Source organism: Ceratotherium simum, chromosome 17, assembly GCF_057802395.1.
Source record: "Ceratotherium simum simum isolate JZ-2026a chromosome 17, ASM5780239v1, whole genome shotgun sequence".
Lineage (NCBI taxonomy): Eukaryota > Metazoa > Chordata > Mammalia > Perissodactyla > Rhinocerotidae > Ceratotherium > Ceratotherium simum.
The window spans coordinates 34,568,731-34,632,461 of record NC_141916.1 but is presented as its reverse complement, the minus strand read 5'-3'; the positions used below and the strand labels follow the sequence as shown (position 1 = coordinate 34,632,461).

General features: G+C 41.8%; 1 protein-coding gene across 1 annotated transcript; it reads left to right on the top strand.

The window, feature by feature from the left end:
* Positions 1-4,776: 4,776 nt before the first annotated feature.
* Positions 4,777-24,460, top strand: KLHL42 (kelch like family member 42). The gene is made up of 3 exons (XM_004435481.3): positions 4,777-5,811; positions 15,322-15,515; positions 20,946-24,460. The coding sequence occupies exons 1-3, from the start codon at positions 4,940-4,942 to the stop codon at positions 21,395-21,397; spliced, it is 1,518 nt and encodes a 505-aa protein (XP_004435538.1). The 5' UTR covers positions 4,777-4,939; the 3' UTR covers positions 21,398-24,460.
* The last annotated feature ends 39,271 nt before the right edge of the window (positions 24,461-63,731 follow it).

Sequence of the window (63,731 nt, the reverse complement as noted above, 5' to 3'; positions counted from 1 at the left end):
GATGACAAATTAGTTCAAAGCATAGAACTGTTGCTTTTTTGTATACATTTTTATACAAAGCATTAGTGGTAATCAGCTTTGGGCATAAAGTACTGTACTACTCTTTAAAAAAAAAAACAGATGAAACTTTTACTATCCTGTGATCTGTGTTTCTTTCATACCTTTTTGCACAATGACTCATTCAATGACTTGACAATAAATGTTAGCATTCTTTGAACTTTCATCTCTCCACTTGTTTCCTAATAGCCTAATTATCACATCTTTTGATTTTAAACACGTTATTAATAATCGATAATAAAGAGAAAATTATTCATAAGACTGAATAACTTTAAAAATAAAACATTTCACTTTCTTCCAAGCAAAAATTATGTCATGGATTAACTCCTAACCTTGCATAAACCACATAAAATACACTAAAAATGATAAATATTTTATTCTAATGAAATTCTTACAGAAAGCAAGTTTCAGTTACTTACCTGCAGACAATCTGACTGTTTCATCTGTTCTGAGGGGAGGAGGGAAGAGAAGTTTCCAAATGGCAAAGCAAGGGACAGATGAGGAACAAAAGTTACTCTCTGTTTTTCTATGAGATACTATAGCTGTTTCAATTAGTTCATGCTCTGGGGGCATAAACTAGAAAATGTACTTTCTAACCTTCTAACCTCCACGTCTTTCAGTCACATTAAATGCAGTTTCTTTTGTGTGAAATATAATTCCTTGAAGTTCTCATGTTCCCTGCAGGGATAATAGAACAATCTACAATTGTTTAATCCTTTTGCTGTCAAATGATGTTCAAGTGAAGAGCAAAGTTGCATTTTAAAGAATCTACAAGTTCCAATGTAAAAGCATGCTTTAAAATTCTTAAACAAATGTTTTGTTGATTGCATAAACATTGAGTCTGGAAATGAGTAACTTCTTGGAGCCAACCAAGTATTTTGAAAAGGAGAGATAGAAACTGGACTGCAGGGCCAGAGGGCGGAATCCACCATGGGCTGAGATTCATGGCCCAGAAGCATCTCATCTCAAAACTTGTTGACGTGAGATGAAATTGCAGAAATCAGAAAGTAGCTGCAACTCTGAATAAAAAATTGCTCTATAGCCTTTGTACAAATTTTATCAAATACCCAGAACCATGGCACTATTGCAATGCAGTGACATATTGTACTTATTTCCAATTGGGCCCTCTTGAGAGGGGTTCAAAAATTAGATTCCTACCTTAAAAACCACTCATGTCCCCAAGAGCCTGATTCGGTAGCTCTGTTTTTGTGAGAACCAGAATTCTTATTTTTATAAGTAAGTGCCCGAGGTGATTTCCTAAGATGTTTGGAAAACACTGATATAGGTGACTGAGATAAATGGAAGCTTCGCTTACATAAATATGTTCAACCTGAATTAAATAGAGCCGTTTTGAGAACTGTACTACTTTTAACTCATTTAAATGGCCCCATATGCTTTAACGAAAGGAAGATATTTTGGTTTTGCTTGTTAAAAAACAAAAAGAAGTAAAGTTGTTTTAGGAATATTAGAAGGACTAAAAAACAAAGATAAATAATTTTTAAGTGGTAGTGAAGTAATAGCATAGATTTACTAAATTAAAAAAAATCTGCAAAACAGTCAATATTTCATCCTTATTCTAAAGATGCTAATTGTATTATATACTTCACATTTTCATTTCATCAATTGATAAAATTGTTGGAAATTCTTTTTAAAAATGGGGCCTGAGAAATATATGTCATTAATTTTTCTTAAAATGTTTTGCTTTTATTAAATTGATAGACATTCACTTTAAAAATCCAAACCAGGGCCGGCTCCGTGGCTTAGCGGTTAAGTGCGCGCGCTCTGATGCTGGCGGCCCGGGTTCGGATCCCGGGCGCGCCCCGAGGCACCACTTCTCCGTCCAACCCGGGGCCGAGTCCCACGTACAGCAACTAGAAGGATGCGGACCTATGACGTACAACTATCTACTGGGGCTTTGGGGGGAAAAAATGAATAAATAAAATCTTAAAAAAAAAAAAAAAAATCCAAACCATACAGAAAAGTACAAAAAGAAATAAAAACTATTCAAGATCTTATGATCTTCACATTTTGGTAAACACCCTTCTAGAAATCTCTAAAAAATACATACCTGTATACAATTTTACATAAATGGATTCACACTGTTCCAGAAACTGTTTTTTAAAAATCCAGTGTAAAATTATATTTTTCGGTGTCTCTAAAGAAAGTTGTCTCTACCTCAAAAGCTGTAAGGGCTCTAGGGTACTTCATTCTACATATGTACCCAAATTTATTCTGCACCTCAGCTTCCTCAGCTGTAAAATAGTATAATAGTAGTGTTGTCATCCACGGAAAGCACTTACAGCAGTGCCTGACAAGTAATAAACATTTATAAATATGTTAGCTACTGTTATTATACGTTATGTTTTCTAATTTTTTATTATTAAAGGCAACACTGTGATAAACATCTTGTACTTAGCTTTTTTCCATTCTAGGTCAAAAAGTATATTTTCCATAAATTCTTAAGTAGCCTAACTTTGTGTTTAACTATTAATTTAATCTTTTGTAAAACAGATCATGATGTAAAGTACTTGAAGTGAATTATAGTTACCACAAAGGCCAGTCTTTATCATTCAATGATCAGTCAATAACAGATCTATAAAAGCATGCCTCCAGCTATATATAAGTAATATTTTCATGACGCTTAGAAATACTATTTTAGGTCTTTTGTAAATAAAGAAGTTTATATTGCTTTGACTTTGCATTTCTAGCTTAACAGAAAGTTTACTGTGTGAGCTATTAAAATGATTTGATCTTTTAAGATGCTTCCAATCCTAAATGACGTTATTATCATGTGGGGGCCTAAAGCTTACAAGATTAGTGCCCAGTATTGTCAGACTAACAGCCCAGATGCCCTGTCCACGCTGATCTTGCTCAGATAATATTACTGTGCGTGAATTGCCTTTCTAATGCACATCAGTCTTTAAGCGTGATTTTTTTGGTCTGTTTTTAAAAGGCAAGAAAATACTAGTCTGAGGCATATCTGTGACTGTTAGGAAACAAAAGCATTCATTAGTGAAAGATTCTAAAGGAACGGAGGAGAGACTAAGAGCCTGTTCTTCTTGGCTGACCCACTGAATCTAGCATTGTTGCTGATGGAGACACAAATAAATCCCAGGTCCAAGTCCCTTTGATACAGGGGGCACCTCCTAGCACGAGTTCCCCCAGCTAAATGCCTAATACTGATTGTGGGGCACTTTACCTTCCCAAAGAGGTCGTTAAGTTCATGGTCACTCAACCCCCAAGAACCTTAGAATGTCTTGACTGCACTCTCATTCAAAGCGGAAGTGTGAGAGGTTCATGTGAGAATGGAATTTTTTCAGTAATGATTTAAAGGCCAGGTGAAACAAGGTGAAAAGCCAGAAGTTTTTCACAGAATCCAAGAAAATAACTGAAAGAGGCAAGTCATAGATCCGCCAGTATTTCCTTCACTTTTCCCTTCACTTTATTTAACAACTTGCCATTCAAAAAGAAAGCCGAAGGTTGTAATAATAAAAACAAAGTCCAAACATATTCTCCCCAGGTTGAGGTCTGTTATGGTTGGTTCTTGAATCTCGATCCCAGAAAGTTTTCAAGGGTTTTATGTAAGATAGGAGTGAACACACCCTCTGCTCCCTCCCAATCCTATCCCTCCTTCTACTCAAAGGTAACCTAACAATACCCTTCGTCCCTCATTTCTAGGATTAATTCATATCTCATGAGCAACACATGGTCCTTTGTATTATTTGGGATGAGCTTTCTGTTCGCAATGTTCACGAGAGAAGACGGGGAAGTGGTCCTTCCTTAAGCAGTCCTCAGACGGCGGGGGTAGGGGCAGGGGAAGGTGATGAGGGTGGCAAGAAAAGCCACCTCTGTAGGCAAATATGAGCAAAAGCGGCCAGACCTTCTGCCCAAAAATAACATTCCGTAATGGCTAGCCCAACCAAACTGAAACAGGGAAAGCAATGGCTGTTAGAAAATATTTAAAAAGAAGGCACGTGGTCTAATTTTATTTAGTCAAGTTGTCCTTCTGACTTTCTTTTAATAGCACAAAGAGGATAACAGGCCCCAACAGCAAATACCAGCTCCTGTGCTTCCCAACTCTTCTCATCGGGTGCACCCCATGCGCTGAGCCCTGCAGAACCTACTGCCATCTGGCTGGACCTGCTTTCTGCAAGATGGCTCCTACACGATGACCATGCCGAAGAATCACCTCTGGGTGCCACCTGCATGTCCAGAGACGGCCAGTGTGCCTCAGCCCCCTGGGACACGAAGCCCGACTGGGCCAGATGGGCGATCCCAGATGTGATGTGTTTTTGACTCCCTGGACCCCAGACTCCCTTCATCCTCCCACAGCTGCCCCCGCCCCCAGCAAAAGGCAGCGTGGAAGAAAAAGCAGACTGGCTTCCTCTCGCCTCCTGTCCCCCGCGATCATCGCTGCAGACCCCGCCAGGCTGCAGAGCCGCTGCGCCGGAGGCCGGCAGCCTCCCAGCCTCCCCGAGCGCGGGAGCCGGCCCGCGGGTCCGGCGGGCGGCAGGGGTCCCGCGGGCGGAAGCGGGAAGCGCGGCGCGGGAGGAGGCTGCAGGCCGGGGGCTGGGATCCCCTCCCCGGCTGACGCGGCCCGCGAGAACCCGAGCGGGGACGGCGGCCGCCTCCCGACGCCCGGCGCGCCGGCGGGCCTTTTTTGGCGCTGAGGGAGAGCAGCCGGGCAGGGCCGCCGCCCCCGGGCCCGGGAGGAGGGGCTGCCTCGGGGGCGCCGCCGCGGCCCAGAGCGGCGGCCTCCGCCTGCCTCCTCCTCCCGGCGCCATCCCTCGGCGCGCCCAACCCGGAACTCGGCGAGCGCTGGGGGCGGGGAGGCGAGCGCGCAGAGCTGGCGGGCAGCCCCGCGGCCCGCGGCCCCCCAGCCATGTCGGCCGAGGAGATGGTGCAGATCCGCCTGGAGGACCGCTGCTACCCGGTGAGCAAGAGGAAGCTCATCGAGCAGAGCGACTACTTCCGCGCGCTCTACCGCTCCGGCATGCGCGAGGCCCTGAGCCAGGAGGCCGGCGGCCCCGAGGTGCAGCAGCTGCGCGGCCTCAGCGCCCCGGGCCTGCGCCTGGTGCTGGACTTCATCAACGCCGGCGGGGCCCGCGAAGGCTGGCTCCTGGGCCCGCGCGGGGACAAGGGCGGCGGGGTGGAGGAGGAGGAGGAGATGGACGAGGTGAGCCTGCTGTCCGAGCTGGTGGAAGCGGCCTCCTTCCTGCAGGTCACGTCCCTGCTGCAGCTGCTGCTGTCCCAGGTGCGGCTCACCAACTGCCTGGAGCTGTACCGCCTGGCGCAGGTGTATGGGCTGCCCGACCTGCAGGAGGCCTGCCTGCGCTTCATGGTCGTCCACTTCCACGAGGTGCTCTGCAAGCCCCACTTCCACCTCCTGGGGGCTTCTCCCCAAGCTCCGGGGGATGTCAGCCTGAAGCAGAGGCTGAGAGAGGCCCGGATGACTGGGACTCCTGTCCTTGTGGCCCTAGGGGATTTCTTGGGGGGACCCTTGGCCCCTCACCCCTACCAGGGGGAGCCCCCGTCCATGCTCAGGTATGAGGAGATGACTGAACGTTGGTTCCCGCTGGCCAACAACCTTCCCCCCGACCTGGTGAATGTCAGGGGTTACGGGTCCGCCATCCTGGACAACTACCTCTTCATAGTGGGCGGGTACAGGATCACTAGCCAGGAGATCGCCGCCGCGCATTCCTACAACCCCAGCACCAACGAGTGGCTCCAGGTGGCCTCCATGAACCAGAAGAGGTAAGCCCCCAGCAGAGCGCTGGTTCTTTCTCATTCATTCACTTGTTCATTAACTCGTTCGCCTAATGTTTACTGAGCAATCGCAGGAGGTTGTGCTGAGGAGGGAATGACGTCTTCAGGAGTGTGGCTGGCCTCCACTCTGGCAAAGTTCCCAGTGAACTAAGAACTTGCAAGGAAGAAGAGGCCCCAGTGAGGTCAACTAGGGGAGTAGGCGCCTTGCAGGTATCTCGCCATCAGGCAAACTGCTTTCTTTGCCTCTATCCCAGTGGAAAAAAAAGATGTGGTTTCCTAAAAGGATACTTAAAACTGTTCTTTAATTTTGCTTTTATTTTCACATTTTTTATTTTTTAGGATCTGATCCTGATAATAATGACACACTGGGCAGTAACCTGTAACACTGACTTTGGGGGATTTTTTTGTTGTTAATGGCTTTGAAGCCTTCCACACTGGGTCACCCATCTGTCATCAGGAAATAGTCGTTAGAATTGTATGAATACTAGCTATATAGGATTGCCTTTCTTATGTTTTATCCTCTATTTTGCATCTCTCTTCTTTCTGAGCCAGTCATTGTCGTTGACCCAAAGCTTGAGCCTGGCGGTGATCACTTACAGAATTAGAAAATTTCCATCCACCCTAACCTTCTCCCTTCCCGTCCTGCAAATTCCTCCTAACATGAACTTGCATGACTTGAAGAAAGGGAAAGAAAAGAATAAGATTGGGGGTCGGGTGGGGAAGGGAAAGGAGCCAGGAAAGGGAGAAGGAGAGCACAGAGCAGATGCAGGAGGAGGTGGTAGGAAGTAAAGACGGTAGGGCCCAAGACGGCCCAGAGCCGTTCACAAGTGGAGAGAAGAATCACTGTAACCCAAGAAACGACAAGAATACCCCTTCTTCTGGTCCACCTGTATCCGTCTCCAGGCCCGCCATGCTCCCTGGCCTGGAGTGTGGAGCAAGGAGCGGGGGCACTCACCACCAGGCAAAGAAAGTCTTCATAGGAACAGGAAGGCCATTATGCATACTATTTACTTGACTTGAGGGTCCCCCCAGGCCAGGGGGGAACACTGGCTTTGTTTCTACTAGAATATGAAATTCATTTTGGAAAGTGTTCTTTTTGTGTGTGTGTGTGAGGAAGACCAGCTCTGAGCTACCACCGGCTGCCAATCCTCCTCTTTTTGCTGAGGAAGACTGGCCCTGGGCTAACATCCGTGCCCATCTTCCTCCACTTTATATGGGACGCCGCCACAGCATGGTCTGACAAGTCGTGCGTCGGTGCAGCGCCCGGGATCCACACCCCGGATCCGAACCAGCAAACCCTTGGGCCGCGGAAGCAGACCGTGAGCACTTAACTGCTGCACCACCAGGCCGGCCGCTAGTGTTCTTTTTTTTTTTTTGATGATTAAAAATAGTACATAGTTATTCTAGAAAACTGAAAAAAATGGAAAAGAAGCGGAAAGACTATCAGTCTTATTCCCTCCTTCCTAGAGGCATTAACCACCTACAGGTTGGCATATTTTCTTCCAGGCCCTTTTTAGTGCATTATTTACACTGTTGAGATGATGCCATATTTCAATTTTGATATCAGAAGTGTTATTTTTAAATAAACTCTCGGAGCTTTAATTGAAGCAATAAGGGAACGTTCAGCAGTTATGGGTGGTGCTCAGATTGGGCGTGAAGGCCCAGAGGGTTGTCTGTCACCTCTACACACGTCTCCAGCTGTATCAATTGGTGCTCAACACGCCACCCCTAGCTCCAGGACTGGAACACGACACCTCTCAGAATTCTTTTCTTTCTTCACGAATCCTTGGTAGTCTTTTTTTTTAATCTAGGAAAGCCTTTTCTGCCCTTTTTGGATAAAACAAGTATTTGAGTAATGTATGAATACAAGCTTGCAAACTACATGAAAAACTATAGAGTAAAAATTATGTCCATCTGTAGACATACTTGTATATTATAAATTTATAAATACATATTTATAAATTATATATGTATTTTCATATAAATAAAAGTATGTTGATAGTGGTTAACAGGCAAAAATGTATATATTTATGCATGTACTTGTGGGGGTGTATATGCAATTTATACATATTTTTACTAAAATTGATTATGTTATGCTGATTATTATGGCACTTGATATTTCCACTCAACAGTATACTGAATCTGAGAGTTTTTTCTATATCAACAAGTGTAGCTCCACCTCAGTCTTGTTAATGGCTGTGTAGTATTCCAGCCTATGGATGTACCATAATGTAATTAGCCATTCTCTTATTCATGAGCATTTAGATCACTTCTGTTTGCCATTGTAAACAATACCGTATTGAACATTTTGGTATATGTGTGCATATCTTGCCAGGCATATGTGAGTTAGTTCTATATGGCAGATTCCTGGAATCCTTGGATAGGTGGGGCAAAGTGTACGTACATTTAAAGTTTTGGTAGCTCCTGCCAAGTTGCCCGTCAAAAAATTGTTCTAATTTCCTCTCCTATCCACAGTATTTGAGCTTGCTGCTTCCCTATACTCTTGCCAAGACAAGATCTTATCATCATTTTTTATTTTTACCCATGTAGTGGGCAAAAACACTGGTGTGAATGTCTCTGATTGGAAGAGCGTTTGTTCTTTTCGTGTGTTTATTGGCCATTTGTATGTCTTTTGTAAATGGCCTTTGCCGATTTTTAAAAAATTGGCTTGTTTATCTTTTTCATGATCATGTTAGAAGTTCTATATGTGTATAAAGATATTAACCTCTTGTCTGTTAGGTGATGTTGTACATCTTTTCCCCTGCCTTTATTTTATCATAAGGTTCAAAAATGAAATGCCTGGGGTGACCAGGCAAGCAGAGTCAATGAGTAGAGGGATGGGTGAGGTCGGGATGAACCAGAGACCTGCTGCGCTACTGCAAGAGGGCTGCCCCTCTCAGTCACAGCTGGTCTTGCCAAAGGGGAGTGAGGAATGGTGTTGCCAGACATCCAGATGTCCTGATTTTTAAATGGTGGCCACTTACTCCATTTAAAAAACAAACAAATCAACAACAACAACAACAAAAACCTTGTAGACCCAACAAAGAGCAGCCCAGCACTGGCCATGTGAGCCTCCAGTTCTGAACTTCAGGTTTGTAGCATATTCTTGTGTGAAGAAATTTTGGATTTTTTTTGTAGTCAGACTTGCCGCATGTGTCCTGTGAGCTTTTTGTCTTGCATAGGCAAGGCTTCTACAAGCTAAGAATATATAAATACTCATCTATCATGTGATCTATTACTTTTATAGTTTTGCCTTTTTACATTTACATCTGAATCTGTTTGGGATTTATTTTCATATAAGGTATAATGTAAGGTTATAACATGTTTTCTAAATGTCCCAATAGCCTTCTCACCGTGACTGGCAAAACCAAATATCATATGCTAATTTTCCTGTTTCCAAATTGGCAGATTGGCCATTCCTGCGTCAGTAACTCATTTTTAAATTGTAGCTGGGGAATCTATTTAATTTATTGTCTGGTAGAATAGAGGCCTCTTTGTTTTGTTCTGTTCTATTTTAATTCTCTTGGCTATTTTTTGTACATTTTCTCCTTCAGACAAACTTTAGAATCAGCTTGTCAAGTCTTGTTGGAAATTTGATTGGGATTACATTATATTTATAGATTAATTTGGAGGAGGAGTCACAGTTTTATAATATTTTACAGCTAGAAAATAGTTTGTTTTTCCATGTATTTATTTAGGTCTTTTGGTCCTTCAGGAAAAGTTTCTTTTATGATCTTTGTGTAGTCTATATATTTTTTGTTAGGATTATTCTTAGGTATTTTGTAGTTATTGTTTTTTTTTTGTACACGGATACTTTTTCCATTATATTTTCTAATTGGTTATTGATGCCATATTGGACTTTTTACCCTTCTTTATCTCCCTCATGCTTTGACTCAGATCTGACATTTCTCAGGAGTCCCTTCTTGAACCCTCTGTTGGGCTAAATATTCAAACTCTCTGCTCCTCTAGCACAGTTCCCACTTTGATTGAAATATTCTGTTTATATTTGTCTCTTTCCCTTCCAGTCAGGACCAATTACTTATTCAATGCTTATGTATATTCCTACAGCTAACAGGGTGTCCAGTAAATAACAGATACTTAAAATGCTAGGTTTTTTTTGAATTGTGGAATATGTTTTTACGTTATGGTAATAAAAGTAAACGTGTAATTTTATATTCTTTTAAAATGTGACATTATAGTGAACATTTTTATCTTGTAACAGTCATTATAGTTATTTAGAATAGCTGAAAAAGAATAGTAGATAAGGTTTATTTATTTATTTTTTTTGTGAGAAAGATCAGCCCTGAGCTAACATCTGTGCCAATCCTCCTCTTTTTGCTGAGGAAGACCGGCCCCGAGCTAACATCTATTGCCAATCCTCCTCCTTTGTTTTTCCCTTTTTCTCCCCAAAGCCCCAGTAGATAGTTGTATGTCATAGCTGCACATCCTTCTAGTTGCTGTATGTGGGACGCGGCCTCAGCATGGCCGGAGAAGCAGTGCGTCGGTGCGCACCCGGGATCCGAACCCCGGGCCGCCAGTATCGGGGCACATGCACCCAACCACTAAGCCACGGGGCCAGCCCTAGATAAGGTTTATTTGAACATTTACTCTGTACGAGGTGCTGTTCCTACTTCTTTGCATGTATTATCCCATTTATTTTTCACAAGGACTATGTTAGGCAGGTTCCCATTTTACAGAAGCAGACACTGAGGCACAGAAAGTTAAGTAAATTGCTCAAAGTGTGTGATAAATAGAGTAACCAAAATGTGAATATCCATTGAATAGCTGTAACCATTTAGAGTGTTTATAAGTTTTGGCTTAAAGACTGGCCGTGACCATCTTCATGTAGATTTTAAAATTTTCTTTTTAAAAATGATTTTCTTCCAAGAAACGGAGCACAGATATTTTGTGGCAGTCTGCTGCTTTTCAGGATGTCATCGTGTGTGCCTCAGTTTCACCACAGCCCCTATGTCCAGCATTTTTCTAGTCACTATTGGATAAGCAATGAAAACGACATGGTTCTTGCCCTCAGGGAGTTTATAACTGAGATGAAGAGACAAGTAAAAATGAAACCTAGAATAGGATTGTTCTTGGATAATACATCAAACACAGGCTCTGGAAACACTGGTGGAAACTCAGAACTGTGGGTAGAAAAGGTGGGTTTCCGCCTTTGGTTACACAGAATTTCACATGTACCTTTGCAATGTATTCATCCAGTTTTACTTTGACAAAGGCGTCAAATGCAGGGCAGCCACCTACCCCAGGGACTTGCACAGTGCGATGATCTCAGAATCTTAAATAACAAGGGACAGGCAGGAACCCTAGAATTGGGAGATGCTATAAAGCCCTCTGTACCCTGGAGAAAATGATGCTGTATGACCGGCAGTGGACAAAAAAAGAAGTGTTTAGTGCTGTGCCCAGGCACTTGAAAATGGCAATGTGAGTACACAGCACTCTTTGAGAGGATGCTCTGAAGTCCAGGTTCGCAAGACCGCCCAGTGGTCTGAATGCGGATTTGATCTCAGGAGTTATTGGGACGTAACTCTTCACGTGTAAAAGCTTGTGTGACTACAAAACTGCGTGCTTTTCCTCCTCACTTTAATTAGCGATAATCTTCAGGAACTGGCCACTGTTGCAGCAATCAGTTCGTTAATTTCTCTGTTTCTAAAGTTGTCTCTAGTCTCTTCCGTTGCCCTGCACTTTTGCTCTGAAATTGGAGTTGGAGTGTGTCCTCCTGTTCTGTGTGTCAATACAGCAAGGCTGGGAGAGAGACTTAACAAACAACAATCTCCAGGCAGAGATGGAGTTACAGCTGTCAGCCTTAGCCGTCCCTTTCCTCTGAGCCAAAGTTTAGTATTTTAGAGCATTTCTAGAGTCACAGAATCTTCGAGAGATTTTGTCCTCTACGGTTAATGTTGCAGTGCAGCCCAAAAATAGTGGAAGGAAAGAAAACTATTTGTCTATTCATCCCTCCCCCCAGTATAATTTTGGCCAACAGTTTAAATTTCTTTGTGCACTCGAGTTTCTTGGAGATGGTAGCAGTTAGCAACCATGACCACTTCATGACCCCTAACCTTTGCTCTCTCCCCTTCCTGGTCCCCGGGGGAGGTTCGTATGTAGGGAAGTGGCAGAAGGTAGGCAGCAGAAGGGGAAAGTAGAGACGAAGGACCTGGGTGGTCCACAGACTGTGCAGTCGTCTTCTGAGTGGTTTAAGGGACTTGAGAAAAGATCTTGCCATTTCACTCTAAGTTTCACTCTAATGGTCACAACCTTTCCTATGTAGCCATGGTTTACATTTCTTGGGCCCTTATTCTGGGCAGCATATTGTGGTCACCACTTTAGATGTCACTTCCTATTTCATGCTCACAGCATCTCAATGAGATAGGCATTATTATTGGCCTCATTTCCCCAAAGGGGAAACTGAGGCTCAGTGAGTTTAGATAACTTGCACATAGTCACAGGGCCAGCACTCTAAGCCACTCAGACCTCTATGTCATCCTGCTCCCTACATTTGTATATCGCTATTGTTAATCATTGATATCTGTGTACTAGTGTTTAGCATGTCTCATGGTAGTTAGCTTTTAAGGATTTAAAGAGCTTTTCAGGAGCCAGTCCTGATGGCCTAGTGGTTAAAGTTCGGCACGTTTTGCTTTGGCAGCCCAGGTTCGGTTCCCAGGTACAGAACCATACCACACATCTGTCAGTGGCCATGCTGTGGCGGCGGCTCAGCTAGAAGAACTAGAAGAACTTACAACTATACACAACTATGTACTGGGGCTTTGTGGGGGGAAGAAAAAAGGAGAAAGATTGGCATGAATGTTGGTGTAGGGTGAATCCTTCCTTGCCAAAAAATAAAGAGATTTTCATTTCCTCTAAGTGAAGTAGAAATTAAACCATCATCTAATTTTTCTCCCTTTCCTTCCTATTTACTGTAAGTCAAGTACTTAGCTTCAACAAATTATTTGGTTTAAAAATACTTCTTTTTGCCTTCTGACTGTAGTATGTCAGGGATCAATATTAAGAAAACGACTGTAGAGATGATAATTTTTAAAAATAATTGATAGCTTGAATTCATACCTTTTTATTCAGGAAGTAAAGAGTGGAAGAGTTATTTTCAGAGAATTGGGAATGAGGAGCTAAATGGCGAGAATTTATGGATGAGAGAGCACTTTGTACAGAATTCCAGAGTACTTTACCGCCAGTGACAGTTACAGTTGACAAATGAGAAGCCAGCCTTCCTGAAGTTAAGAAAGTTGGGCTTATGACATGCAGAAAAGCATTCCCTCTAGTGACCTCTTTCTGCAAGCGTTACCCATTTTAACTCTTACTCTGTGTGATAGTGTGCTCTTCTTATCCCCACTTCACAGATGGGGAAGACTGAGGCTCAGATAAACTGAGATTCAGTGACTTGTCCAAAGTCCCGTAGCTGTTGAGTCGTGGAGCAGAGACTTCCCCGTACAGGCCTGGGCTCATAGTCCTCAGCGGTACGCCTCTTCATTGAGTGGTCTGTTTTTGGGTGATAGTTTCATCGTAAAACAAATTCAGTGCTGAAAAGTGTTTCTCTTCAAGTGAATTTGAGCATGTTGGGGTCTGGAGAGGTGGAATTGTTTACTTTTAACTGCTATTCCTTAGCCTCAAAAAGAAGCCCCTTACGTGTTTGCTTAGGACAAATGATGATGCTGGATGAATATTAAAAACTGTTTGATCTTACAAAATTTACTATCTGTGTACCTTTGGGGAGCAAAAACAAATTGTGGGCTGGTAAAATTTAGTGCTTATTTACAGGCTTTATTTCCTTTGGTTCCCCAAATTTGCACACATAGAGAGGGCATCGTGGTCGGATTTTAAGGACCATTGGCAGCAGGAAAGGTAAGCAGCATGAACCAGGGACCCCCCAGATACTGCCACCCCGGTGAAGTCTGTTGGCATGAAAAATTGGATGGCTCGCTGGTTTTCATGGACAATATTCAGGTTCTTGATGAAGAGTACTCTATTCACTCTCTGATTTGGAAAACAAAACTAAACTAAACATGAGAAGAACCTTTAAAAAAAGCCGTGTGATTTTAGTAGGTGGCATTCCTATCATGTGTTCTGTATCACAATGCGTCAGAGTTCATTGAACACCTGTGGGGAGGTCAGGCGGGGACTGCTTGTTCGCTGCTGCTGCTTAGTCTACCCCCTGACATACCTTTTTTTCATCTGTAGCCTCTATCCCCATTGTTCCTTAGGATATTGTTATTTTTGAAGAAATCGTTGTGTTGGAGGTAGACGTGGCCTCCAAATTCACCTGGTCTAGCCTGTTTATTTCGAACACTAGAAAACTGAGAAATTATAATGATAGTATCTTATCGCTATGGGGTACTTTCTGATAAACTGTTTGCTCTAATTGTCTCGGCCACCCTGTGATGGGAATTATCCCCATCCAAGAGATGAGGAGGTGAAGTGGTTGGGCCAGAGTCAGCTAGCTGGTTATCAGCAAAGCTGAGACTAGAACCCGGGTCTCCTGATTTGTGCCCCGGGTCTTGCTGTTGCCTCATGCTGTTGCTCATACTATTGTAAACTTGACACTGTTACACATATTACAGTACACTGACCCAGCATTTCCAAATGTTTATCCTTCCTGGCCTTCAAGGAGTCAGTTAATGCCTGTGTGTTACATTGAAACAAATTGATTTTTTTCTTACTTTTCAATTCAGAAGTAAAGAGATTTTTATCTGGTGTCTGAAGCTGATGAGCAGTGTTTAACTGTTTTACTGAATATGGGGCTTAAAATCAGTGTGTTTCTCTTTTTTAAATTTTATTTAGTATTATGATATGTGAGCATTTGTTGATATAAGTATTTGTTGAAATTAACATGTGTAAATACCCTAAGAATGCTGGATCAAAATATTTTTAATTAGTTCAGGGCTTACTTCCCCCTACCTTATGTGTTCATATGGAGGAGGGAGGGTGGGTGATCTGCTTGGGTGCACTCATAGTAAAGGGGTCTCTGAACCAGCCTTAGCAACCACCCTTTGCATATGCTTGTCTGTGTAGGCAGCACTGGTGTGTACCTAAGATGGGGCCTACCCACTGGGCAGGAAGAATGAGAAACATTCTGAGAGAGACAAGGCAGTGGGGGGTAAGGTGGTGGGCGTGTTTCTCTTTTACCACTTGCTCCTGCTCCTGAAAGAGGTATTGAGTTTAGTGTATACAAAATGTCTTTGGTTCTTGGCATGAGGCTAAGCCAGATGAGTTCTTGTTATATTGAATTGCTGTCTTCAATTGCTAAAGTTTGGAGAATTGCCCCATTCTTGTGGATTCTTGGAGATAAGAGTGAAATTTGAGGTGCCATTTGGTCATTTCTCTGCATCCACGCAAAATGGCACCCATCTCGGAGAGCTAATTTTCTTCAAATATCCAGCAGATTCCACACTTTACTTAAGGAGTTCATGCCCTAGTCTTACTTCTTAATGATCAAAAGAACTGACTTTGTGGGCCTTTGTGTCTCTCTTTCAGGTCTAACTTCAAACTTGTGGCTGTTAATTCAAAACTGTATGCCATTGGTGGGCAGGCCGTTTCTAACGTCGAGTGTTACAATCCTGAGCAGGATGCGTGGAATTTTGTGGCACCCTTACCAAATCCTCTGGCTGAGTTCTCTGCGTGTGAGTGTAAGGGGAAAATTTATGTCATTGGAGGATATACTACCAGAGGTAAGTGAAGGGGCCAAGTAAATGGTCGTCTTATATGGAAGTTTCTGCCCCTGGGGAGGGGCAGGAGGGTGCCAGAGGAAACACTCCAGGGTACACAGTGTGATTTTATGCATTATATACTGTATATTTACATATCGGACAGAAGAGAGTCCTGTATAACTGGGGTGGTTTGGACAGGAGGGGCCTTTGAGGCTTTTGTGTGAGCATGAAGCTTGAATGGGGTAGGGGGAGCTGTGAAGAGAATATGTATTTTCTTTCTGCTCTGAAACCCAGCCTTGTGCTCAGCCATCTTGTGACTTGCCTGGGTCACTCCCATCCTTCTCTCAAACACACACCAGATCCGCCCCCCTGCAACACTGTGGAATTTAGTGCCAGAGCATCCTTGCAGATCTTTGTTTTCACTTTCTCCCTTCTTGAGCACAGACATATCAGATATAGATTCCAGAAACTGAGCTCTGGGCTGTTGTCCACGTATCACAGGAGGAGCAAGAACGTGCATATGAGAGAATTCTTTCCTGACCAGTGGTGGGAGGTGGTTGTATTACTTACTAAACTGTACATATCTTTTCCCTTTTTTTGATGGGCATTTTATAGTTAATAATTTGGAAATAAAAAGTTTCTCTAGTGGGTTGTATACTTCTGCTCTTGGTAGGAAGCATCTCACATGATAGTGATGGAAAACAGCTTGACTGTGGTCAGAAAGGCAGTGATGGACCACCAGGAAGAGGTGTACTTTTCCTGTTATCTCTCTCCCCCACTTAAAGCAGTTGTTTCCAAGTTATCTCTTGGCCAAGGAAATTTATTTCTTCAATTGGTCTATCTGACTGTATAATGCCCAGAACTTATAGAAAAAGTATAACTGGACTCTGAGGACTTTTAGCCACAGTGAAGTGGTCGAGTTACCGTTATACCTGACATAGTGAAATAACCCTTCACTCCTCTAGGGCACGGTATGGGCAGGACAGAGCTCTCCAGCCCTGGCTGATAACAGACGTGGAGAAAGAGTGCTGATGGCCTCATTAGGCTGCATGCAACCATATGTAACTTTGTAAAGGACAGAAATCCACATGCTAATATAGTGTTGGTGACAAAAGTGTTTTTCACCACAATCAAATGTGTCTTATTTGGGGGATTTATGTTAGAGGAAGAAGTTAAATATAAGGTGTTTTATGAGCATCTCATTTGCTTTTTTGTGTGTGTGACAGCAAAAGATTTTGATTAATACTTCTTAGAGTACCCCTAAAAGTTGATTTGGTGGGGAGGATGGTGGGTGGTGTTTTAGTTTCCTGTAGCTGATTTAACAAATGACCACAACCTTGGTGTCTTAAAACAACAGAAGTGTATTCTCTCACAGTTCTAGAGAGCAGAAGTCTGAAATCTAGGTGTCCACAGGGTCACGCTCCCTCTGAAGGCTCTAGGGGAAATCCTTCCTCTTCCAGCTCTGGTGGCTCCAGGTGTTCCTTGGCTAGTGGCTACATAACTCCAGAATCTCTGCCTCTGTCTTCACCTGCCTTCTCCTCTGTGTGTATCCATGTCTTTTCCTCATCTGTCTCTTATAAGGACGCACTTCTCATTGGATTTAGAGCCTACCAGGTAATTCACGCTGATCTCTCTTGAGATCCTTAACTTAATTACATCTGCAAAGACTCTTTTTCCAAATAAGGTCACATTCAAAGGTTCTAGGGATTGGGAGGTGGACATATCTTTAGGGGGCTGCCGTTCAACTCACTACAGGGTATCTTTATGCATTTAAGGAGAGGCAGTGATCAAGAGAAGTGTATATGAAGCAGTGAGCTTTTTTTTTTTCACTCCAAGTTTTCATCACATGTGGAGCTGTTCCCAATGTCCCTCCCTAGTGACTCTCCACTGAAGATAATTGCCAGCTTTTCCTTTATAAATAGTGGGGGGAAAAAAAAATGAGACTTAGCAGTCATTTCTTTTACTTTTTTTATCTTCAACATTAGTGTTCAGGTTACAGTGATCAACTTTATATGCTTACCTGAACCATAGCACCCAGAGAATTCCCATGTGTGCATATGTACCTCTGCGTGTGTATCCTTTCTCCTAGGAAAGTAAATACAGTTATTTACTTTTGAACGTTTCTAAGAATTCTGATTCCCCCCTAGATTTTGTAACACAGGATGTACCCTCTCCTCTGGACTGACATAATGCACCCGTATCCCTTGGCTTCTCTTTTAACCAGAAGCTGGGAATCACCGACGGGCAGTACTGTAACTTGAAGAGTACTCTGCTGGTACATTTCCTAGTTTTTCCATGACCTTAGCTGAGCAAATGTTCTTTAGATTTGACCTGGAAAACCCTTGCTTGTGTGTTTTCTAGTTTCACAATCCACTGCTAAGGTACCTTCTTCACTTGGGCCACCCACTGTGATTCTTGTCCTGGATTCCCCAAGCCAAATACCCATGATGGGATGGTTAGGTGATGTGGATGGATAGATGTTTGTGTAAGGCTTAAAAACGAGTTTTCTAAGATGAGAGGGCAGGACAATTACTTATACTCTGAAGCCCTCCTACCCCTGCTTGGGATCTTCTCAGCCCTTCCTAATAGTTCCCTGTATTTAAAACAAGAAATCATACTTGTCATGAAAAACAATTTAGGACTTCAAGTTGGGTTCTTAGCTTGCTGACTTCTTAAGTTAGGTGAGACCTTTAAAATTCGGTAAGTAACAGTTTATGATTTTTATGAAAACTATTTGATTTTTTTTTTTTTGGATTTTTTTTTTTAAAGATTTTTTTTTTTATTTTTATTTATTTTTTCCCCCCAAAGCCCCAGTAGATAGTTGTGTATCATAGCTGCACATCCTTCTAGTTGCTGTATGTGGGACGCGGCCTCAGCATGGCCGGAGAAGCAGCGCGTCGGTGCGAGCCCGGGATCCGAACCCGGGTCGCCAGCAGTGGAGTGCGCTCACTTAACCACTAAGCCACGGGGCCGGCCCTTTTTTTGGATTTTTTTAGCAGTATTTTTTAGGCTCAAAATAATATTATATAATAATCAGGTAAAATGAATTGCACTGGTTTCTTGCTATTTGGTGATTTTAATTCTTTGGCTGGCATTGAAAAAATTAAAAGAAACTCAATAGAAAGTAATAGTAACCACTAAAGGGAAGAAGGATGATTTGTTAAACTTCAGAATCAATTCTAAATGTTAGAGTGAAAAGATCATTCCACCAACACCACCTCATCATGGTCTGAGCCCTTGTTGGGTGAGGAGAGAAAACATTTACAGAAGCCCTGGAAAGACCTTCAGACCTGAAATTGACAAATACATTGATGCGTCACTAGAATAAGTCCTTTATTTATGCAGTGAGAAGCCAGGTTACTAAGGAGCACTTTGTGATACATTAGTAACCAAACTCCCTTGGGCTGTCTCCAGGAATGAGCTTTATCACAATAGCTACAATAAAAAGACATTGGGGGCCAGCCCCATGGCCTAGTGGTTAAGTTCGGCATGCTCTGCTTTGGTGACCCAGGTTTGTGGGTTCGGATCCCAGGCACAGACCTACACCACTTGTTAGCCATGCTGTGGTGGCGACCCACATATAAAGTGAAGGAAGATTGGCACAGATGTTAGTTCAGGGCTACTCTTCCTCAGGAAAAAAAAAAAAAAGACATATAGGGAGGTATTAGTTTAGGTGGAAAATAGAAGGACACTTCCCTAAAGCTATAACAATTCTGAAATTTCTACAGGCCTGGGGACATGTCACATATAGGATTTGGTTTCCTTTCAGTTCTCTCTGTGCCCTCTTAGGAGGCACTTGACTTGGTACCAGAGATAGTGGTGGAGCCCTTTAATCATTGCTAACTACGGGTGGGTCCTTCTGTCTCAGGAGGAAGTGCTGCTCCCAGCTCCTGCAGCAATCAAACTGCTGTTCGCTTTAGTTGTATGTCAGTTCCCAAGCTGCTCTCTGACACTGATAGATTTTGTTGTTTGTTTAAACAACAACAACAAGCAGTTCATTCTTTCTGGTAAGTCAGAGCATTTTTTTTTCCTGCTGAGGCTAAAATATTCCATATATTCTTTCCTAGGGGAGGAAAGAAAAGGAGAAAAAGAACAATTAAAAAAGAAGAAAAATGAAATTAGATATTTTAAATTTCACAAGCATTTTCAAAAAGAGTAGGCAGGGCCAGCCCCGTGGCTTAGCGGTTAAGTGCGCGTGCTCCGCTACTGGCGGCCGGGGGTTTGGATCCTGAGCGCGCACCGAGGCACCGCTTCTCCGGCCTCATGGCCGCGTCCCACATACAGCAACTAGAAGGATGTGCAACTATGACATACAACTATCTACTGGGGCTTTGGGGGAAAAAAAAGGAGGAGGATTGGCAGTAGATGTTAGCTCAGAGCTGGTCTTCCTCAGCAAAAAGAGGAGGATTAGCATGGATGTTAGCTCAGGGCTGATCTTCCTCACAAAAAAAAAAAAAAGAAAAAAAAAGAGTAGGCAATATTTTTTCCTTAAAACAGTTATGAATTCCAATAATGTCAGAGCAGTCTTTCATCTAATATCTAATTTTATCCACACAATGACTATCTCTTGTGAAAAGGGCAGAGGGAGAGGCAAGGGCCTTTGTTAGTGTGTCTCTGGTGTTACAATTGGGAAACAGAATTGCCAAATGATTTCTATGGCTTCAAGGCCAGAGGTGAGACTTTCTTGCATTTCTCCTGACTTGCAACTTTGTGTCTTTTCTCTCAGACAGTCCCTGAACATCCTGTTTGGCTTGCTTGTCTTGTTTTGTAGAATCCATTGTCAAGAGTAGATCCTCTTGGGCTCAGCCTGTCATCTGTATTATATAGTCAGTAATTCTGTAGAAGCTGATGAGAGTTCTGAGACTCTGTTTTTTTTTAACATTTTATATTTACTCCTTTTATTTATTTATTTATTTTATTTATTTTTCCCCAAAGCCCCAGTGGATAGTTGTATGTCATAGCTGCACGTCCTTCTAGTTGCTGTATGTGGGATGTGGCCTCAGCATGGCTGGAGAAGCGGTGCGTCGGTGTGCACCCGGGATCCGAACCTGGGCCGCCAGCAGCGGAGCGCCAGACACTTAACCGCTAAGCCATGGGGCTGGCCCCTCTGTTTCTTTTTTACATTAGCCTGGGGGTTCTAAAAGGTGTAAGGGGACCAGGGACGAGGGGATGTGCTCAAATCACAGCTGCTCATCTCTTTGGCTTTACCAAATCTGAGAGCCTCCCTGGGAGAGGACATGCCTGAATTGGAGGTAAGTGGGGATGATTCTAAGTGGTTTCCTCCCACCCTTTTTGAAAACTGTTTTCCCAACCTCTGCTTTTCTGAAATAGTTTTTGCCTCTCTCTTTGTTATCAAATGATTCAGGTGGAGGTAGACGTTCATATCCAGCCTAGGCAGTCAGTAGTGTTACTCATGGCTGTGTCATCATTCGGCTTCTTTCCTCCTTTCAGACCGGAACATGAACATTTTGCAGTACTGCCCCTCTGCTGACATCTGGACACTCTTTGAAACGTGCGACGTCCACATCCGCAAGCAGCAGATGGTGTCCGTCGAGGAGACCATCTACATCGTGGGGGGATGTCTCCATGAACTGGGGCCCAACCGGAGGAGCAGCCAGAGCGAGGACATGCTCACCGTGCAGTCCTACAACACTGTCACCCGGCAGTGGCTCTACCTCAAGGAGAACACGTCCAAATCGGGTCTTAACTTGACTTGCGCGCTTCATAACGACGGCATCTACATCATGAGCAGAGATGTTACCCTGTCAACCAGCTTGGAACATCGAGTTTTCCTCAAGTACAACATCTTTTCAGACAGTTGGGAAGCATTTAGGCGTTTCCCAGCCTTTGGACATAACTTGCTGGTTTCCTCTCTTTATCTGCCCAATAAAACAGAAACCTGACTGAAATGACTTAGTATTTAAAAGAAACCTGGTTCAAAACAAAACAAAAAAATGCAGTGTCCCATTTCAAGGGAGACTGATTTCTAAAGGGAAATTGTGGGTTAAAGTAGTCACATATACAGCAGCTGTAAATAAGCTTACTTGAACTAATTACTTGAAAACTGTGGAGAAAAGAGACCAACGTTATTATTTTTTTAATTATTGATTTTTAAATTATGGGAACAAATCCATAATAATGTTTTCATCCAAATATGATACCTTTGGGTCAGTAACTGAAACTGCTCATCAAAAAGATTCATTGTGTCTGCTTAGGAAAGGGCCAAAGTCAATAATTGGTGTGAATGGTAAAGATGATTTTAAAATCTGTTTTATTAAGGTTACTTGAAATATCATTAATACCTTAAGGGAGATATATTTTTTTGTTGTTATCAATTTACTGGACAAACCTTGTTATTAACTATCATTCTCCTCTCCTGTCCCCAATCATACGCACATACACTTCCAGTGTGTTTTAAAGAGGATTCTGTGTTCAGATCTTTTATTTGTAGGAAACTGACAATAATGGAACACTACAGGTAAGTCTTGCAAGCGTCCAGTCCTCCCCAAAACTTGCATAAAAACATTCTCAGCCATTTTTCCAGTCTTTTTTGCAATTATGAATGCTGAGTAAATAGGCAGATATAACCTCTTATTTCAATTATGTGGCAGGTTGCAGATTTATGTGGTCAGATAAGTTGCCTTGCTAGCATTCTGTATTGTTTAAAAGCGAGAATATATAGTTTAAAAGGATGGATATGTATATTTTAAAAATCGAGTCTTAAATTTAAGTGGAAAGAGAAGGAAACATCAAATAAGAAAATAATTGGCTTTAAGAGTTACTTTTATTGAATGTATTTGACTTAGTTCTTTTTTTAAGATTGAAAAAATAACTTCATCCTATTTAGATCAGGCATCTTTCTTTTTTAATCTTAGCCTTTTAATTCATGCTTTGCTTTTGTGGGGTAAGGTGAGGATAGCGTTTGTGCTGGAGACAGGGAAGAAGCTCATACCGACGTGGAATGGTATCAGGTGGTCTTTCTGAGGTTAGGTAAGGTGCTCTTCTTGCCTGGGTTGTGAAATCAGAGGGAACCCAGCTCAGCCAGTTGTTTGTTTTCAGTAAGTCAGTTAACAGTGAATAAAAGCTTCTGCCAATCATAGATCAGCATTTCTTTAAAAATATATACACATACTTATAGAAATTTTATTTTGATTGAAAAACACTTCCTGAAATTCTCTGATCTTTTGTAATGGAATCAGTTAAACTGTGAGCTGGATTCCATCTTTCTGTTCTAACATTCCAGTTACAGCACGCCTCACTTTAAGAAAAGTCCCATAGATAAACAAAAAGTGTCATGGCAAATTCTTGCATTCAGTAGACGCTGAGTGCCGCTGGTGTGCATTCACTGTGCAGTTGTAGTACAGACGAGCTGAGTGCTTCCACAGAGTTCTTCAGTTTATCAAAGGAGTCACTACAGGGTGTCTTTACAACCATGGCCTCCTGGTATATTTAAAACAAGAGGCTGGTTGTAAAAATTCTATTTGCACAACTTTTAGGAATACTTCTATTGGGTAAAATGAGGTAAGCCTTTGTTGTGGACATGGAGACAGATCTTTGTGTCTTGTCACCAAATAATCTTGTCAGTACTCTACCTACAGCACTATTTAAGGGTTTCTAAGTCATATCCATTTATTCTCAAATACTTAGCCTTTTTTTTTTTAAACTCTGAACTGAAATCTTCTTGGAATGGTACTTTAATAATAGATTTATATTAATTTATATTCACTAGAGTATTGAATTTCCAGTGACCTATAATTTCATTACATATATTTAAAAATCTAATTTATTTTGGATAGTTTAACTTGTTGCTACAGAGGTTAACTTTTTAAAGGCTTAATCTTACATATTAGGGAGGTTCTAGCCAGTTGAATTAGTTCTGGACAAACAGTTGGAGATTGGCTTATAAATAACTACATCATAAAAAATACGATATTACTCCTGCCAACCATTTCTCTTCCTGATTACATTCTTTGGGTCTGTTTTCCTAATGCCAACAATTAGATTCTTGGACCAAGTGAAGGCATACTCTGATCCACAAAGCTCTTTTTATAACCACTTTTGATGTGTGTGTATATGTGCATATCTCTGTGTGTGTATACACCGCATATTATAGCTTTCTCTAAGATACACAGACTTCTAACAAGGTTTTGCTACTCTGGGCTGCCAGCAGCACTTGGGCGAGGTGGAATGTGCAATAGGAACAGATCTGTGGATTTGGGACATCGTCCTCCCTGCTGCCCACATCAGCTGTGTTGACGTTTTGAGGGTAATTTTAATTTAGTTCTGTTCTCTTGTTGGTGCCAATGTTATACTGAAGACTCTACCTACGATGAAGGCAATGTTTCTTTGAAAATCTCCCCTTATCCCCCAGGACTTTACTCTTTGATAGTCTCTCTCTCTTTTCTTACTTTCTCTAAATGCTTTATCCTTCTTTTCTGACATGCTTCTGTGGGGCGCTGACCTCCCACTAGAGAGAGGGGAGCTACCGGGAGGACCCCCAGTGGTAGCCACCCTGCCAGAAGTAACCTATTTTACTGAGAATTGTCTGAATGGCATAGAGTGAGCCCTGAGTATGGATTGGTAGAGGGAGGATGTTGATTCTTTCTGTCATTCTTTCTGGCTTTCCTTTCAACACCCTTAGTTTCAGGGGCCTCTCCCCTTAGCATCCTTTAAAAGCTTTCCTGATGAATGTATAAGAGTTGATTATTTCAACAGTATTAGTTAAGTCGTAACAATAAAGTACTGAGAAGGTTATGGATACTAGTAAGAAACAAGTAGGTTAAGATTAAGCATGAATACCAAAGAGAATTTAACTCTGCCATTTTTTTTTTGTTGAACCAAAATCCTAAGTAATTCCAAATGCCTTAGATATCAATTAAAGTTGTACTGAGATGGACAAAGCTCTTTCTCTACAAAGGGAGTAATCAAGTAAATGCCTGTTCTCTTTCAATAAACAGTTACTTATTGAGCATTGTGGATGCCATGTTTTCAGATTGCCAGGTAAAGTCATGACCCTACCTGTTTGGCCACACAAGTAAATCGAGTGGAAAGGCCTTGACCTTCCTGGTCAACCAACATTTAATGAGCAGTGGCTTGATGCAGAGCATTCGAGAGGCAGCATAGCAACAGAAAGGGAATATGGGTGAGTTGTTGGGCACCTTTCTCCTAGACTAGGGCTGGGGAATATATAACATCTGCGCCACCATTCTTTCAAGGTGGCATTATGAGTGAGTGGCACTCCTTTCCTCTGTGCCAGGAATTAGTCTCAGAATCCATGTCATCAATATTTTCAGGCATCCATTGCAGTCCATCAGAGTGAGATGAAGCCTATTTGTCATCCCTGCCTTAGGCAGAGGAGTGAGTGAAGTAGGTGAGTGGATACCACCTGAAATGGCTTTGAAAGCAGTGAGCCGATTCAGCTCAGTTCCCCAGTTCTCAGAAATACTTATTGGGTGTCTATCATGTGCAAGACAATGCTAAGAACTGGGGATACAGACAGAAATAAGCCACCACCCCTGACCATGAAGAGCTTACAGCCTCGTGAAATTGTTCGCTGAAATATTATAACTAGAGTGTCCTTCTCAAAGATGCCCACTTTTGTCAGGCACACTGGGGCTCACTGGCCTGGCTGCCTGTTCAATCCTGGCCCAATCTGTCCCTTGCTTCATGACTTACTAACCACCATCATGAGCCAGCTTTTCTCTAAATTTGAACATCACATCCTACGTTTTTGTTTTTTATGGTATGCTTTTTTTCCTCACTAGTTTTCGTAGTCTTCTCTGTACTTCAGTTTTTGAAAAAAAATTGTGTGTGACCTGCTTTATTTAAAAATACTTACTAGGCCCCACAGCCTATGTAGCTGAGGGCTCAGCAGCTTGATTCCATGAAAAGGAGGCGCAAAGCTGGGGAAATATGTATTGGGAGAGAGGCGAGCTGTTTGCATGTGTGTTTATACCTATGCCTTTAACAGACTTTTATAAAAAGTATTCATCAAGAAATGGTCATTAGAATACTAGTGCTGACTAAAAGTCAGTTGATTTTGCCTTTGTGATTTTGCCTGTCAAAGGGTAGTTTGCCATCTGTATGTTTCATTCACATAAGAGTGTTTGTTTTTCATTTTCTTGTGTTAACTTAGGAACACGATATAAAATACACACCAAGTGACACATGCTGACTTCTGCACTTGACATAACCATTTTTATCCATTCCTACAGGAGACAGATTAAATGTAAAAGATGGCCAATTTTGAGGAGAAAAGGGTGCTGAAATGATTTTGGTAGGGTTGGCTGGTGCTTTCTGAAATGGATGTTATAGTTTATTACTAGTAAAGAAAAAGAAACTGTAATTTGCATTATTATGTCATTTTTCCAAAAAAAAAGTCTCAATAGGGGCTCTTCAGATGTCACTACGATGTTTTCATATCTAGTGGTCATTTTAGGAAAAATGATAATCTGTAGAATGAATAGTTATGTTTTGTTATGACTGATACTTTGTTGAAAAGGTTGTATTGAGTCTTCAATTTCAAGTGTGGCTTAAAATGTAAACATTATCGTCTGATTCGTTTAAATACAACGATGCCTCTGAAGCAGTCACTCAAACAGCATTCATTTTGTGTTTATAACTAGAACTATAGAAGAGCATCTCTTCAAATAAAATAGTTCTAAATCAGCTTCTGTTGTCCGTTAGGTCTGTGTACCAGCTGTCTACTCGGGGCTGTGTCAGAGCTGGGGCGCAACAGGTGAAGCAGGAGACGAGCCCCTGCTAGTGGAGGGCTCCTGATGCACGGGGAGGGCCAGACTCACCCTGTGAACCAGGTAGAGAGGTGGTGATCCTGTTGGAAGCAAGAGCCAAGTTGCGCAGCACAGGTAACGAGAGCTGTTAGAGTTTGGAGAAGAGGGATCCGGGAGGAGGCTCTTGGAATCCTTATAATTCTGAATAAAAGAATGAAGTCTAAATCCACAGCTTAGCAATCTAAATCCCACCACGATCTTTTCCTCCTTGTGTTTTCTAATTTCCCACTGTTTTCTTTTAAGCACCCCTCACTTCAGGCAAACAGAAACAACTCCTTGCCCTTCTATTGCATTAGTTATGACTCTGACTGGCCATGAGGCTGGGAGGGCAGTGTCGCAAGACGGGGTTCAGTTATTAGATGGTGTCTATGATGTCCATTCGCTTCCATCCTTTGCTCCACGTGAGGGAACATGCACGCACACACATGCACATGCCCTTATACATACAATTTTAAGAATGATCCAACTTAGAATACTACTACTACTACATAAAAACCCCAAGGCATACCCACCTTTTCCCCAAGGGAAACAATCAAAAATCAGATCCAGCTACTGCATCCCAAGGTGACATCACAGCTCATGGAGTCCCAAATCCAGGGTTGTCAGGGGACATCCATCCCTCCTAAGTCCATGGGTGACCACTCAGTTCTGAAAATCTGTAAAATATTGAATAATTTAACTGCACACCCAGGACACAACAAAACCACCACACCCAACACTAATTGAGCACTTATTCTGTGCCAGGAACTCGAAGCATTTTTTATTTAACTTATTTAATCCTCACAACAATCCCATATGGTTAATATGAGTATTATCCCACTTTACAGTTGAGGAAACAGGCACTGCAGGTCACAAATTGCTGTTTGGGAAAAGGGAGAAAAGAAACCTGCACACAGGAGTCACTGGTCCAAATTGTGTACTTTTTCCTGTAGTTAGGGGCTAGCAAGGGCTCCCTGCCCTGGTGGTAGAGTGGGTTTCTGGTCAGCCAATCTAGGAGCCCTTGGTTCTGCTTTGCAGGGGGATGTTGCATGGCTGTGCCTGAGTGGATGGGCCCGTGTGGCAGCCCTCTTCCTGTTGGCATGGTTATGGGAGGTGTGTGAGGAATCTTGAGAATTTCTGTAGAGGCTGAGGAATCCTAAGTCCCTGTTTGCAGGCCATAAACATTTCCTTGGCGATAAAACTCCCTAAAAAAACTGTTAGATGCTGGTATATGTGATGTCTGGCAACTCTGTGGGCCAAAGGCCCAGATCTAATGCAGCTCAGTTCCTTGAACTTGGAGCCCGTCTGCTATTTCTGTCTCTTGGCCACCGACGTCCTGCCTATACCCTTTACCCTCAGCTTAATGGTTCCAATCCTTCCTCAGCTTTGGGACAACCTGAAACAATAGGGGTCAGCCCTGGCCAGACTACATCCTGGAGAATGCTGCTTTAGTAGAAATGATTGCAGGAGGAGTTTGGGAGGAGTTTGGGGATGAAATTCCCACCCATTTCCTTGCCTCCTCCAAGGGCCCAGTCCTACTATATTTTCCTGACTGTGCATACACCTTTGATTGAAATAAAGACTGGCTCTTGCAGTTCTGCAAGGCACATATTATCTGCCCCTCTGCAGTAGCCTCGCTGCAGGCAGAAGGGTTAGAAGCTTGGGCTCCAGAGCAAGACTGCTCAAGTTTATTTCCCAGTTCTGCCCCTTTCTAGCTGTATAACATCTCCCTGGGCCTCAGTTTCTTTATCCATAAAGTAGGGACAAAAACAGTATCCACTCTTTGGGATTATTGTGAACATTGAATGAAGAAATCCACATAAAGCATGCAGAACGACATCTGGCATGCAGTCAGCACACAATGAATGTGAGCTCTTCAAAGCTATTGGCTGTTTCCTTTATACCTTGCAATTGGTTGGTTTGGCTGGCAGCTTATGCCTTTTTAAAAATATCCTACTGAAGCCATTAAGATGTAGCTAACAAATTCCAAGATCCTGATGTGTGTCTACCACCTCTCCCAGAGCTGGCTTGAAGGGTCTGAATCCCAAGATACAGCAATATAATCAGTTGCCTTGCTTCCCACATGAAGATAGGGATGGGGGAATCCTACCTATCTCGTCCGTCACCTTGTTTTAGCTGGTTCCCTATTTCAGCTTTAGATATTTGCAACATCCCATCCCAAGTACCAAACTATGAAGACTTCGATTGGACCAGCTTAGGTCATGTGTCCATGCGGTAACCACTGTGGCCAGGGGCATGCAGGAGAAGCTCCAGCTCAACCCCATGGAATGGATTCATCTGAGATAATAAGGGTTCTCCTTACCAGAAGAAAGGGGTGTCAACTGTTGACTCTCCAAAAGATCATCTGAACAACCTATTGACTGAGCAGAGCGAAGGTTGTTACGTTTACTGCAGTAAGGGAGGACATCCCTTTGAGAGAGTCTTAGTCACGTTTCAGAAGGGGGAAGTCAGGTTTTCAGGTCAGGGCTGCATGATTTCAAAGCAGTGTTGAGATGAGGCAGAGTTCATGATATAAGAGCTTTGGGCACAGTGCTTTGTGGGCACTAGTCTTGATGAATAAGCTGTTAGTCTTGGTAAGTAAGCTAATTAGTTGGTCCGTAGTGTTATGGAAGATAAGTCCTACGAAAATGCTTGTTCCTGGATACAGCTCCAGCTGTATCTCGCAAGCACACATATTTGTCTTATATAATAGTTCTTATGTGCGTTTCTTATTCCTGTTCTAGATTGCTGTTTCCTTGATGATAAAGTGTTTTATTTGTCTTTTGATCACCCTAAGTCTGGGCATACAGCAAAGCTTTGTACACAGCAGATTCTTATCGTATTTGTTGAATTTGGAAGGTTTTGAAGCCTCCTTGGGTTTTCTAAAAAGAAATGTAGGTTTTTGCTTTATCCAGCCATAAAATTTCCATATAGGAAATAATATAGTGTTTTCTGGATGAACAACTTTTATTAGGAAAACCTTGCAGTGTACTTTTCCCTTCTACCAACATATATAACCCATCAAGCAGGTGGGAGATGTTTCAGCTTCTGGCTGGGGCTGGAAAGAAAATCGGCCCACAAACAGTGGTGATGCCAGAGCCTAGAGCTCAGGAGCACTGCAGGTAAATGGGAGTTGAACTCTATCACTTCAGTATTTTCTTGTGAATGGAATCAACATTAAGACTTGAGGGATATTATTATTGTCACTTACTTATAGAACCATTGTTTTTGTAAAATCTGAATTGAGTGCCACAAATATAGTTACCAGAATTTGAGCACTAGAGGGAAAGGGAAATAAAAAAGTTGGGGGGGGGGCCGGCCCGGTGGCACAAGCAGTTGGGTGCACGTGCTCTGTTGCGGCGGTCTGGGGTTCGCTGGTTGGGAGCCTGGGCGCCCACCGACGCACTGCTTGTCGGGCCATGCTGTGGCCGCGTCCCATATAAAGTGGAGGAAGATGGGCACGGATGTTAGCCCAGCGCCGGTCTTCCTCAGCAAAAAAAAGAGGAGGATTGGCAGATGTTAGCATAGGGCTGATCTCCTCACAAAAAAAAGAAAAAAGGGGGATGTTGCTGCCAGAAAGTGTGTTGGGTCAGTGACAGAGGGCCAGTTTCCAGTCTGTGGTCTGATCCCCTGTGGGCCTTGTAAAGGATTTCCTGAAGGGAAAGGAAATCCACAGAGCAGAGATAGCATCGCTCATGTCACTTCCAGCCCTGGTGGATTTTGAGGTGGTGCTGGGTAGAAGGAAAGAAATCAGAGGCAAGAGATCTAGAAAGAGGCCCTGTAATACAAGTGGTTTGTGGCTGGAGGTGATTTTTCTCATAAAATGTGGTGTGTGTGCATGTGTTTGCCTACTGGTCTTATTTTACCAAAGTTTCTGTAGTTGAAGCAATGTCTTTTTGAAAGTCCAAGGGTTACTGTGTTAGTTTCCTAGGGCTGTCGTAATAAATTATCACTAAGTGGGTGGCTTAAAACAACAGAAACTTACTGTCTTGCAGTTCTGGAGGCTAGAATCTGAAATCAAGGTGTCAGCAGGGCTATGCTGTCTCTGAAACCTGAAGGAGAGTCCTTCCTTGCCTCTTCCTAGCTCGCGGAGGTTTGCTGGCAATCGAGTGTTCCTTGGCTTGTAGCTGCATCATCCCAATCTCTACCTTTAACACGTAGTATTCTCGGCGTGTGTCTCTGTCTTCACACGGCCCTCTTCTTAGAAGGACATCAGTCATATTAGATAGGGCCCCCCCCCCACCGCCTGCTTGAGTATGACCTGATCTTAACTTACCTACTTACCTCTGCTAGAAACCTACTTCCAAGTAAGGTCACATTCTGAGGTACATGGGGTTAGGACTTAAACATGTCTTTTTCCGGGGGGACACAATTCAACCCATAACAGTACTAAATCTTATTTCAAAAACCTTTTTAAATTTACTTTTAAATTCTTCTTTAAATTTTCATAATGCCATTCATTGAGAAGAGGCACTTTGCAGGAAATGAGTTCTGCTTTCAGTTGCATACTTCTCCCAGCTCCCCACCTCTGCAGAATGCAGCGTCTTTTAATAATTACGAGTCTAAAAGAACAGGAGAGATTAACGCTACACTGTTAGTCACGTTTTCATTTCTATTTTTAGTTGAAAACGAGGTATCTTTCTTAGCTGAGTACCTGCGTTAGCAGGTTCATATGTCAATAAATGATGTCTATGAATTTACTGCCTCCAGTGTAGAGTGTTCTGCATAGGTTAATGTCGGCCACCCTCAAGTCTTTTTTAAGCACCAGACACTGACTGATATTTAAAAGGATATTTAAATATTTAAAAGGAAATCAAGGAAGCAGGAGCTGTGGCAGCTCCGGCAATTGAGCACTCAAGAACAATCTCTTCAGGGCTCCGCTGATGAGATAAGTGAACTCAAACCGACTGTAGTCTTATGTCATCAGCACAAAATGGAAATTCAAGGAGAGAGCTTGTAATTGTCTAGCTGGACTCCCATGTCACCTCTAGGACTGTACCCAATGCGGGTGGGAAGGTGATTCTCCGGAGCAAAGCCAAAATTAAGCAGTGGAGTCAAGGCGGTGCTGATCCCATCCTAGGAACCATCTGACATGTTTCTGAGTACCAGAGTCATCACAAACCTTCTGTTCTGTGGAGGCACTTGTGGGAAAAAGGAAGTCACCAGAGACCTGCTCCATTGTTATTTTAAGAAAATAGCAAAAACAGATCCAATGCCAGGGCTTTAGCATGTTAGATATCGTACAAAGGCTGCTGATTTATTCAGTTCTCTTATCTGAGTAGTCATTGAGGGAAGACAGAACAGATGGGGGAGTATTCATTGATGCTGTTTCTTATTATCGTCACTGAATATTCTATAGCCCAAACTCTGACAACTCCATAATCCTTCTGCGATATTAACTTGGAACACACTTTCTTTAACCCAAAGTGCCTAACTGTGAGAGAGCATTCTGACCCATCTGGTCGGTGCCCACAGCAATGCCATCTACTTCTCCTACCTTAATCGGGGCCACAATAAGACTTTCATCCAAAAAGGTCCTTGGCGCTTTTGCCTTCATGAGCCCTTTTTCTATAAAAAATATTAAAAATTACATTTTACAATTATATTGGTATAAAGACAAATATAATCCAAGAGGGATTCATAATTATATATTCATGTTTTTCTCCTGATTTGAAAAGAACTGAACTATTTTTCTGGACCTCTAAAAGCACAGTGGCACTGTGCCTACTGTGCCTTGTAGATAAGTCAGCCCTGTGCTTGATCAGTCCAAGACATACCCACCTTGTCGCTATTCCTCAGCACCGCTCTAGGAGGGATCCAGAATGCCATACCCAGAGGTCCCTTTCTGAGAAGTTTGGGGTTAGACAGCCTGGATGCAGTCACCAGTTTCACTCTCACTAGCTGGTGACCTGGATTTGACCCCACAGTCCTCAGTTCCCTCATTTGTGGAGTGCTGGTAATAATACTGGGCCCCTCATTGGCTTCTTATGAAGATTACCTGAGAAAATGTCTGTAAACACTTCCCACAGCATCTCACATAGGGTAGATTCTCCATACACAATGGCTACACTTATTTCTTGTGGCCACTATTCCTAGGTTATGAATGTAATAACCTTGCAGAGGGTGCCCCTGGAGGAAATCCAGTTGATTATTTAATGACTCGACCCCTTCCATGACCCGACGCATTTGCAGAGGGGGATTTGATGAGGGAGTCCAGGTGGATCACATGTAGTCAATGCCCTTGCTCAAAAACAGCTCATACCCACAGAAGTAGAGGAAGACTTCTACATCTACATTTTATTTAAAAGGGATGCTGGAATGAAGCGAGCTGAAGCAGTAAAGGAGACTGTCCTGTGTTTCCTCGGATTGTTGGTGCCATTGTTGGGTTCCGGGTTCAGGTAGGGACACCAAGCTGTCTTGTAACAGAGTAGCCAATGTTCCTGGTACAAATTCCTGTTATGGAGAGGGGGTGCCATTTTCCGGCTAGCTACGGCCTCCGGGTTGGTGGGTAAATGGCCAACTGCTTTGCTGCGGCAGATTCATGCAGAGTGAGTCTGTGCCACCAAAACCTAAAGAAAAAGGCATGGTCTGTGTGTTTTCCCAGCTCTGTTTTCAGAGAGGTGAATAGATGTTCTCTAGTAGCGCTGATGTTTATTTGTTCTGACGTCTTTTCTGCTCTGTTGTGGGTCTCAAACTTCACCAATCTTCAGAGGCAGCTTTGTTACGTGGCATTTTAATGTCACATACTCCTGGATGTGTTGCATTGCTTAGAATATTTTCCATTATGGTGCCTGCCCAGAGGGCTCTGTGAAGTGTGGTGATTATTGTTTCTCTGGCACAATCAGTCTTCTGTTTCCTTCTGAGCTTTGTAGAGTTACTCAAGCTCCGCTGTATGAGGAGCCAGGTAAATCGTACTGAGAGGAGGCTGGAATGAAATGGCAGCTGCTCTGAATGCTGGGTAAAGTAAAACCTGGTACCATCTGGGTATCACCCACTATCCTGCTTAGATCCAGACACATCCAACACATAGAAAAGTCCAAGTGAAAAAAATTTCAATGTTGAGAGAGAAAATGGGAGAAAATGACCACAGCATTAGGTTTGTCTGCATGTGACAGAAACCCTAAAATAACAGTATCTTAAATACAACAGCAATTAACTTTTCTCTTATGAAACAGAAGCCTGGAGGCAGGCAGCCCAGAGCTGGTACAGCCAGTGGTATGCTGGGCTGGCCTGTTCCAGCTTGTGAGAACCAATTGTTAGCATCTCTTCCCAACTCTATGTTCAGTGATGTCACATTGGTAACTTGAAATTGGCTTGGTGGAATATTTACATCACAGAAATTGGCAGTGCTACAAATTAGGGTTTTGCCCTCCAGAAAGCCTGTTGTTTAACATCTAACAGCACACCACTGGGTATAGCTCTCTACAGAGTTATGGACCCAGGCTCTTTCTAGTCTGCTTCTCCACCATCCTTGTATGTGGCTCCCATTCTTAGGGTCATTCATGGCTACAATTGCTGCAAATGTTCCAGCCATTAAATTACACATTCCAGGTGGCAAGAAGGAATCAAAAAACAAGGGGACAAATATTGGGCACTGGCAATATTTCAAGGAAGTTTCTGGGGAGCAGCTATACAATGTTTCTTTGGCTAGTACTTAGATACATGGCTGTACCTAGCTGTAAGGGAGCCTGGGAGATGTAGCCTTTATTTGGGGATCCATCCGTCAAGCTAAAAGTTAGGGGTCTGTTGTAGACAGAGCTCTGAGACATCCCCACTGCTCTTCACCCTTGTATAATCCCCTCCCCTTGAGTGTATGTGCAACTTGCAAATCCCCTGTGATTATGTTATGTCCCAAATTAAGTTACATTAAGATAGATTATCTGGGTGGGCCTGACCTAATCTCAAAAGCCCTTCAAATCTGGGTCTAGAGGTCACGGATGGAGGAAAGTAGAGATTAGAAGCATGAGAAGGATTCAACGTGCCATTGCTGGCTTGAAGGTAAAGGGGGCCGTGTGGCGAGGAACGCAGGCAGCCTCTAGGAGCTGAAAGAGGTCTCCCTGCTGACAGCCAGCAAGGAAATGAGAATCTCAGTCCTATACTCACAAGGAGCTGAATTCTGCCAACAACAAAAATGCTAAGCTTAGAAGTGGATTTTTCTCCAGAGCCTACAGACAAGAACTCAGCCAACATCTCAATTTTAGCCTGAGATACCCTGAGCCAAGAACCCAGCCACACTATTCTGGACATCTGACCTAGAGAACTGTGAGCTAGTTAATGGGTGATGTTTTAAGCTGCTAAGTTTGTGGTAAATTGTTACACAGCAAAGGAAAACAAATACAGGATCTATTACTTAGGAAGAAAGGAAAAATAGATTTTGGAGTATACTTTTTGGAATATATAACTGATTGTGATGCTGAGACTCACCAATGCAGTAAAACCTGAGAATGTGATAAATTTGATGGAAACAGAGGTTGGTGAGACCTAACCCCCTTGCAGGCATCTGTGGCCGAACTTAGGTTCTTGTGAACGTTAACGTGGAGAACACTAGTCCCTCTCACAATTGGGGTCCCTGGCCAGACGGTCTACCCCGTGACACTGCTTCCTCTCTTACTCTGCAAACCCCCTTGGCCCATCAGCTGAAGGTCTATAGCCAGGTAGCTCTTCAAGCTGTCTTTCTGCTGGTCCATGGTTTTTTTTTTTTTTTTTGTGAGGAAGGTCAGCCCTGAGCTAACATCCATGTTAATCCTCCTCTTTTTGCTGAGGAAGACTTTTTGCTGAGGAAGGCTCTGAGCTAACATCTATTGCCAATCCTCCTCATTTTTTCCCCCAAAGCCCCAGTAGTTAGTTGTATGTCATAGCTGCACATCCTTCTAGTTGCTGTATGTGGGATGCGGCCTCAGCATGGCCGGAGAAGCGGTGCGTCGATGCGCGCCGGGATCCGAACCTGGGCTGCCAGTAGCCTAGCTCGCCCACTTAACCGCTAAGCCACGGGGCCGGCCCTGGTCCATGGTGTTTTATTGTGAAAGGAGGCATGCAAGGAGGAGACATCCTGCCTCATCCTCATCCACTTGTGCAGGAGAGGAGGGGAGGGAGTGTGTCCAGAGAAGGGGGAGGGAACCTTGGCCCCTTTGCTCCCCGACTAAGAGCCCTGTCTTCAGTGTGTTTTGCTCTGTGTCCCTCTTCCTGTTGGAGTGAAGAGAAGCGGGGGTGTGGCCTAAAGAGGACTCTGTATTTCCACTTCTTAAAGCTCAGGATTTGGGATTTCGTTCAGTCACAGGGCCCCCAGTCCTCTTTATGTGATGAAAACCTTCTTTAACCAGAACTTTTACTTTTTCTGCTTTTCCCTCACCCTCTCAATTCTACAATGGCTCTGAGGGCCTCCAGCTCTTTGAAAATTATTGAAGAAAATTGTAGAGGTGATGCTGAGACAATTCAAGGCGGCTTCTTAGCCATAAGGAGCATCAAAAGAATAGCTGTCACACATTGAGCTCTAATTATGTGCCAAGCATGGTGCTAAACACTCTATATGTATTATCTTATCACAGCACATCCTGAAGGTATGTATTATTAAGTAACTTGCCCAGTGTTACCCACTACTAATTGACAGAGTTGGGACTTGAACCATTTTCTGGTTCCAAAGTCCATTGTCTTAACTGCTGTGTGATTCCCAGAGGAACTGCTCAGTCTGAGGCAACCTTCAGGAGTCATGGATGCATTTTCCTGATAAAGGATTGATGCTCAGGCAGCAGAGAGGTAACGAGCAGACAAATAGTAAATTGGAACGATTTTTAAAGCAATTTGATTAATCTGGGATTTCTTGTGTATGGAGTAGCTTTTCCAAAAGAATCACAAATCTGATACTGAAATCCTTGATGAATAAGAATGATTGTGAAAATCTTTAATATAAATATTCTTGGAGGTGAGGTGAGAAAGGGAGGAGTATACCATGCAATGTGCTATAAAACTTCCCCCGAGTCTTCTTCACCATCGCCCCTGCCAGAGTACCACCCAGCAGGCAGAACTGTGTCCTGTTCTCACCTCTCTGTCCCTTCTAATCTCCTCTCTGCTTCCCAGTCTCTCTTTCCCTTTCCCATATTCTTACCTTTTATTTGACAGATAGCTCCATACCTTTACTTACATTAACCAATTAGCCTCTCTCTCAGATGCTTCCAATATCTCCACACGTTGCCCTCATCAGAGCTAAAGTGGCCCAATGGTTGGGCCCAAGAACTCTCCTTGAATGGCTGGGAAAGTGAAAAGCTGTGAAAGGTTTATTGCGATATTTGTGCCCATTACACTAGAAATCTATGACATCTTTTAGTGCACAGTGTGTAGATATGTGGCCGCCTCGGCACCTGACATTGGGCATAGATCTCAGCATGTTGGGCTCAATCATTGGTGTCATAGTATGTGACATGTGCTCTGCTAGGTTTCAGACATTCAGTAGTGTCCCAAACACACATGGCACCAGCCCTCACCGAGCTACACGCCTAAGGGGGAAAGAATAAAATAAACACAAATGTTAAGCTTTAAATACAAATTGTGATAAATGCTATCAGGTAAAAGAAGACTGTGCTCTGCAAGAGAATAACAGGAGGGAAATCAACCTTTCTAGGAAGGGACATTGAAGCTGAGGGATGAGAAGGAGCCAGCCAGGAAAAGAGACTCTGTTATCCAAAAGAGAGAACAGCATGTTGAAGGCCTGGAGGAAGGTAGGACCTTGGTGAATTGGGGGAACAGAAAGGAGGAAAGTGTGGCTCTGGCTTAATAAGCAGGTATAGGGAACAGGGGAAGAACATGCAGGGCTTTTGGTCATATCGAGACAGAGCCAGATTTTTAAAATAGTTTAGATGTGATTTTTATTAAATCTGCATTAGTTTTAGTGTATTAGTTTTCTAGGGCTGCCATAACAAAGTACCACAAACTGTGTGGCTTAAAACAACAGAAATTTATTCTATCACAGTTCTGCAGGCTAGACGTCTAAAATCAAGGTCTCAGCAGGGCCATGCTCTCTATGAAACTCTGGGTAGAGTCCTTCTTTGTCCTTTCCTAGCCTCTGGTTGTGGCCTGCAATCCTTGGCATTCCTTAGCTTGTAGCTGCATAACTCCAATCTCTGCATTCATCTTCATATGACATTCTTCTCTCTTATAAGGACAACAGTCATATTGGATTAAGGACCCATACTACTTCAGTATAACCTTATTTTAACTAATTACACATGTGATGGCCCCATTTCCAAATAAGATCCTATTCTGAGGTACCGGTGGTTAGATCTTCAATATAACTTTTTTGAGGACACAATTCAACCCATAACAATTGGTGAGGAAATAGTATATTTTACCACATGGTGAAAAAATTGGCTTTTTTCCCTTAGACACTTAATTGTTCTGAAGTTGTCATGTCCTAAATTCTAGCATATTTTGTGCTAACTTGAATATAGTAAATTCTTAACGAACAAGTATTTATTAAGCAACTATACTATCATGGCTGCCATTGGAATACAAAAGAAAGTTTATGTCCTAACAGGAGCTTGAAATCTAGTTCAGGGACAGAAGTGAACATTAACGCAATTAGAGAAGAGAGACTATCCATATATTTGCATTATATATTGACACAGAAATGAGTGCAGTGGAGCCTAGAACAGTATGTTAATTGTGGGATGCCGACTGCACTTACCAGGATGTTTTGGGTTGTGAGTAAGAGAAAACTCAAAATGAACTGGCCTAAACAATAAAGGGAATTATTGGATAGAAGATAAACGAGAAGTCTATGGGTAGGACAGACCGTAGTTAAGGTTTGATCCAGCAGCTTAACAGTATGATCAAGCATCAAGTTGCCGCATTGTCATTCATGAGGTCATCTACTTTTGTGGTTTCAAGATGGCATATCCAGTGGGAAAAATATCATCTTTGTCGAAGCATTTCCTGTATAAGTTCTGAAATTCACTCTGATTGGACCGGCTTAGGTAACACTGAACTGACATTGTGTTTGGGGGAATAGAGGAGTGTGGAAAGGGCTGATTGCTTGGGCAAGGTCACTGCTCTACCTTTGGGGCCAGAGCTCAAACCAGGTTTCCTGGATCCCCACAGGAGGGAAAGAATATATGTATCTGTGTGTGTGTGTGTGTGTGTGTGTGTGTGTGTAAGGGAGATTGGGCCGGACGGAGCTGTTGGGAAGAGGAAAATGGGAACTGGCGGGTGGTAACTTCAAATCTCCACTACCCTACACTGTGGCAATAAGTGTGACATAGTTAAGGAAGGGAGATGTTATTAGGAGATGATACAGTTGCTTTTGATTTTCCAAAGGTGGTGGTATGTGCAATTGATTAAAGTGTAGGGAAGTGGAGACAGGAAGATCAATTAGCAGGCAATTGTGGTAAAATACACAAGAGGTTCTGAAGTCCTGAAATGGTGGTAGCAGCGGAAATGGATGCTTTTTGGAGACATTATGAGTGAAGATCTCCAGGATTTGATGAAGGGTGAAAGTAAAGGAAATCAATGATTATTTCAAGATTTTGATTCTGAAAGATTAAAAGTACTGTAGTGCTATTAACAGAGAAGGAGGGTTTGGGAGGGAAGCTGGTTGTGGGACAGAGAGAGAAGGAATAGTGGCTTTCAGTCATTTTGAGTTTAGAGTAATAGTGGAATATCAAAAGGAACTGGATGAATGTAGCTAGAGAGAAGAGCATCAGGTCAAGGAGTGAACCTCAGGGACACCCACAATTAGAGGAGAAGTTGAAAGAAACAAGGATTGTGCATTGTCAGCAAAGTCAAGAAAGGAATTTCTGAGGGGAGTGGTGTAGAAGAAGAAGGAATTCATGATCTCAGTGGATTTAAGTTGCAGGCCTAGAGATTGGACCTAAGGAAGATAATAAAACATGGAAAAAGGTAAAAAAATGGTTTATATATAAAAGAAATGAAATCAAACATAAGTTGACTGATATGGGAGAAACTATTGGTTACCTCACTCTTTGCATTTCCCAATTCTCCATTGATATGTTAGTTATCTAGTTCTGTGTAACAAATCGCCATAAATGTCGTGGCTTAAAGCAACACAAATTTATTATCCCACAGTTTTTGTAAATCAAGAGTCTGGGTATGACTTAGCTGGGTCCTTTGTTTAGGGTCTCACAAAGCTGCAGTCAAGGTGTTATCTGGGCTGCATTCTCATCTGGAGACTTGACTGGGGAAGAATCCACTTCTAAGGTCAGTCAAGTTGTTAGCAGAATTCATTTCCTTATGGTTTCAGGTCTGAGAATCCTGGCTTCTTGCTGGCTCAGCTCCTAGATGCCATCTTTAGCTCTTTGCCATGTGGGCCTTCCATCATGGCCACTTATTTCTTCAAAACCAGCTAGGGAGAGAGAGTCTCTAGAATGAGTCTTAGCAAGACAAAATCATCTACAAAATATAAGGCAACATAATCACAGAAGTGACATTCGATCACTTTTGCCATATTCTATTGTCTGGAAGCAAGTCACAGGTCCCACCCACACTCAAAGAGAAGGAATTATGCAAGAGTGTGAAAACCAGAAGGCAAGGATCTTTGGGAGTCACCTTAGGGTCTGTCTGCTATACTTGATGACCTCAAATTTGTTTGGGGTCTCCATGTGCCTAGTTCTTAGATCATGGTTGATCTAAGCTAAATGTGATGCTCGGTTCCCTGCTGTCCCAATCTATTTTGCTGTGGGGAGTGGTCATATGAATGAGGTGTGGCAATGGCAACCAAGTGGAAATCTCCTGGGAGGTTCTGGGAAATCTTCTGGGCTCTCCTGATAAATGGGAAGGGTCATAGTTGGCACCACTCTTTCTCCTTTTTAAGCCTCCAATGTGTATGTGGTAATTGGAATCACAACAGCACAGGGCCACGAGCGAGTGGCCAAGAGAATCTTAGAGATATCAGCCTTAGGACTGATGAGCTGCTGAACTAATGCCAGTAATACCGATAGCTGGACTTCTTGGTATGTCAGAATAGTTAATTTTCAGTTGTTTAAGCCACTGTAGCATGTTTTGTGTTACTTTCAGCCAAAAGCATTTCTAACTAATACAATTGGCCATGATTTTTCTGCCCTCAGCCTTGATTAATTATATTTCTGACTAAAGTAGACAATTTTGAGGATATCCGCCAAATCTGGGATCTCTGTTCTCTAACTCGGCCCTGGTGGTAGCTAGTTGGACCAGGAATGCACTCTTGACCAAAGTTGGGCCAATCAAATTCCCTTTCACATTTAAACTAAGAGACACAAGAACAGGCTGTTGGGAGCTGAGTCATATTAATTCTAGAGCTTTGAAGTAAAGGTTTGTGAATGTCTGTGGCTGAGGCCCTAGAGCTATGTTCCAGCCCTTCCTGAGGCCTGGCTGTTCAATTTTTCATTGAATTCCACGAAAGACATCTGTATCCTCATAGTCAATTCTTCTTTGCTTGAGCAAAGTAGATTCTGATATTCATAGGGAGTATCAACTAGGAAAACATGGCATACCTGCCCCTAGTAATCTGACTTTTGTCTCACTCTTGAGCCATATTTCCTGCCCTCATCTTCAGTTCCAGCATTATCTTCTCTGCAAGGCCTCCCTTGAACCCAACAGGGAAAGACTGTTGCTGTCCCTCCACTACTCCTGCACATTACCTATATTATCTGACTTAGAAGGTAGACATTGTGTCTTTTTCATTTTGTTATTTCTGGAATATAGCACAGTCTGGCACTTAAGAGGCACTCAGTAAATGCTTTTTGAATGAATAAAGACAAGGATAGGAGTTTCTGACTAAAGCAACAGTATAAACATAACCACAGGAGAATTGAAGTTGATGGAATTCTAAGTTCCTGGAGGGCAGGGACCGTGTCTTTTTTTTTTTTTTTTTTGGTGAGGAAGATTGGCCCTGAGCTAACATCTGTTGCTGATCTTCTTCTTTTTTCCTGAGGAAGATTGGCCCTGAGCTAATATCTATGCCAATCTTCTTCTATTTTTTATGTGGGATGCCAGCACAGCGTGGCTTGATGAGTAGTGTGCAGGTCCCTGCCCAGGATTGGAAACTGCGAACCCTGGGCCGCTGAAGTGAAGTGCACGAACTTAACCACTATGCCACCCAGTTGGCCCTGGGAACCATGTCTTATTCAGCCTAGCACAGGATTTGGCACATGGGAGATATTCAGTAAAAGTCTGAGGAACTGCACTGCACTGTGCATTGTTTTTCAGAGAATGCTGAATGTCCCTATGAGGCTGGCGCATACGGGCTCTGTGTCTGCATGTGAGTGTGTAGGAGGCAGTGGGGGGTGGGGGGTGTAGTGGAAAGGAGAAGGAAAAGATAGGCTAGGGCCATACTATGGAAGGCTTTGCACACAAGGCTAGGGTTCTTGACATTTATTTTATATGCAACAAAGAAATATAAAATTACAGATATAATCAGAGCAAGGGGAAGGCAGACTAATTTATAAGCTTCTAAATAGTTTAACACATAACAAATGACTGAACTAGGGTGGCAGCAGTAGAAACAGAAAGGAGCACGAGCTTGCAAGAGCTTGTTGTTAGATTTTCAGGAATTTTATGAGCCAGATGTTAAACTTTTGGTACTTTTAAATTGGCCATAGTGGGAATATTTACACCACAGGAATTGGCAAACACTACAAATTAGGGCTTTAAAAAAAAATCTCTTTTTTTGTTGTTGTTGAGGAAGATTTGCCCTGAGCTAACATCCATGCCAATCTTCCTCTATTTTGTTTGTGGCACACTGCCACAGCATGGCTGATGAATGGTGTATGTCCGTGCCTGGGATCTGAACCTGCTAACCTGGGCCACTGAAGTGGAGCACACCAAACCTAACCACTATGCCACAGAGCTGGCCCCCAAAATCTCATTTTTTTGGAAGTCATTTTATTAGCACCACTGAGAAAGATTTCAGAGAGTCATTTGGGTAGAACTGACAGGACTTAATGATTGAGGGGGGTGAGTGTGAGGTTGAAAAGTTGTTAAAGATGATTCTGAAGTTTCTTCTCTGAGATTGTAACTCTGGGTGCCTTGGAGGATAAGGATGTTGTTAGCCAATAGCAGGAACACCAGCAGGAGACTAATTTTTGGGGAAAAGATGATGAATGTGATTTGCTACATGAATTTGGGGTCTAGCACAACATGGATGTGGCTTACCCAAAAAAGAAACTGAAGGCTGTATTAGATGCTCAGATCTGTCAGATCTGGTGTGTAGATTTGGAATCCACTGTATAGAGATGGTGGTTGAAGGTTTACTAGTGGATATATTTTCCGAAGATGAGGATCACAGTGAGAGAAGAGGGCAAGAGAGAGAACATTGGGACACCTACATTTAAGGGGTAGGCAGGAGAAGAGGGCTGTTGAAGGAGACTCTGAGAAGTCAAGGGCCATGTCCCCACAGAAGAGAAGTCCTCATTTTCAAGTCCTCATTCTAGTGTTTGTGCTGGACATTTGCTTATTTTTTTGCTCTCCTTTTGGATCTTAGTTTCTGGAAATTGCTTATACCAGTGGTCTCGACTCTATTAGACTCAATACTTCCTTTTTATGGTATTTTGCAATGGTCCTTTTACTACTTTGAGATGTAGTTTATAAATAATATAGCCTCCCTACACACTTCATTAAAAATCAATATGATGCCCTGGTGGTAAGAGATAGAGAAATAAAAGGAAAAAAATTTAAATAATATGTTTATCAATATGTAAACGTTTTCGCACAACTATACTAAAGGAGACAATCAAGTAGACAAACACTTGTGCTTACAGAGAGTCATTGCTCATGCGACAGCTACAAGTGCAGACTGATAAAGGTGTGTTGTACCGGTGACTCAAATACCCTCAGTGGCCTTACCATGGCTGATGTGGATTTCCACAATAGTAAACAACTCTTGGCAAAATTTTGTGTGCAAAAAAAGGACAAGCATCTCTTTATTTACACAGTGGTTGTATTCCTGGAAAATTCAGAGTACTACTGAATTAGTATGCAAAAAATAATTGATGCCCACAGGTAAAATAGACTTAGATTCTACGTAAGAAAATTATAAACAGATTTTTTCACCTATTAACGTCTTTGGACCACACAAAACTTTCATGAGATGCTGGAAAATTCATTGTATAAGGCTATTCTGTTAACTGCACAATATCTAACATTGGAACTACTGGGCACTACGTGTAGGAAATAGAACCACCAAAACACTCTGCCAGTTTCCAAAATGCCCTCTAGGGGGCAGTACTGTCTCCACTGAGAATCTCTGGTCCTACTCAGTGCTCAGTGGTTTTGGTGGGAAAAAGGCGGAGATCAGATGTCACTAACCGTGGTGCATAGACACCTCCCATTCCTGGGGAACTTGGGGCAGATGGATCTGTCAATCAGCCTGGCCCAGAGGAATAGACAAAAGATCATAACTTGAAAGGCAGTTTGCTCCTTCAAAAGTTAAGAGCCTTTGGTAGAGACCTTGAGGACTTGCGTTTAAAACATTCTTTAAAAAAATTGTAGGGGCCGTGACCTAGTAGTTAAGTGCGGCATGCTTCTCTTCAGCAGCCCGGGTTTGGATCCCAGGCACGGACCTACACCACGCATTGGCAGCCGTGCTATGGCAGCGATCCACATACAAAATAGAGGAAGATTGGCACAGATGTTAGCTCAGGGCAAATCTTCCTTAAAAAAAATTATAATAATAACAATGCAAACTTATTGTTTAAAATCCACCCCCCCCACCATCCCCCCACACAGTCAAGAAGGTGGCAAAGGCATTAATTGCAGATGTCTCACATTCTCTTAACTTCTTCTTCCTTTAACAAGATTTGAGAACATAAAAAAACATGTATTAACTCTAATTCCTGTAATTCACTTTCTTACATGTGTTTTAAAATTTTAAGACAGAGTTACAAAGAGGGATTCCTAAGAGATGTTATCTCAACGAGGTATTCGAGCCCCCCAGGTTGCTATCCATAGCGTGGAGGCGGGGCTGGAAGTAGCAGCACCATCCCCTTTCACTTCACCCCTTCTCTCTCACCCTCTCCTTACCACTGAATGCCTTCCTAGCTCCTAAAGCTCATCAGCCCCAACTTAACAGCAGGAATTGGGGTGGCAGCAGCTGTAAGCTCTTGCAAATCACCTCCTTCTCCAAGTCTTCATTTCACAAACACATACTTCCACAGCTGCTAAAACACTCATTGCTTCTTGGCATCTGAAGAATGCATTTTAGTACTCCTCAGCCTTAATTAACTTTCTCAAATACTAAAGCAGTTTGCGGAGGTTGCTGATGAGCCAGATGCCCAAGTGTTCTCTCTGCAATTCCCACTCTCACATTCCACAATTTCAGTTTAAAGCCTTGGGGTGCAAACAGGAGACGTTCACAGAAACCGATGCCATTCATGATACATGACCGCTTATGAATAGTTCCTGCTTCAATTAGTTATGAATTAATCTGAAAAGGGCAGACAATCGAATAACTTTGAATAGGCATCTTTGAAAAGAGGTAAATTGCTGATGTGTCATCTTTTGTCCATAGGTCAAATATTTGGGGAAAATACTTCTTGTTTCCTGATATTAGTGTTATTCTTTCCTTTGCGATGGGACAAAGAGGTTTACTTTACCCCCAAGACTAAAAAAGAATGGCCCTACTTTACTACCTACTACTCACACGGAGAAGTACAATTCTTCTGTAGTGTACTGGCAACACTTCCTTAGTGGCCCCTTTTACTCTGCTAAATTGGCACTCCTGTGTCACTTACCAGCATCTGGCCTTGTCACCACAGTCACTCCCAATGCCTAACTCCTTAACCATGTCATCATCTTCCTAATCAGATGTATTATGAAGGGCAGCACTTCTCAAGTGGTAATGTGCATATAATTCGCCTGGACAGCTGGTTAAAATGTGGATTCTGATTCAGCGGGTCGAGCTGGAGCCACAGGTTCTGCTTTTCTAATAAGCTCCTAGTTAACGCAGATGCCGCCGGTCAGAGAAGCATGCTCTTGAGTGGAAAGTTATAGCGGAGGAATGACAGGTGGGCTAAAAGGGAACATTACCTTTCAGAGAGCCACAAAGCCACCTGGGAAAGCAAGCTACCAGGAAGAGGTAAGAAGAGGTGTGTACATGTGATTACGTATTTATGCATATGAATGTATAAGATATGTCTGACTACATAAACTCTCTCTTTAAAAATGGCATCATTCAATAGATATTTTTCAGAAACATTTAGAAAGGAAGTATGGAGCTATTTAGGGATGTTTCATAGATAATCTTTAATATTTGTGTCATAGCTTAAAATGAGTTAATATATGAAAAATTCTTAGATAGTGACTAGCATTTTTTAAGCACAATGTAAGCACTACTTATTATATGTATTATTATTATAGTTTTATGCTGGTTCTGGGATTCAAAAGACTAGGAATTAGAATGGAAAGGAGTTTCTTGGAGAAAGAAATCATTCATGATTGGCAAAGGACAGTCATGAGGGTAGTTACCAGGAAATGGAACAAACCAAAGAGCCACCTATGTCTTCCTTAAAGAGGTCTTCTGCCACGTGATAACCATGTAAGACTGAGGCAGGACTGGGAAGGAAGATCTTGGCAAGAGTTTGCAGGCTGTGGCTCAGCAGCAGCATGAGAGGCTGTAGTAGCTTCTAACCTTGGTCACATTCACACCTGAGACTCTCCTGACAACTACCACTGAGACTCCACATATGAAGAAATAGTTCAAGTTTCCCTCTGAAAAACAGAAAAAAACAAAGATTAGATTCAGCAATAATCAGCAGTAATTGAATTTTAGTGAGAAAGACATCAAATTATGGGAATTTGAAAAAGGTTTCCTTTGTCTTAAATCAGATCAGTTAGTTCTTGTTCTTATTTCAGAGAGAGGTTATTTTTACAAAATAGCATAATTAAGCGGGATTTCATATTATAAATGAGATTTTTTTTATTCCATATGGTTTTATTGTTCTCTCACCCCTTTTAAATTATAGTCTTGTTTTTCAGTGGAGCTCATAGTCTTTAATTAAAGCTGGAATGACTGACTTTATAAACTTAAATGTTTATCAGTTTCTGGGGAAATCACTAGTTATTCAGTGAAACCGTTAATATACAAAGCACTACCGTCCACCTAGTGGTAAAAATCCAAATTGCAAGCATTATGCTTATGTTGAGAGGCTTCAAATGGCTTTTGAGGAGTTACTAGACAAATCTCAGCCTGTGTAACCACAAGGGGCCACGTGTGATCAGCTGGGGCTCTATCGTGAACCCCCTATGGGGGTTCAGCGGACCCAAAGAAACATGGGCTGCTCACACACTGCCTTTGAGGCTGGAGTTAATACACCTCCTGGAAAAGTTCACTGCTTGTTCCCTTCTTAAGAATTCACTAATACATGTTAGACCTCTCTGTATATGAGAGAAAAATAGATAATACTCTAACTATCATAACTATACTCAAAATTGTGTAGTACTTCCAAAGTTTGTGAACAGAATGGAAGAAATAAGCATTTAAAAGCTGTATTACTACCGCTAGAGCTTCTGTAAATTGAAGTGTCAAAGATGATAGTAAAAATTATGAGTAGGAGGCTTGCAAAATGTTTTACACCATTTTAATTCTTGCTCATTGCTTCTTATTGTGAGGCAGTGTAATATAGTAGAAAGAGCGCTGGTAATGGACGAAATTGGTTGGTGGTGGTGGGGCTTTGGCAAGCTCTCTGAGCCTCAGTTTCAAGTTTAAAGTGGGATAATAATATGGAATATATACTGTGATGAGATTAAATAATAAACGTAAAGCAATTAGTACAATGTGATCACAGAGGCTGGTTTGCGGAGCAGTAGTAGCAAAGGTCATAAGTTTTTCCTTAGTTTTTGTATGTTTGCGAGAAGTTCAGCACCTCCAGGAACACAGCATCCCCCACCACCACCTGGGCTCATGAGCTCAGCGTTGAGTCAGAGGAAAGGAGGTCGCTTTCTGATTCATGGCTCCACTTCCTGAGGTCCCTTAGTCATCTGAACTGGTCCAGACGAGGCTGCCCCTACTGAGAAATGTTCATTCTCTGCTTTGAGTCAAATTACATTATTTACTGATAGTCTTGCCTAGATGTAAATGGTGTTTGTGTATTGGTGCATGATGTGACCAAGGTAACACATATGTTCTTCCAAAGCCGGCTTTTATTTTTTTGGAGAAAGTTATGAATAGCCGCAGAGAATTGGAAACTGTCTTGCAGCTCAGGGGAACAGCGGAAGTTGGTGATAGGTGGGGGAGAAGCTGACTAATTTGCAGGGTAACCTCTGGGGAAGTGCTCCATAACCTCGGGTTTGCCACCTGTACAGCAAAGCCATGATTCCAGAGTGGCTGCCCTGCTGCTGGTGAGGGGTGACTTACAGAGTGGTTTCCAAGCACTTTTATTAAATATTAGCATTTCAGTAATAACGATTGCCACATTTATGGCTGTCAGCACTGTATGACTGTGGTGGTGAATAATTTGAATTATGTGAATTTTGATTTATGATTTGAATGAAAAGAATGCATATCTACAAATGTTATAACTAAAAGTGTCTGTTTAAAAAAATAATGCACAACACTGTCCCTCATTAAAATGATACATGCTCAAGGCAGAATATTTGGTTGTAATTTAGAGGGGAGAGACAAAGGGAACTTCTTACTCTGCCATGATGCTGACGTCACTCTTCAGAATATTTGGTATACGTAGAGCATAACGGAAACAGTCACCTACAGTGAGGCCACGTATCTAGTTCACCCAGGACAGTCCCAGTCCAACTAGCACCTCCTTTCACTCTCAAAAGTGTTCCTTTTGGATAATAGCTTATGTGGTCCTTCTAGCCTACTACTCCCTCCCAGAGGTAACTTCCATGCACATGTCTATAGATTCCTTTTTCCAATAATACGGTCATAGCTGAGTGATGAAGAACCGAGGTAGTGGGGAGCCCGATAAACTGGCTCTGGATTTTGCCTGGGTCGCTTACTAGCTCTGTGATTTGAAGCAAATGCTGCTTTTAAAAAATACAATTATTTTGAGCTAACCCTGATGGCCTAGTGGTTCAAGTTTGGTGCACTCAGCTTCGGCAGCCCGGATTCAGTTCCCGGGTGTGGAACCACACCACTCGTCTGTCAGTAGCCATTCTGTGGTGGTGGCTCACACAGAAGAACTAGAAGGACTTACAACTAGAATATACAACTATGTACTGGGGCTTTGGGAAGGAAAAAAAAAGAGGAAGTTTGGCAACTCGCTCAGGGCGAGTCTTTCCCAGGAAAAAAACCCAATTATTTTCTCATTACTTAAAATGCATCAAATAATAAAATATGGTAAATAATTTCTAATAGTAATGCCAACAAGATGTCTCCACCACACCTCTACTCTGTTCCCCAAAGGTGGTCATCTTCAGTTGGATTGGGTACTTCACCATGCCGTACCTCAGTCTCTCACCTGTAAAATGGGCATTATAAGCTCATCTCACAAATCCTCATCTATACTGACCTTATGTGCTCAGCGCAGGTCCTGATGTATAGAAATGCTGACAAGTGCTTATTAATATTATGATCACTGGCATGCTCTTTTGTAGCCTGCTTATTTTCACTTAGCAAGTATACAGAATGGTTTCTTAACCTCATTTGTAATAAACAAAAATCCCCCAGTAAATATGGAAATGTGAGTTTTCTGAGGGGCCTCTATTCAAATGTTGTTCCTAAGCAAATATTACCAGGCTCAATAAGCATAGAAATGGAACCAGCATCCCTCTGCTAGAAACTGGTCCTTCCAGGTGGGGTTTGGGGCAGTCTGGGTGTGTGGGAGGCAGTGGGGTGGAACATTTACTCTGCTGTTTGTGGTGTACCTGTTCAGTCATAAACAGAGAGCTTTAGTTTCCATCTGGCTCCTCTCACTGGCACTAAACTCACATTAAAAAGAAAGAGAGTCATGAAAAAGAAAGACATCCACACTGCTCCATGGATAGAATCAAAAACAAATTTGGTCCCACAATCCCAAGTTCTAATGTGGTCAGAATGAGGCATGAGATGGAGTTTTCTGAAATAAAAGAACCCAAGGAGATGTATTTTGACTACGAAGACGATTAGTTCTTGTCAATTCTCGGTGACAAGCGCTACTCACCCTGTAGTCAAAACATCCCGCTGAACCTGGGGATTGCTGACAAGAATGTCCTCCCTTTCCTGTTGCTTTATTTAGTTACAGTCAGTTACTGCTTGTTTTGTCACAGTCAGGCGCTCGGGAGATGCCTCAGTTATCCTCCATAGGATGGAAACTTTGCTTCACAGAATTGACTCTTTTTAGGCTCTTTCAGCCTCCTGTCTCCTCTCCCAGGCTCCACCCTGACTGTCTGTCACACTGGGTTTGAAAACCCTTTCCTGAGGTTGGGGACCGGAGTTTGTACTATGGTAATTAGAACGCCCACCCCTGCTTTCTACTCACTCCTATGTCTGCTTGAGTTCTTTTAAGTGGATTAAAATCCAGTCTCCACCTTACCCTCAAGTGAGGAGCATGCAAAATAATGAACACTAGCGTTTTTTCCACGTATGGAGCTCTTCTGGCACCAAATGTATGTCAATAGGTGTGTATTCAAAAGACGTTCTTGACACATTGGTAAAGGCAAAAGATTTTTATCAACCTGAAGACTGATGGGGTATAGGTCTGTGCTCTTTTCTCCAGAGATGACGCCTTGACTCTAGAAGGCATTTCTGTATATTCATGTCCTTTACAAACATAGAGTGACATGTAGCAAATGGGTCTTAATTATTCTATTCCATGTCTTGTAGTAAAATGCATCTTTAGCTAATAAATCCTTTTAATCACACAGGCATTTGTTGTTTTTAACTATATTAATGCAACACTTTAAAGAAGTTTTTATTTATTATGTATTGCTGTATAACAAATTACTTCAAAACTTAGCAGCTTAAAACAACAAACATTTATTATTCACACACTTTCTGAGGTTCAGGGATCCAGGAACAACTTAGCTGGGTAATTTTGGCTGAGAATCTCTCGTGAGGTGTCGGTCACGACGTTGGCTGGGGCTGCAGTTGTCTGAAAACTTGACCTGGCTGGAGAATCCACTTCCAAGCTCATTCACGTGGCTGTTGGCTCCAGGCTTCAGTTTTGCACCACATGGGCCTCTCCATTGGGCTGCTCACAGCATGGCAGCTGGCTTTCACCAGAGTGAGTGATCCGAGAGAAAGAACAACACAGAGGCCACAGTGTCCTTTATAATCTAATCTCAGGAGTGACATAACACCACTTCTACCATATTCTATTTGTCACACAGACCAATTCTGGTACAATGTAGAAGGGGACATACGTGGGAGTGAATGTTAGGGTGCCATCTTGGAGGCTGACTACCACAGTCCATCCTCTGGATCCTAATGGTTCATGTCCCTTCCACATGCAAAATACACTAATCCTCTCTCAAGGTCCCTCTAATCTCAACCCATTGGAGCATCAGCTCAAAGTCTAGAATATTGTCATCTAAATTGGGTTTAGGTACAGGTGAGGCTTGTCAGGTATAGTTTCCTATGTACACTTCCTTGAGTACAGTTCCTCTCTCAGGGGGACAGGGGACAAAAAGTCCTTTTGTCTTATGGACAAAAAGACAAGTTATCTGCCCCACAGGCTCAACATGCAGTGTTTAGATATGTATAGGATAACCATCATAGATATTTCTGCTCAAATATGGGAAATGCACAGGGAGGCACACAGGAGTCCCTAGCAGTTCTGAAATCCAACGGGGCAAACTTGGAAGTTCCTTGATAAGGATTCAGTCACACTCCTGAATAGAAGCTATTCTACATCACTCTTGGCTCTGCCTTCTGGACTCTTGGTTCTGTCCTCTGAGTTATCCTTCTTCTTTAATGAAAATTAGCATGTATTTGCAGCTGGGGATTTTTCTCAACTTGCTTCTTGTCGGTAGAGTTTTTGGGGTCAAATGGTTTCTTTTCATTTTGTCCTCTTCTCTGTGATTTTCAGTCAAAGCTGAAATCATTCTTTAAAAAATTTTGTGGGCCTCCGTGAATGCTACTGGGGTTTAACAACCCATAAATCTCTTTGAGAGAAGCCCTTCTTTACTTTAAGCTTCTACTGAGGGAGAATGTCCTTAAGCATTTTAAAAGTCCCGTTGTTTGAATGAATATGTGAATCAAACTCTTAAAATCTTTATGGGGCCTTTAGGTTAAATGAATAGTACTCTGAGGCACAATGTTTTCTGGGAAGCGTCCTGTATTTGATCTTTGCTTGAAAGCCCTTTCTAAAGTTTATTATCATTTGTCATCTGGAAGGGTTGAGAATGTTCAAAACCGTTATTTCTAATGGTTTTAATGGTTTCCCAGTGTGTTCAATTTAATAATCTTTTATATAACAGTCTTATCTTCTATAAGCAGCAAGAAAAAAACAGGTACCACTTTAACACTCTGGCTGGACATATCATCAGCTAGATCACCCAGTACCTTGGGTACATTTTCTACTTCCCTTATAGCTGCAGGTGACAGTGTTGCTAAACTTTCTGCTGCTTTGTAACAAGGATCACCTTCATCTAGTTTCCAATAAGATTTTCCCCAATTTTCTTTAAGTCCTCACTGACAGTTTCCTCAAAGTCCAAAATTATATGAATAGTGTATTCAAGGCACTTTCATTTTTCACTAACACTCTCCTCAGAATTCTTATAGCTTTTTCATTTTACACCCACTGCTTGGTTCCAAAGTCATTCCCATATTTTAGATTTTTGTTATGGCACTCCACTTCCAAGTAACAAAATCTTTACAACAATTACTCCAGACAAACATGTTTATTCCCAAATACAGATTGGGAAATGAAGACTCAGGGGGTTGTGACTTGCTCAAGGTCATACAGCCAGTATATGAAAAAATCACTACTCAAACCTAAGAATAATCAACTCCAGAGTGTATCTTCTTTTTTCCCCCCACAGTACCATGCTCTCTCTGGAGGAAAAAAGGCAAACAGAAATTATAAACAATTTGGAATTGCCGTAGTCTTGACAGGAACATCAAGTTACACAATTGTAGGTGGCAACATTTAAATTCTATTGTTTTGTATTGTCCAGTGCAGAGGCCCTGAGTCGATAGATGGCCTCATTTTATAAATGAAGAAACTGAGATTTCTCAGGATCACAGCTAAGAAGTATTAGAGTCAGGATTTAAACAAGGTTCAACCGAGTTCAAAATACTTTATCTTCCAAATGTCCAACCACACACATCACTCCTTATTCATTCACATTTGAACGGATGTCAGAGGCATTATGTTCACTAAGGAGGGACAGAATGAGACTAACTATATGACCTTAAATTCTCTGTACTTGGTGTTCCTTCTGTAAAAAAGGGAAATGATTGGTTTCCCATGGGAGTATTGACATGATTGAATGAGGCAATGCATGTAAAGCTTAGCAGTGCTTGGCCTGTTGTAAGCTTTCCATAAATGTCCTCACATAGTCAGTACTCAGGAGATTTGCATTCTAGCCCCAGTACTGGCTGGTTACCTCAGTTATTCAAGGCCCTGCCTCAGATCTGCTTCAAAACAAAGACGGAAATGATCCATTCTGGATGTCACTAAGATTTGACAAGGAAAACTGAAATGGGTTACATGACAAGTATTGAGTTCCTCAGCTGAAAGTTGTTCCAGAAGTCTGGGCTTCTATATCACCATCTCAAAGGATATGAAAGAACCTCATTCTGAGTTTGTAATGCCCCTTTGGCTCCAGCCAGGAGCCCGAGCTTCATTAAAAACTGTGAGCCATGCCAATTTGTCTAGGGCTTTACGAGGTAGAGGAAAGGGGGCCTCGGAAGAGACTATCGGTTCCACCCTGGCTCAGGCTGGGTGTTTGCCCCCAGACTCATGTGGTGAGATGAGGGCACCAGCTCACCCACTTCGCTTCAGACTGGGCTGCCCTCAAGGGCCAGGGCATTGATCTTGCCCCCAAGGCATGGAATGTGGCTCCAGCCTTATCCCCAGGCCTCTTGAGGCTCCGCAGTCGGCCTCACACTTTCACAGGTTTATTCCTGGTGGCAACTGGTCTCACAAGGTAGGAAAGTATGAATTTGGAGCTTTGCGGTCATTTTTATGTAACAATGTTTTAATACATAAGATGTTAGAGTCAAGCTTTCTATGCTTTCCAAACGGTGTCTGTATTTTGATTTTTAATGTGCTCCTGAACAAGGCTGTCTGCCAGCACAGGCCAAATCTGGTTAAGAAGGGCTTCTGTACCTGGAAAGGGTCCCTTGAGAAAGCACTTCAAGTCATTTATCCAGTGCTGGCTGGTTTTGCTCTTGGCTTGGAGACTGTCAACTTTCCACCAGACCTGCCGCATAGTAGAGCACATCCTCTCCGAGAAGGCGAGAGAGCCAAGGAGAGAGCAGGTTGCAGGAACGACGGCTATAAAGCAGATGTTATTAGTGGGCATTGGGTGAGGTTGGGAGGCTGAGTACAGTAGCTTTATTTCAGCCTCCAAGGTGGGCCGCAAGAGTGTGGTCTAGAAGGAAAGCTTCTCCCATTTGGCTGAGCCCAGCATCCTGAGAATCCCCAGGCGAAGAAACACTTCTGCCTGGTGTGTAGATTCAGAGCTCAGATTTGGAAGGAGTGATGTTGATGAAAAGGAACATTTGGGGTGCAGTCTTGAAAGCTGTCAAAAAGACACCAGTTGAGAACTAAGAGTAAGGAGTTTAAATGTCTCATGACCACCCAGTTTTCACTTTTCTTTGATTATTCTTAAAGTAATAAGCCTGATTAACAAAAAAAAGAGAGAGAGAATCAGAATTGGTGGAAACTGGTTTTCCATCAAGTGGGGCTCAGTTGTGTGAGTTATACATGTTGCTGCTCTGGTGACAAGAAGCTCATATGTAATTTAGGTTAGGATATGTGCCCCACATCTGATATATGGAAGTCTAGGTCTTCTTCCTGTCACTCTGGTGTCTTCATTTGAAAGGGAATCTGGGTCAATCATTTCCCCCCAAGGAGCCTAGAGAGACTCTCTTGGCATATGCTGATAGAATTGGACTACCCACTGGATAAATGGACACTTGCCTAGTAGTATGTGTTTGGATTTCTTTTTTTTTTTTTTCTTCCTAGAGATTTGAAATCAGGATAATTCTTTGACTCTGAATTTGACCAGCTTTAGATAAGATTGCCCCACATCATCGGGGGTCTGCAGTTCTTCTGAGTACTTTCTGACCAACCCCCTGGGTTAAAGGCCTTCCCTGGTAAGTCACCTTGCCATGGTCTCTCTCCCACCCCTCTTATTCACATATCCCCTTCGGAAGAGTCTAGTAAAATGCTCTGCTGATTATTTCTAGAGTTGAAAATAATGAAATGGAATGAAATATGCAGAGACCAAACTTATCTCACTGAGTTGTGTTTGAGAATTTCAAACTCAAATTATATGACTATGTATGTATAATGAACAACAGACTGGATGATCCCTAGGGAGATTTCTGTGTAGTGCTGCATAGAATATACCACAGATGGAGATGTTGTCCCTCATGGACTTATCTGTTATGCAAAATTACCTTTTCATAAAGTACTTATATTCATAATTTTTTGCCACCCTTTTGACCTTATGGAAATCAGGACTAGTTCATGAGGCTCCTTTTTGTCTTTAAGGCCAGTACACAGAAGTGAAGTCTGTGTAGTGCTATAACTCATTAAGCTGGACTGGGTGTTTAATCTGGAGAGGGTTAAAAGGAAATATTTCCCACTTTCCATACCTCCTCAAGGAGAAGTCCACTACTGTTGTGCCAAAGCCTAAATGTATAAAACAGGAAGCACTGAGATGGACTGGAAACTTGGGTACATCCATGAGAAGTACTTTTAACCTCCCAAACTTCAAGTGTGTAGTGTCAAACTGTTAACTCGTTGCTCTGAGCATTCATTCATTCTGTAATCCTTTCTTTTCGCACTCAGCACTGTCAGTTTCAGTATTCCAAGTGGTTTCTCTTTCCTGTCGTGATTTGTGAAGCAACATTAGGGTTTAACTTCAGGGTTTTGTTAGTTCACAGTTAGGAGTGGCCAGTTGACCCTTCCAAATATAAATAGAGTAGATGTCCTGCCATCATCTGAAACACAAGTCCACACTAAGGTAGCAGTGATTGAATGTGCCTTCCTTCCCAGGGCCTTCGTAGGTAGAAAGAGGATTGAGTGCAGAGGACAGTGCTTTGCTCCGGAAGTGAGTGTTTAACGAGACTTTGATTCTACTGGCATTTGATTAACATAGGTCTTTTGAAGGGCAGACTTTTACAGCGACCTCTAAAATCCACTAAGGAATTGTCCACTCAGATCATTCATAGACCAGCCTACTCAAAGAGCTTCTTATATCTTATTTCCTGCTGTGACACAAAGGTAGAAAATGGGTTGACAAGTTCTTTGTTATTTAGTGTTTGGAAACTGAGGAAGAGTTTAGAGAGACTAGAAACCATCACGAGTTGCTGTTTTGGAGGGAGGAAGGTTTAAAACAACAGAAATTTATTCTCTCATAGTTCTGGAGGCTAGAAGTCCCAAATCCGGTGTTGGCAGGGCCATGCTCCCTCCGAAGGCTCTAGGGGAGGATCCTTCATCACCTCTTCTGGCTTCTAGTGGAAACCATCACCGGTTTTTAAGCTAATCTCTTTCTGCTGTGTGACCTCAACACGTACTTGATGATTTTCAGGGAGCAGATCTCTTAGATTCTCTTGGATGAAGGCTTTTAGAAGTATGTTGGCAAAATCACCTCTCTACACTCCCCCATGGTTACAAGAATTTTGAATAACTGCCTTCCCTAAGTAACTGTGATCAGGTAATAACCAGATATTTCTTTCTTCAATTTGTATGTCTATTCTGAGAATTTCTGATTATACTGGATATTTGTATCTGATGCAAACTGATATTTATAAATTAGCTGAAAAATTATTGTACTGTGGATGAAGGTGAATGGTTCAAATGTTTTTTTCATAAACTGAAAACAAATGTACAGAACTCTTTGAATTTTCTTTCTACTAGTGATTGCATTGTCAATTTTCAGTATGCTAGCAGTCTGGTACACTGTACTATTTTTAAGTACCAAATCATCACATTTTACTTGGTGTAGGATTGTAATTATTATTTAAAATAGCTGAAATCTGAATCAATTCTGTCTCAAGATCAAAAGCAATGACTCAATTTTTCACTTGAAATGAAAAGACAATCTGAAGCACTGTCTACAAGTCTAGACAGAGCTGTTCTATGCAAGATGCAATAAGCGGCTGTATTGCTATAGTGAAAACTTCTACTGCAAGAATGTTTCTCATTCTTGTTCAAAGGTTTTGCAAACCAGTGCATTATGAACACAATACACTGAAGTCTAATTATGGTGAAACAAAGATGATGAAACAAGCCATAAATTCATCCTTTGAAACAAAACTATAGGTTTCTATCAATAAAGAACCGTTTTTGCAAAAAAAAAAAAGTTCCAAGAAAATCTTAAAATTATTAAACAAGAGATGGCATTATTTGAAGATGCAAGAACCAAAGGAAAATATTTGGAGCTGGTTCATAATTATCTCTTCCCTGGTGTTCAGACTAGGGAAGAAAAAGCTATTTTCAGTAGCTAGAAAATTCTGTGTGAAAATTTGTGTGATTTAAAGATGACACTGTTTTGTTTAAAAGATAGCATTTAAAAATATTAAATAATATTATTTCCTTATTAGCTTTTTACTATTCATTACATGTTTTCATTTTCATGTTAGTGACTTCGTTTTTGAACGTGAATCTAGTACTTTATTTTAGAATGACAATGTGTATATATACATATTTTTTCATTTTTTTTTTTTTTAAAGATTTTATTTATTTTTTTCCCCCCAAAGCCCCAGTAGATAGTTGTATGTCATAGCTGCACATCCTTCCAGTTGCTGCATGTGGGACACGGCCTCAGCATGGCCAGAGAAGCGGTGTGTTGGTGTGCGCCCGGGATCCGAACCCCGGCCGCCAGCAGCGGAGCGCGCGCACTTAACCGCTAAGCCACGGGGCCGGCCCTTCATTGATGTTTTAAGAGTTTTTAACATTGTGAAATTTTGGGTTGTACATTTTTGTTTGTCCATCACCGTATATATGACTCCCTTCACCCCTTGTGCCCACCCCCCACCCCCATTGCCCCTGGTAACCACAATACAGTTTTCTCTGTCCATGTGTTGGTTTATATTCCACATATGAGTGAGATCATACAGTGTTTGTCTTTCTCCTTCTGGCTTACTTCACTTAACATAATACCCTCCAGGCCCATCCATGTTGTTGCAAATGGGACGATTTTGTCTTTTTTTATGGCTGAGTAGTATTCCATTGTATATATATACCACATTTTCTTGATCCAATCGTCAGTCGAGGGACACTTAGGTTGCTTCCACTTCTTGGCTATGGTGAATAATGCTGCAATGAACATAGGGGTGCATAAGCCTCTTTGGATTGTTGATTTCAGGTTCATTGGATAGATTCCCAGTAGTGGGATGGCTGGATCATAGGGCTTCTCTATTTTTAATTCTTTGAGGAATCTCCATACCGTTTTTCATAGAGGCTGCACCAGTTTGCATTCCCACCAGCTGTGTATGAGGGTTCCTGTTTCTCCACATCCTCTCCAACATTTGTTGTTTTTTGTCTTGGTGATTATAGCTATTCTAACGGGCATGAGGTGATATCTTAGTGTTGTTTTGATTTGCATTTCCCTGATGATTAATGATGTTGAACATCTTTTCATGTTCCTATTGGCCATCTGTATATCTTCTTTGGAGAAGTGTCTGTTCATTTCCTCTGCCCATTTTTTGATCAGGTTGTTTATTAAAATGACAAGGTATATTTAATGTTTACACTTATATAAATAAATTTTCCTTGGAGATTATTTTAGTTTATAAATGTTGTATTTGAATGTATTACATATTTAGTTTCACTGACATTTTATAAGAAATAATTTAATTAAAAAACCCTAGTGTTAAGTGAAATAAGTACAAATACGGTATTGTCATTTTGTCCTGTATTGCAATCAATACCAGTTTTTACTCAGAAATAAGCTAATTTTAATTTTTAAAAGGGTTTTGAATTCCAAGTTTATTTCATGACTAATCTATTACCTAAATAATTTATATTCAAAGTTTAAAAAAATATCTGAAGTACGATATGTTCAAAGAATTTTTACCATCACCACGTTACAGATCGAGAAACTGAGAGCTGTGCATACATTTATAATACTAATGGTCACATTAATTATTGGTATAATTTAACAATTTACAGTTGCTATTTCATAAAAACTCATTAGTGCTCATGACATTATTAATCTTCCAACTAGTTCTAGTGGGTTGAAAAAGTTAATTTAAGTTTTTATCAAAGTACTGTCTACAAGTAGTTTAAAAGATCGGATAATGTTAAATGGCTTATAACAGAAAACAGTAGTTGGCTGTTTTTCATCCTTACCCCATCTTGATCCCCAGAAGCGATAATTTTGAACTCATTTATATGTATTTTTTGCCATTAGCCCTGTATTTCAATCTTCTGATTTATCATTTTATATATTGTTTATTGACTTCCTCTGGTACAGTCCTCAATTTCTGCTCAAACATAACATTCAGTCTTTCCATTGTTATGACTATGTTAATATTTTTCCACTAAGCCAAGTAGTATGCTATGGTTATTTTTCCTTTTGTACAACTTCTACTTTTTCTTCAATAATTATAATATTATTATAGTGACTTTTTTCTTCATCTGTTTGGTTTTCTGAGAACATATGATGAAGTCTTCCCATACCTTCCAACAGTGTCATAAAAAGCTTATCAATACATTTTCCTGCACAGTTAAAGCTGGCGGATGCTTGCTTACTCCCATTCCCCTCACCTCCACCTTCAGGGAAGGTCTGTAGGCATTGTCTGTTTACTATGCAGAAAGTCACCCGTACCTTTCTCTGTGCTTCGAGTCGGGAGTCTCCCTGGTTGAGTTTCTCCCAGGGAAACATCGCCAGAGTGAAAACCCTTTGTTTCCTGTGGTGGGAGTTGGAGAGGGAGAGTAACCCCATAGTGTAGGGTGGGGGCGGGACCCAGGGCCAAAGTGTTCCCTATATAGACTTTCAGACAGGCCTTCTCTTTTCAGTGCCTTGACCTCATCTCTAAGAGGTGCCTTGAACTCTGGAGTTTTCCAGGGATTGTTCTTAATGCCATATCTTCCTTCCACTTCCTCCACCTTACCATTTCAGGTTCTGAGTTTGACTTTCCTCCTCTCAGCTAAGCAATTTATAGTTCTCCTGTTCACTTTTACTGTTTAGATTCAGGGCTATAGATGATTTTAGTTTCATCAAAAATATATAGTATTGTTTGTTTCCTATTTTCCCTGTTTTAAGACGATTTTTGAGAAGGGATTGGACCTATCTGTGCTCTTCCAACTTGGAACTGGATGCCTTTTACGGATTTTTTTGAAGGCTTTGTTTTTATTTTCTGGCCAGCAGCCTATGGTGTGATGGTCCAAGTGGTCTTTCACCCATAGGGATTCATAGAATTCCTTGATATTCAGGAAATGTTTTGGTTAGGGCTCTTTGGTAGCAAACAACAGAGACCAAGTCTGGTTAATTTAAGCTCACAAAATCCAAGGACTAGCGGCCAGGTCTCAGAAACAGTAGAGACTAGGGAAGCTCTAAGCAACTAAATAGCAGGAACGAATGGGCAATCTCCCCACTGGTCTATTTTGAGAGGATTGCACCCCAACCTTTCTTGCTCTTTTGTCACCTCATTCAAGAGTCAAACTCCAAGCACAGAAAATCTGATTGTCCAAACTAGGATCACTTGCCCATTCCTTGAGCATTCTTAGCCAAAAGAAAGGGGAAAGGATGTTGGCAGGCAAAACAAAGCAAATAAATAAATAGATGTCCACTCAGGCGATAATTTTATAGGGTTGGAGAGGTTAATGGAAGTTGGCTTTGCTTTTTTTGAGATCTTTCAGGCAAAATTCTCCTTGGGATGTGCCAGTGCTATTGGCAGGTCACTTTTTATTACAATGTGCCTGGCTGGTACAGGCTGTACACTTAGGAGAGACAGGGTGCACTTGCCACCAAAAACTCCTCTGAATTCTCTTAAGTAGGACTCTCTTGAAAAGGTTTCCATAGGATATTTTGAGCTACAATTCTTTGGAGCGGAATTAAGAAATCTTTCTAGGAAGAAAGTAATTTATTTATTTTTTTCACTCAAGTTCAAACAGTTTCTTTCTAGGAAGAGTCCGTGATACAATCATGCAGTTTTCAGTGGGGAGAAAGTTTAGTTCTTTACTCCAGGTTCCTGTGAGGCTTCAGGGTCATACATCTGAAATTTCAAGGCAGCCAACAGTGATTTATTACCCATAGCCTCAGGAGTCAGCTTGACTCAAGCATCCGAGAGAGGGGAGAACAATCAAGTGTGTTTTCCTAAATCTTTCTCTTTGCAGATCAAATGGTAATCTTTGTAGCCAAGCACCCATCTAAAATAACATCAATATTTCAGTCTCGAGGGGCTAACCAGTCTCGAAAGTTTGTGAATTGTCAGCATAATTAAACCAAGACTCTGGCATAGCACAAAGACATTTCCCAGAAACTTTAGGCTCCAGAGAAGAGTTATGTCAAACAGATAGACCAGTTTCAGATTTCTTGAGAAAAGGAAAATTACAGTAATATTTAAAAGGGGAATCTGTACAAATCCAATGTTTTCCTAAAGTCATCGGTTCTCAGACTTCAGCATGCTAGTGCGTTTGAATAAATAATCTGGAGTTAGTGTGAATTTTTGGTGTTTGGAAAATTTATTAACAAAGTTAACCTCAGGAACATTGCCCTCTTCTGGAAGTACTATTAAATATCTTTTCTGCAGGGAGGTGTAATAATACAATATGAATTCAATGAGGAACATATAGGTAGAAAATCATTTTTCTAAACCTCGCCAATCAAATGAACGTGCTTCAGCCAACTAGAAGTTGCAACACAAATAAAAATATCACAGATGAAATGCTGCCAAAGTTAGGGCCTGAGAATTGTAGTACACACTGACTAGTTTAGCTGTTTTCCAAAAACTTGGCTGTTAGCAAAATGCTGTAAAACATTATTTTTCTTAGACAGCTCAAACAATCCATAGTATCATCCTCATTTTCCAAAGAGGAAGCTGAAGAAGCAAAGGAATTTGAGAGGCAAGTATTGAATTTAAGGAAGGAATGAGGCAGGTACTAAAATGACTTCAGTTTGTTGTTCCCAATGGATGCGAAAGTGGGGCCCTAGCCCTGCATCTAAGAAGACAGAAATTGCTAATGATAATGTGGCCTAAAATTAGTAGACTGAATTCAGCAAAGAACTAAAGTAGGTTCATGGTTGGGGAGATTACCCAGTTAGCGAATCGTAAGTTTTAACACAATTATAATGAAGGTAAGAGGTGATTTTTTTTTCTTGATGGATTTTTTAAAGACAATGGCATTGAAAGGGGAGTTTGGTCAATCTTGTCAGCTAAGTGACCTAAAAGAGGGGGGATAATTACCTTGAGTTATAACCAGCTGGAACAAAGTACCTTTTGAGCTGTTCTGTTCTGTTGAGCTGTAAGAAGTCCCAAGCAAGGAACTTATCCTTTTCGGATGGTAGCCTCAACAATTCCATGATGACAGCATGAAATCTGACAACTTCTGGATGAAAACAAATTCAAATGAATTTTCACCCCAACATTATCATGCTTTTATGTTTAAAAGCATGTCCTGATTCAGTTCAATGAATATTTTTTGAGCACCTTCAATTTTTTTTACTAACCCTAGTGTTAACATCAATGCTTCTAGAATATTTATAATAATGAATTTCTTGTGAAACATAGCAGGCAGATCATTAATCCCTTTAAAGTACAATTTAATGCAATGCTTCATGACAGGAAGTGAGCAGGATAATAAAAACATTTACGGCTTAGAACCACACTTAATATTTTTATGGCCTAGTTGGCCTGACAAAATATTCTCTGTGAGTCATCACTTCAAAGTGAGGTCCTGGGGACTTATTAAAAAAATAACAGCAGGTCTCATGTCTATTGTATAAGGCCCCCATGAACTTGAACTGCTCAGATAAGACCTTTTAAGTAAGAGGGACACTGCAGAATGTCCTCGTGTGTCCCATGGTCTAGGAAACCATGTGACCAGGTACCTTTATTTTAAATCTTTCAATTATATTTATGACAGCTTAGCCTTGTATGGTTTTACATTTACTTATAACTGACCACATTCTACTGACTAGAGAGATCATAAAACCTTACATCGTCCTATCTAGCTTGTTTAGTCTTGAAATAAGTCTGTCAAGTTCGTTATGATAAAGATTTAACTTGGAGCCGTTTGCAAAGTATGGGCTGAGAGGAAAACCAGTTTGCAATGAACCAGACATTGCTCCAGTCTTTGGGCAATAGCCGGGACAGCCCTAGCACCTCTTTTAAACCACAGTAAAAGCGACGAAGGGAGTATAGAAGTCTCCTTGGCTTGTAGATGGGACTTCCTAATCTAACTGCACTATCATTCACTACTATTTTAAATAGTCTCTTTTCTTTTTTTTCTTGAGGAAGATTGGCCCTGCACTAACATCTGTTGCCAATCTTCCTCTTTTTCTTTTCTTTTCTCCCCAAAGCCCCAGTACAGAGTTGTGTATCATAGTTGTAGAGTTGTAGCTCTTCTATGTGGGATGCTGCCTCAGCATGGCCTGATGAGCAGTACGTCAGTCCACGCCCAGGATCCAAACCAGCGAACCCCAGGCCACCGAGGAAGAAAGCGTGAACTTAACCGCTATGCTCCCTGTCAGCCCCTTAAATAGTCTCTTTTCTTATAAAGCTGTAGGGGTTAGAAATACCCTAGGTTATATTGATACTCTTGATAATGTTTCGAAGTCTTCACAGAAATATTTTCTGTCCACCGTATCTAAATCTTACAATTTGTTATTTGAAAGCCATTTCCCCCTTTTTTAGATTTCAAAGGCTATGGATTCATTCATACTTTAAAATTTATTGAGCCTGCTCCGTGCACCAGACACTCTTCTAGGCACAGGAGATTCAGCACGGAGTGGAGCTTACATTCCGGTGAATGTTGCCTTACCGGTGAAGTCCTTCTTACCTGTGAATATGACCAGCAGCCTCTGTTGTCCATCTGCAACCTTCCCAGTTCCTCAAAGGAAGCCACTTATTAAAAGTAAACAAGTATCATCTGGTTTTCATCTCTCTCTACAACTTTTCAGCCTCTTTTCCTCATTCTCTGCTGTCGTGATCATGTATGTTCCCTTTTGTTTTTCATTCTTCAAATATCTTAAAAAAGAACAGAAAGTAGAAAGAAAAACAAAAACCAAAAGCCCACAGAAACAGATGCTTGGGACTGTTGTTTTGCATCCTATCTCGTTAGGAATGGAAGCGTTTTGAAAACAGAACCTAGGCCTATTTTCAAGTAGACATACCCAAGTTCATTCATTCATTCATTTCTTCATACAGCAAGCATTTGAAACTATTTATTTATTTGTAGAAACGTATAAATTCTAGAAAAGCACA

Bases quoted from the DNA above. Each gene is read 5' to 3' on its own strand.
- KLHL42 (XM_004435481.3), top strand. From the start codon at position 4,940: ATGTCGGCCGAGGAGATGGTGCAGATCCGCCTGGAGGACCGCTGCTAC. The intron at 5,812-15,321 runs GTAAGCCCCCAG...TCTCTCTTTCAG, and splicing joins GCCTCCATGAACCAGAAGAG to GTCTAACTTCAAACTTGTGG. The intron at 15,516-20,945 runs GTAAGTGAAGGG...TCCTCCTTTCAG, and splicing joins TGGAGGATATACTACCAGAG to ACCGGAACATGAACATTTTG.